We start from the raw sequence: 59,980 nt of genomic DNA, 5'->3' as shown, positions 1-59,980 counted from the left end.
ATTTGGGTTTTATGTTTTTTTAGGACTGTTGTTTAAGTAATTAAAAATCATTTTGTACTGACTTACAATAAAGCGACTAGCTCGAGTATTTAAAAAAAAAAAAATCGGTCTAAATTTAGAGTAAATCTTATATACACTGACAGTGTATATATTATCACCGTTTGATTCATGACATGCGTGCAAAAGTTGAATTTTAAATTTAAATTTTGCATAGTTATTATTACGTACAAGTTTAACTGAGTTACTTACAATTTAATGGAATCAAACTTGACTTGAATTCGTTAAATAAAGCTCGAATTCGAATCAAATCATTTGAAATCAACTGAAACTTAATCAACAGCAATTAAAGTCGATCTTTAGATCCAGTTAGCTCTAGCAATTACGAGGTGGTTGGATGCATTTAGAACCCCAAGCCACCCGGTCAAGGAACACCATGATAAAGGCCGAATTCATGGTTCAAATCTCAACCTCGTGCGTATACTTGGAACATCTCCGGTGGACAGACTCATTACATGCCACCCACTGTGTGGCCGACTGGCCACCCCACCCGAAAATCGAACCTGTATGATGACAAGCATGTACAGAGGCACAGGCTGTGAACAAAAAAAAAAAGGGAAAAGATATAATATGGGAAAAAAAAGAAAGTGGCGATTGAGAAATTTGATTAAAAAAATTTTTGTCGGTAATTCCCAAACCAACAGCGTTATTGACTCAATTAACTCTTGAGAGCACGCTGTTTATCTCTCTTAACATAGAACACTTGCCCTGTTTCAGCCCCCTGTTTTCTCCATTTACGTGCTGTCCGTCCGTCTCTCCTTCCCAACGATCTAAACCATCACAATTACTCCTCCTCACTTAAATACTAATCACTCATCACTTCCTTTCTCTTGCCCCCTCCATTCTATTCCACTCAGCCTTTTGTTTTCTTTGTCAATTCTGCCTCTCTTTCACCAATTCCAACTGCTATAAGCCTTCCATAAAGCACTCGTTCTTACAAACACAAACCGTTTCCTATTTCAGTCAGAGAAAGAAAGCATCGACATAGGAGTTATCGAAACTAGTCTGATATGGCATTGAAACTCAATGCTGTGAGCTTCCCAACCGGCAAGGTGTCTGCATTCACAAATGGGTCTCGCCCCAGCAGATCTCATAACAGAGTTGTCATGGCGTCCACTCTTCATTCCCCTTCTTCTCTGTGAGTCGCTCATCCGTTTTTCTCTTTCACTTCTTCTCTCTTTTTTTTTTTTTTCCTTTTCTTGCAAAACGCAAATGCTGTCTTTTTAATCAAGAAATGGTTTTTTAGCCTTGTTTCTTGAATGGATTTACTCTGATATGTATGATTTCAATTAAAATTTCTATAACGGTGTGTATCTCTGAGCCAGCATTATTGGTTGAATAAGCTAAAAGGGGTGATGATCAAGATTCAAGAACGGTTTTTTATGATAATTTTTTGACTTGGGTTTGTCTTTAAATCAGTTTCAAACATCCCCCAACTGATTTTATCCGAGCTTTCTTGACCAAAATAAATATTACGCGTGCGACCATTTTTTTTTTGGTTGAGTAACATGAAATGGTTGATGATCAAGATTCAAAAATGAATCTTTATCATATTTTTCCATCTGGGCTTGTATAGCAACCCGTTTTAAACGTCTTGTATTTGATTTTGTCTAATTACTTCACAATCTGATTGAAACCTCGAAGACCTCTCTCTCCCATTTGTTTTTTTTTTTTTTTTAAATTTATTTTGTGTATTTTCATGTCTCCGTTGGTGTATGTATTCAACTTGTACCAATGCATGCATGGTTGCCCCTCTATCTTTGTCAGATTTTTTTAATAATTTTTTTCGCTTTCTCTTGTTTCAATTAATTTATTTATCCGTATTAGTTTAATTCAATGTCTATTTATATTTTTCAAATCTGCATGTGTTGTCTGTGCTGGTCTCTATGTCAATAGATTTCTTCAGGAAGGTGCTAATACAAATTATGTATTTCAATGCTATGAATGTTGATCCAACCTTAGTTGTACGATTAGTGAATCAAAATTAGGTTTGACCATGCAGTCTTTGAAGTTTTTGTTCTTTTCTAAACATATGTTTTCGTGTTATTCACAACAAAACGTTAGTCCTTGTCAATACTTGAAACAGTGGTCCTGAAAATATAACCCCACTAGCTCCTTTGAGTTGCAAAATGAAGTAATTCTTAACTCAGTCTCTGCAGTGGTGGTCCTCATGTAAAGGTACTAGCTTCTGAGAGAAAATTCAAAGTGAAGTAATTCTTGTACTTGTATTATTTTCATATGAGATTTAAGTTATCAATTTTGTGTTATTCTGATTAATGGTTGTTTTTCTTGCTCTCATTTGGTTTGGGCCTTCCATTTGTGCCTGGTATATAATCTTTGCTGTTGCGATTATATAATCTTTATGTTATCATTCTGTCACTTTTTTTTGATGTATTTTAGGGTTATAGCAATGATTTTCACTTGTTTGTTGTTTCTTCATTGCAGGGTTCCTAACTTGATGATTTTTCTAAATGTAGCTCTGACTTTTAGTTTATGCTTGTATCTGTTATGGTTGTTGGTCTACATTGTCCTGTTTCTTCTCTGACTGAAACTAACGAAACTTTTAATATTTTTCTTGTCGGTTTTCTGCTTACAACTTTTTTTTTTTTTTTTTTGCTAAACATCTTGTTGGTCCCACGAAGATAAAATTAAGAATAATACCGACAAAAGATATTTGGGTTATCCTTGAAACTTGCAACTTGGTCGTTACTGGCTCCTAGTTTTCTGCAAGCGGTATATTTGACCTGTATCTGTGATGTTGGTTTGGAGTACACTATTATTGGCCTTCTAAAGATCGTATACCTGTGTAAAAGCTTGCCAATTGAGTGATGCTTCTTGTTACCCTGCATCATCTTCCCATCTCTCCATCCCAAGATTCAGACTTTCTGCTTCATTTTCGCTTTCTGAACTCTCAACCAGTTATTGAGTTCTATGTACAGTTTATATCTGATCTTTCAAGGCTGGAAAGAATGGAGATTTTTTTTGCTTGATTTCGTTTAAGTTTTGTTGCTTCTATGGTTTAAGTTTTGTAAAAGAATGCTTTATACTCAAATGCCATTTGGATATAGGGATGTTAAGACTGTGAAGAAGCCTTTCACCCCACCAAGAGAGGTGCATGTTCAAGTGACTCATTCAATGCCACCAGAAAAGCGCGAGATTTTCAAATCTCTGGATGGTTGGGCTGAGAAGAACATTTTGGTGCTACTAAAGGATGTTGAGAAATCATGGCAGCCCAGTGATTTTCTCCCAGACCCTGCCTCTGAAGGATTTGAGGAACAGGTAAAGGAACTGAGGGAAAGATCCAAGGAAATTCCTGATGACTACTTCATCGTGTTGGTTGGAGATATGATTACCGAGGAAGCACTTCCAACTTACCAGACTATGCTTAACACTCTTGATGGAGTTCGAGATGAAACTGGTGCCAGTCCTACTTCTTGGGCAGTTTGGACTAGGGCATGGACTGCTGAAGAGAATAGGCATGGCGACCTTCTCAACAAATATCTCTTTCTTTCTGGAAGGGTGGATATGAAGCAAATTGAAAAGACTATCCAGTACCTGATGGGTTCTGGGATGGTAAGATCTTGCTTGTTTTACTTTTGCATTACTTTTGCATTTCTACACTCATTACAACTATGGAGTATGGAGACTAACTCCCTATTGGAGCTCCAATGCAAGCCTCTGTAGGGTTTGAGGCATGCATTTTGTTCCAGTTTAGTACAGGCATATGCTTATACTGAATGATGTGATGGCCCTGCTGCTTCTTTAATTGCATTGATGTATATAGCTTTGGTTATGTTGTCATGTACTCAGTATTCTATGTGTGGTGCTCTTTTATAGTTGAATACTCTATTGACCGTTGTATCCCATCTTTGAATTTAGGACCCTCGCACAGAAAACAACCCCTATCTTGGTTTCATTTACACCTCGTTCCAGGAGCGGGCAACTTTCATTTCCCATGGGAACACTGCCAGGCTTGCCAAGGAATTCGGCGACCTGAAACTGGCACAAATATGTGGGACAATTGCTGCAGATGAGAAGCGCCATGAAACTGCATATACCAAGATCGTTGAGAAGCTATTTGAGATTGACCCAGATGGCACTATGGTGGCCCTAGCAGACATGATGAGGAAAAAAATCTCAATGCCTGCACACCTGATGTATGATGGCAGGGATGACAACCTCTTTGAACACTTCTCTGCTGTAGCACAGCGCCTTGGAGTCTACACTGCCAAGGACTATGCAGATATTTTGGAGTTTCTGGTTGAAAGATGGAAAGTGGAGAAATTGACAGGCCTTTCCAGTGAGGGGCGTAAAGCTCAAGATTATGTATGCGGGCTGGCACCAAGGTTTAGAAAATTGGAGGAGAGAGCCCAGGCAAGGGCGAAGCAGGCATCATCATCTGTTCCCTTTAGCTGGGTTTTTGGTAAAGAAATCATGCTTTAAAAGCCCAGCATGAAAAGATCTATTTTCTGAGGAGCACTAAAGAAGGGAAGGTTATTGTATTAGCATCCAGTATTTGCTTTCCTTTTTCCCCCACCAGTGTCTGTTTGGGAGTATTGAGTATTAGAAATAGTTGCAGGATTGCATGTAGTAACCAAGTTAAATAGTCTTTCTGTTTCCTGTCAAGAGATGATTTGTTAGCTAAAATGAGTATGTGGGAACCTTGTACATACGCTTGGCTTTATATCGGAGCTGTGTTACAAAAATAATTAATTGGGCATGTCTTTTACCTTGGCTCTTTGAAGACTTGAGAGGTCCGGCCGGGGAGAGTCTTTAATGTGATTCAGGAACTTTGAACAGTGCGGACTACTACTACTCATGGCTTGTTTTAGACTGAATCAATCTGAGCTTCTGGTTGGGAAGACCCTCCTGCTCTTGTAGCAGCAATTAATAGGTAAATGCAGCCAGCCATGAACTTAAATTGATATTTTAAGTTCAATATGCTGCTGCTAATCAATATATTCATCAGCAGTCATCAATGTGTATATTTTCGGTTCTTAATTTCCTAGAGCACTAGAGCTGACAAGGTTGGAGGACCCTAAAGAAAACTTGTTCCTGAAAGGTGTTTTTACTCAAAGCCCATAAAAACAAACAAGTATAATGTAATTTTGGAGAATTATAGATATTGTCCCCTTCCTTATTCGCTTTAGTACTTTTTCTGGTTTGTTGTTTGGTTGCTGTTCTACAGTGTTAAAGAATAAAGTGAAGGACAAACAAACATTGACTTGAGAAAATCCAAACATACATATATATTTCTCAATAATGAGACACACAAAAAACCAATCAAAAAGTTGCAGAATTGCAACATTCCCTTCACAATGGGGGTACGCACACAGTGTAGAAATGCAGAATCATGTGTAGTAGATATATCTTGTAGTAGCATAGTGCAATCATTTGCAACTAAATCTCATAAAATTATTCAATCCCCTGAAAACCAATAAAAGAATCAATTCATTAACTGCATCAAGCAACAAAGTTTTACATCTCTCCAACATATGATTTTCCAACTGGTTAGACCTGGAATGGCCATGGCCAATCCTTCAAATCCTCCTGATCTTGAACCTTAGCACTTCTCCTCATCCCATTTGTTCCACTAGCACCACCGTTACTATCACCATCTGCGTAAACGAAATACTTCAAGAAAAATGCAAGTGTTAGAACCACCCACTCTAGGCAGAAAATCGCAACGCACAGTCCCCCACTCAGTTTAAGTATCAAGGCAGCATCATCTTCCCTCACGTAGGACTTCAAATTCCCAAGAAAATCGCTGGTTCTCGTGAAGATAAGAACTGAAACAGAGCCTTGGAAGATTGCGGTTAAGACTGTAGAAACCATGTGAGTTCCATACCATTTTCCTGCACCAGAGGAAGCCGCTGCACAGCCGGAAATCGCCCCTGCTATAGTCAAGATGTGGAGGAGAATCAAGAAGAATCCGCAGAGAGATGGGATTAGTCTAAGAGAGAGAGTTAGGAAAGTGCAACTGGAGGCTGCACCTATTAAGATGTAGTTGCAGAAAAGGAAAACTTTGAGAGTATGGTGTTGGGAATGGGACTCATTGGATGAACTGTTGCTGATTGAAAAGCCCATTTGTATATTTTTCTGCAATTGGTCGTCTTCTTCTTATGAGATTCGCGAGACTCAGGGATATGGGATTTTGGAAATTAGGCAAATGATGTTGGATTCAATGCAAATGAAGTCTGTTCTGGAGAGGGTGGAGCTGAAGAATATGAAGTAGATATAGTGAGAGAAAAGGCTGCAACGGCTATGTTTTCAAATATGACCGTTGTGAATTGTGAGAAGTATAGAAAAGAATAGATGGAACGGTTCATTTGTTACCGTTGCCGTGTTACTATGTCCTCTTCCGTCTTTCATAGTTTCATTTCTTACTCTCTCTCTCTTTTCTTTCTTTTCCCCTTTTTCCTTTGATACTCTTTTCAGTGTTTGGTTATATTTGTTATTTGCCCTTCATCAAAAGCAAATTATACATTTAGACATCTAAAAGATGATGTATATCCAAGTATAAAGTTTTGGGGAGCAAGAGTTTTATTATTATATGGGATATACTACGTTAACAATTTCATTCAGAATTTGACCTATCAATATGTGCTAAATACATTTTTTTTCTTCTACATTATAGACTTACTTATTGGGAAAATTCTATGGTCTTTTTTGAATACCATTCCCTCAACTTTTATCACTCACTAAAGAAAATAGTTTAATTTTAAATACTTTAACAATGTTTAATCTAAGGGTCAATAACACTTCTTTTACTATTCAACGATGAATGTCACTTGAAAATATGATATTCAAAAGGACCGTAGAATCTCCCTACTTATTAAGCAAAAGATAGTGATTAATTGCTCACGATTAGTTTCAAATATGGTGATTCCGGGTCTTTTTTGCTATCTATTGCCATTACTCTTCCTCTATGTCATTAAATTACATATGACCCCCTATAATTTTACATAATGTCAGATGACTTCTCTAACGTTTCAAAATAATCACATAACTCGTATAATTTTATGTAAAATAGAAAATATACTGAATACATAATCAATTACGTCAATAGACCAAATGAGGTTTAAAAATGCGTGTAGTGAAATTATAATGCCCACTTAACCCCCCTTCCTATTAATTTGCATAAATATCCACTTTATCCTCTTGTAATTTTTGCATTTATCCGTGCAACTCCCCTATGATTTTGTACAAGGTGATTAAATCATCTTTTAATTTAACATTTAATTAATGACACTACTGATATTTTAACTAATAACATTACATTATTATCTATTTTCTGCTACAGGAGGGTGAAGTGGATATTTGAAAACTTTAGGAAGGTTCTGTGGCAATAGATAAAACCATACGGAGGCGATTAGTAATTTTCCTTCATAAAATTCATTATTTCAAAACTGCAAGTAGAAAAAGCTAGAAGAAAAATCACTGTAAGGGTCCAAAACTAGACAGCAAGGGCAGAGTCAAGAGAATAAGCCATAAATATATCTCTCAATATCAACAGTAACTATCCTTGTAGTCCGAGTGGAAAACAGTACATCAGATTCCCAGTTTCTCGACAAATATCAGAAAACCTTTTCTCAACATACAAAGAAACCGTAATGAATGTGCAAGACAGTCACTGCCTGCAAAACCACTCTGTAGCATTGATACAAGGATAAAAACCAGCATTAGATTCTACTTGTTTGCACTAGAAGAAGTTCGTCATGATCATGTACAAGCTCCTTTTTCTGGATTCTACAAAGAGGTTAATCACTGTTGCATTGAGGCAGTACACGAGAATAAAAGACACCTCAATCAGTTTCTAGTTCAGCTCCAAACTGCTCCAACCTATCAGCTTCTGCTTCCAAATCCCGTACCAAAGCATGGTTAACAGATCCATCATCCTCACTAGCATGTATCTGTCTCTTACCAAACCTGAAAGGAAACCCACCATCAGAATAACAGACTGAAAACAAAAAAAAATTCCTTCTCCCCAAGAATGGACATTCTACCACAACTAACATATTTCCAAGTTGTTCGATCATGCATTGCAAAACAGAATAGCTATGCAAGTAAAAGTGCTCTAGAAGTTCACTCCATTTTCCAGGTGAATCAAGCCAAAAACCCGTACAAGAATCCATAGCACAGAAAGCGTCTACTAAGTGTGAGCAACGTATTATGGTTCACAAAAAAATCAGATTAGCAGTAAATAAACAAAATCAAAGTCCCTTCCCCCGTATCTTTTGCAAACCCCCAAAATGCTTAATTCACCACCATTTTCCGTCTTGACTACAGAACTGTACTTAGCTCAAGTAAGGAACTTATTGCACCAAACAAAGGGTTTTTCCTGCACCCCTTCCTAAATCTCGTTCGGGAAAGCTGCTACAACTTTTGTTACCCACATCACCACATGGCAGCTATTCTCAACGGAATGTTAACGTCAGGGCTCATGGTCACATAGTCTTTATGTTCAATATCACCAATACGGACATTTCATTTATCACAAAAAGGAATATCTAAAAATGCAGGTACTTTTTGCTTAAAATTCACCCTACGACAACTCAAAAACTATACTGCAGCAATAGTGGACTTCCTTTTCCTTTTCCTTTTCTTTGGTGCAAAAATGTGAATAAGGTATTTAACATAGAATCTTAAGCAGAAGGAGACCAGAAGACACAGAACAAAGGAAAGTAGAAATAAGGCAAACTTGATTCACAGGGTGGCGAAAAAAAAAAGCAATGAAGATGACTTAGAAATGCTATCATAATTTATCAGGTCTTGCGTACAAACAAAATATCTTACATGTGCTCTGTTCTTTTCAAGAAAATAAAAAACATGCAACTTAAGAGGTTAATGTTCTTGATTGAATGAATACTGTAGCATCAGCTCCCAGATCTAAAGATTACACATGCTTACTATGCATTACTTCGGCTGTTATAACCTTTTACTACTATAATTAGGTTTATTATAACAGCAAACTTAATGATGAAAAAATAACTTGAAAATTTTCAAGCACAGAAACATTACCATCGTCCATTCATCAACTCAATGCACTTCAGAGCATCCTTTCTGTCCTTAAATTTGACTAAAATAACACCCTGAGGGTGATTCTCACACACCTACAAACAGAAAACGAAAAAACATGAGCAATGTCTATCCGCACATCTAATAGCAGTCTCAGAGAATCAAAGCAGAAGTTCTAAAGAAACAAACTTTTCTGGCAAAAATAAGAGATAGGAAAAGACAAGATTACTGACCACATACAATTAGCAAACCAAGAGAAAACAAAAAGGGAAATCACAAATATAATCCCTAATCTTTTGAGCTGTCCATGACCATGACATTTCACTTTGAACACATACAACCTCAAATTGTCTTTTATCCTGATTGAGCCTGGTTTTTCCCTGTCTCAATAAAACAGAGGTGAAGGTTCCCTTATACCAACACACAAAAAGTGCTCCAAGTGCTCTTCATTTTGGGAGAAGTATGCTGTTGGAGCATCCAACACCAAAATGACATTACTTACAGAAGTGGAGTCGCCCTCTAGAATGACATCCATGTACCATGTTATTGGCATGTTGTTGCTGAAACCAATGGTTGACACTAGCAGGAAGTTGAATATTTTTGCCAAATATATGCAAAGATAGTCTTATTGGACCCCCATTATAAGTCTTTAATGACTTCAAAATGTATCATTTTGCTTTCAAAACCTCCTGAAAATCAACATTTCTCACAGATGGAAATATGATCACCCAATTTGTCACACTATTCATTCATTCAATTAAAGCAACTCAAATGAGAAACTCGTTCAACACTAGGATACTTCTGACCCTGTTTGCATATCACTATTCACTAGCATCTCTAAAGTGATGGAAAAACGAACTCAGCCCATAATCATGCACCTCATCAATGGGCAAAAGAACCAAACAGTACATTTATCATCTTACAAACAACTTGTTTTATCAAGATAACAAATATCAGCCATTCATGACTGGAATATAAGAGTAAACACTAGGCCTCAAAAGAAAACTCATTTCCTTAGATCCATGCGTACAACAATCCACAACATCATGCAATGTATTAAAGAGTTTAATACAAGATAGGAGCAACAGGTGAATTTAACTCGCATATAATAATCCCTAAAGATATTTTTCTAGCCTTAAAAAGCATAGAAAGAAGAAAAAGTACCATTACTAAAGATGTTTAGAGTGATAATGTTAATCTACTAAAAGTTAAGATTACAAGTTCAGTAAAACTTTAGCAAGGCAGAAAGTACATAACATCCTGCATCATCAAAACACACACACTGAGGAAAACAAATGCACAACTTGTAGGCTGACAAGAACATAATCAAGCAGGTCATTGACACTTGGCCGGAACCATAACAGATACCTTTACTGACTCCAACGGACCAAGCTTTGTACACTCATCTCTAACATCTTCCTCCAATTCAGAACGTAAGTTCTCATCAGCCTATCAAAAACAGGAATTTGCAACTTAAAGCAGATTACAGACCCAAAAGATAATTTAATATAGCAACTGATAAAAACTGCAATCAGAGAAGCACAAATGAAGTAGCTTCAACTGTGATTAGACCCACCAACGAGGGCAAGGTTAAATTCTCATCCAAATATTAAAACGTTATAAATAGCCCAGAAAAGCTTTAAACAGTAAAATGTCTCCTTTTTTTGGTATAATAATTAACCTAATTGGAAATGTCCATGATTCTGAGCAAACATTTTAGTTCTCCCTATAAATATAAATTAGGTAATATCCAACAATTATCAAATAATGACTGCCAATTGAAGTATTCAGCAACGGTATATAATAAAACGATGAGGAGAAGATATGCTCTTAGCAGTACCCTGATTTCATCTGGGGTGAACATATACCGCAGAATTACTGTAGCTGGAATCAACAACTTGGCATCATCTAGACCACCTAGCAACAAAAACAAATAAAAAACAAATCCAAGAACATAAAAGTGGCATCAAGATAATCAATGATGCAGCAGGCGAAAAAGAGAAGCATGTTACATAAAGTTAATGTGCAGAAATAATGTAACAGCAATTTCCATAATATTTGGCGCAGTCATGTTAGAATTGACTCGAAGTGCTACATATAAATTCATGATTCTTTACTTTTCCTTTTTGTTAGTTCCTTGGGTAACACAATTCACTTTGATTACAAATCCTATATTCAGGGTCTTTACAAATTCTGATTGCGAGCTTAAAGCAAGTGATAAGTGAAAGAGCCTAAAGAATGCAATAGCAAACTTATCCTCCCCCCCTTCCCCCCTCCCCGGTGCAAAAGAAAAAGGGGGAAAAAAAAGAACCCCCAAAACTAAAAGGAAAAATTATTTGGAGAAAGAGCACCAAGTTATAATTTTCTGTTTCCCAAATATGTCCATAAGAAAGTAAAAATGTGAAAGAAAAACTCTACCCCAGCCAAGCATTTTCCGTTCAAGGTGCTGTAGCTTTTTCTTCTTTCTCTTATCCACTTTCTTCGGTAAGAATGTCTCCCCTGTAAAATCAACAAAGGGTTGTCAAATCAGCATGATAAGACACGTAAATCTAGCACAATCCAGCATCCACCATTAAGCAATAAAGTTTATTGTTTGATGTATCTATGCTAATTGAACAGTACGATGAATGGAAATCCAATGTATGAAGAACTGTTGTTGGGAGGAAACTTGTCATCCAGATATATTATGTATTACCTTTCTGCTCGAACTTAGCTTTTGTAACAGACATAGGAATTTTGCCACCAGCCCGGAAAGGTGTACCATCCAAAATTTGGATTGCCAGATCTACTGAAGGCTCCTGAATGCACAGCAAAAAGAACGTAAGATCCACAGCTAAAAGGATGCAGAATTCAGTGATACAAATTCCAACAGTACCTTTAAAAAGGTCACGAGTGCATCCCCCTTTTGCCTACCACTTTCTTTGTCAACATAGATCTTTACACGAGGCTTCTTCATTTCAGGATCCTATACGTCAGAACCATAGGAACTTGTCAAAGAAAAGTTACATGAAGCATCTCAAGTATCTAAGCACCACAAGACAAGATAGCTATGACAAAGTATCATAAGCAACTTAATAGATATCTATACAAAGCAACAAAATTTAATAATTATCCTATAAATAGCTGGATAGCTTAGTAGCCATTGCCTTAAAAACTCACACAGATGCAGCTTAAGGCACAAGGTTGAAAGAAAAAAGATGTATTTTACTGCATCTGAGGATGATTAAGACAATGCAGAGAGGTCTCACCTCCTTTATGATTCCACATTTCGAGAATACTTCTACAACCTGCACAAGATTTCATGTTGGCCACATCCACAGAGGAAATATAAGCTGCTAAAACATTGAAAGGTTCCAAACCAATAAAAGGCATATTGAAATGCTGAATGTTCTTTTTATCAATTCACTAGAAATGCGAGAAACCAAAAGAAACAACATTACTCACTAACCTCATCAACAGTAACATCATCTGGCAACCCAGTTACGTAAACATGTGTATTAACTTTCAACTCAAACCAACTGTCAGGAGGCTTATTTGCTTCCTGCAAATGCATATACTAAACTTAATATGTTGCCACAGAAAAGTGCATCTTCAATATCACAGCATAATAATCAAATAAAACGCCAAATGAGACGTATTCATTATAGATATGACACTAGCATCACTAACAAGTAACATCTGAAGTAGTTATGTCAACAAAATGGTAGAAAATTATAAACCACCCCTAAATGTTTAACTTTAAAGTTGCCAGGTAGAAGCCAATACCAAATCTAAAGGAACATAGAGAGAGAGAGAGAGATAAAGGGGAAAAACCTTTTTCTCAGCGGTTTTCTCAGGCAACTTTCTCTTGCCATTAGGGTTTGCTTCCACAGTATCACTGGTACCCTTGATTTCTTCCTCTACAGGGAAATCATCAGCTTTAATAGTTGGGAAAACTTCCTCTTCTTTAACAAAAATCATATCATCTACACCATAATTGGCAGTATTTTCAGAATTGTCTTCCTGTAACAAAGATAAAAAAATTAAAATAAAATGGCATAAAAAAAATGCAAAGATAAAGTGCCAATTTGTGCTAATAACCAATGAACAGACTCAAATGCGAAGCTAAAAAACAGGGACTTGACCAAGAAAATGATTCATGACCCTAATAAGATAGTGATATGGGGGAAGAATGCCATCCCAAAATTAACAACTTGCAATAAGAGGAATAAGCAATATATGATTGCAAATAAGATCAACCTACCTGAGGGACCCAAGCTCTAAGCGTCCTATCCCACTTGTACAAAGTGCCATCATCATCAGTAAATTCCTCCTCACCCTCTGGTGGTGTTGAAGGCTTTTCAGGCTCGATAGTTACTGCTCTCTCTGCTTCTGCTTCAGCCTCTCGCACCTCCCTTTGCCATTTTTCAAACTCATCCTCCTCATTGGATGTCTTGGGTACTGCAAATATACAAACTCACGAATTAAAATCAAACACGAGACATCTAATCCCTAAACCCTGTTATAACATTTCATTTACCAGCCAACTGAATTTGAGCATTTTGCACAGGTAGATCAGTCAACAATCCAGGGACGGAGGACACTGGCTGCCAGTTTGTTGCCCCTTGGAACCACACAAGCGTAGCGTCTGAAAGATACCCGCTGGAGTAATGCTCTGTCCAGGCGACATTAAACAAGCTTAAGTAATTGGTTCAATATCATACAGATGAACCAATTTGCTCCAATACCAAGCCTATTGATTACTTGTACGTACAACTGAAATTCAATAAAATAAGATGGAAACAAAAGGGCAGCTGAGCTGAGAACGAACGAATACACAATTAAAGAAAAAAACAAAATGCATCCCTAAAAAAGAAGACTCACCTCGCAATTCAGAAGAACTATAAGGGCCTATGGGTTGTTGGTCGGGGCCAAGAACAAACCAAGCCACATCAGTAGCAGAGGTTGTGAGGCTGGTGAGGCCATTGTTTTCTCCATCTGGAATTGACCCAATTGAACCAACTCGTTACTCAGCAACAAAACTTCCAGCATATAAAAGGGATTCTACAAAAGATGAATACTAATACCACATTTCTTCATCAGATACTATCTATAGACAATATACAAAATCATCAAATGTTAAATAATGCACACATGCTCATGTATTTCAGACACAAAAACCAGGAAAACAACCTAAAGACCTAAGAGTTTGAACACACTAAAGAGTTGAAACCACAACAGGGGTAGATATCAATGAAATTGAACGCACAGAAACAGTTTTTGAAAAAAAATTCCAAATCCATACAGAGCCATAGTTCTAAAAAGCAAAAGACAGAAGAGAGTTTGGAACCTGGACGCGATGAATCCATAGGGCCTGTGGGTTCTCTTCCTACCTCAAGGGGCGAAAATGTTTTCCTTTCTGCAATCTACCGTAGTCTTTCCTGCTCAATTCATAGGACTACACAAACGGCGGTGGTCTGATAGCTCAGTTCTTGAAACGGGTCTTATGCGGGTCGGGTGTCAATTAAATGCCCCGGCACGAAGCATCAAGAAGTATGCATGTATATCCGTCAGAGCGTGGCATTATGGGCCCAACTGTTCATTTGTCATCGTTATATACAAGAAATTTTTCCCATAAATATGAATAATTTAAATACAAAAATTAATAACAATGGTACATATTCATTCATATTAATTTTAAAATTTTAATATATTCTAAATATTTAATTATTTACTAATTTTTAAAATTTTGTTCATATACTCTCACTATAATATGATAGTATACACCAAATAATATACTTCATATTAAAAACTTAGTAGATATTCTTTTTTATAAACATTATTAAATTTTTATAATGGCCATAAATCTAGAACTATATATTTAATTAAGTAGAAAGGATCTGCAATTCATTTTTTCTTCATTAATAAATATTCAGTTTTCAATAATATTGGTAAATCTGTCTGTGTAACAATTAATTCTCTTTTTTACACTAAGGTGATTCAAAATTAATAGAAGAGATGATGAACAATTTGAATACTAATCAACGATATGATAATTAAAAGAAGTAATTTATGGGACATATAATATTTCAATAATTGTGATTTGAAAATGGTTTTACTATAGTTTTATATAATAACAGGATAGAAAGTAGAAATTATTAAGATAAGATTAGTTATTTTTTAAACTTATTTTAAAATTAGAGAGAATTTTTATGCATATAATATAATCTAGATAGGATTCAATATAGGTAAAATCTAAGTGATCCATAATCCATTAATTCTCTTTAATTAGACATGTCACGTAGGAACTCTGATTAAAATAATTACTTTCATATATATATATATATATATATAAATATATATATATATTCTTCATAAATTTCATTTTGGTCCAAAGAGAGGACCCTTTTGATTTGCGCTTTTCTGGAAAAATAAAAAAATGTTATTTTTTTTTCAATAGCCTTTTCAAAAATTGTTTCCAAAAGCCAAAACTCCTTTATTAGATTGTTCTTTTTTTGGAATTTTTTTTATAGAAAAATGCATTACAATGATTTAATGTATATGAATTAAAAATTTGACTAATAAATGTGCTAGTAGAAAACGTAAAAAATAAATTTAACCTAAAACCTTAATGCAAACATTTCTTTTGCTTCATTATTTTTTTTTTCGGGTTCATGAAAGTTCCTAAGCAACTAGTCTATAATAAGTAATAGGGTTAATTTCACTTTGTCCCTCAAAACTTTAGACGATTACCCACTTCAGTCCCTAAACTTCAAAATGGAACACTTAAATCCCTGAACTTATAAATACCTCCCACTTAAATTTCTAAACTTACAAAATGGGACACTTAAATCCCTAAACCCTTATAACATGGGACACTTCGACCACCAACGGCATTCAGGATTTGTTAACAATTTTCCTTAAGTGGGAGGTATTTATAAGTTTAGGTACTTAAGTGTCTCATTTTTAAGTTTAGGGACTGAAATGGGTAATCGTTCAAAGTTTGGGGGGACAAAGTGGCATTAACCCTAAGTAATAATAGTTGAGAGTAGATGTATGAATGAGGCCAATCGAATTGAATATTTCAGCGCTCAAATTTATTTGATTATTTTAATTAATTTTAAATTTTGTTTGACTTTTTTTTTTTTGCTGAATCCAAGTTGAAGAAATTTTTTATTGAATTTAAAAATTATCAAACATAAAAAAAAATATGATTAATTAATTTGAATTAAATTAATTTAAACAAACTCTTATCAAGTCGAATCAATAATTTAAGTATCGAAGAGTTTTAGTTTAGTTCAGCATTCAGTCTTGATGCGAGTATGTATGTGTTCGGTCGGGCGATTATCCTTCCCCGACTCTCTTCCCGGCGTAAAAGCTAGTACTTAGTTCGACGCTCCATCCATCCATCTCCAGCATCAGTATTCACTACATGCAATAAACAATAATGTTAAGAATTACTGCAGCCTCAATGGGTTCTGCAATCTCCTTCACTCTCCAATCCTCAATCCAAAGAAGTCTCTCCAATAGCCTCTTCTTCACTTTCTCAAACCCCATGCCCAAATTCCCTTTTCGTCATTTGCTATCAACCACCGCCAAACCATCTGCTGCTTCCCTTCTAGCACCCCTTTGCACCGTTGCTAATAGCAGTGATGTTAATATCGTTCAGAAGGAGATTAACACCCCCAACAAAAGCATCTTCATCGACCCCAAATGTTATCTTTCTTGCTCTATGCCGCACAAAAAGCCTCTCAAAATCGCCGTTCTCCTCAGTGGTGGAGTCGACAGCAGCGTTGCCCTTCGCCTCCTCCATCTCGCTGGCCATTCTTGCACTGCTTTCTACCTCAAAATTTGGTTTCACGTTGGGCATTTTTTTTCTTTTTTATACTACTCTCTCTCTGTTTTTTTTTTCTTTTTTACTAATATATTGATGGTTCCCTTTTGCTGCGAATTCAGGTTTTTTTTTTTATAGCTTTTCCGTGTTGTGTGTAATGAGTTTTGGGCGAAATTCTCAACAGTCTAGAGAACTGATTATCATTTGAACATTCTCTGTAGAATTTGGGATGTATTAATTCTGTGGAGAAGAAAGTTGTTATGCATTTCGTCAAATTCTTGAGTGAGCTACTAGTATGACATTTCGGGTTAAGCTTTAGTTAAGAGATTCATTATCTTGCAATGCTTCAAGTGAAGAAGATCTGCTACAGTCATTCATACATAAGAGTCATGTAATGCTTATGAACAAATTTCCTGTTAAAGGTTCCCTACCATACCATAATATTTTACACTTTCACTACCCAATTGCAGTTCCCTACTCTTTATGTAGCAAATTGGGTTTGCGCACACTAAGCTGCCATCTGACTTGATTCCATTTCCTTTTAGGAAGAATTCGAAAACTTTTGGTCTGAATGTCCTTGGGAAGATGATTTGAAGTATGCTAAAGCTGTCTGTGCTCAGGTAATACTTCCTTCTTTTCTATCATTTTAGTTCTTAGTACATTTTACAATTGAGTAAATGTCCTAAGAACTTAATATCAACAAAAAATAGTTTACTGCAGGTTTTCGTCTTTGTTTTGTACTTTTGCTATTGCATAACCAAGTCCTAACTGAAATATGTGTCATTATGTTCCATCTTTCATGGGCACATTATACTTATTAGTTTTTTGTAGGCATGTAGTTCTTAATATCCTACCATTCCTGAAAAAACTGCACCTAAATTGGATCTACAGGTTGATGTTCCTCTGGAAGTTGTCCATTTGACAGATGAATACTGGAATAATGTGGTATGTGCAGTTTGTGGCTAATTGAATTGCTTACCATTATTTGTTTATTTTTTATTGGCTACTTATTTTATTCTTGTATGATTTAAATTTTTCTCAAAACTAGAATTTTTTACTCCTATAGGATTTTTAACCTACTTAAACAATAGATTTCTGTTGGTTGCTCCTTTATTGTGACTTTTTCTGTGTTCGTTTCATGTTTAGGTCTCTTATATTATTGAGGAGTACCGATGTGGCCGCACTCCAAATCCAGATATTCTTTGCAATACTCGAATAAAATTTGGTCAGTGATTTACCCAGTTCCTAGTTATACTCAGTGTTTGATTTTCTAAGTACTTATGGTTTATCTAAAGGATGTACGTTTATCATCAGGTGCATTCCTTGATGCCATCAGTGGCATGAATTTTGACTTTGTTGCTTCTGGTCATTATGCAAAAGTTGTTCACAAATCTGCTGATCAAACAGATGAGTTTTCTGTTTTGGAATTGTCAAAAGATATGGTATGTGGGTGATACAAACTGTATTCTCTTTGGTGGCAGCAAGATAATGTTATCAAAAAATTGTCAACATAGGCAACCTGCTATACAAGCACTTTGCCTTGGCATGTACTGCATCTTAGTTATGCTTTAGTCTCAGTTAACTCCCTCCTAATATGTGCTTTTCCTACTAAAAGCAGACAATAAAATGGTGAACTGATGCTCAGATTTTCCGTAAATTGAATTCTGTCTTTGCCTTTGTGAAGTGATCATTTTTTTCCCATTACATGATTATATGCCTGCTTAAGTGGCTCCTGTAATTCTGTTGCTATGTCTTTCAAATTACTTGTTTGTGCACATTTAACAGTGAAACTACTACCACACATGCTACATTGTAGATTAGTGGAACAACATTGCAGGTTTTTGGTCACCCCCCATGAAAAAGTTATTGTGTTTCATGTGACATTCAAAAAAGTTACATCCATTTAGACAGAAGAGTTGGGCATAACGTTCTTCTACATCATTTTAAGATGGTCTACACTTCACTACAGATTTCATGTACTTATATTGTAAGTATACATGTTTTTGAATCTGTGGTTTTTCGTCTTTCAGGTTAAGGATCAAACCTACTTCCTATCATATCTCTCACAATCTCAGCTAAGACGGCTAGTTTTTCCTCTTGGATGTATCCCAAAGGTTTGGTGCCTTTTCTATGGATATTTTATGTGTTTTGTATGATATTTCTTTTGTGGGTAGGCTAAGCCTAGTATGACATCAACCATCTCTTTGTTATTGCTGTATACCTCTGGTCACTTTCTGAACAACTCTAACTTGTCTGGCAAACTTCGATGAAAGTTTTCATTCTTATTCTGAATAGTTTGCAGGATGAAGTTCGCAAACTTGCCAGGGCTTTTTGTTTACCCAATCAGGATAGAAAAGATTCTCAAGGAATATGCTTTCTGGGCAAGGTACCTTTCCACTGACCATTTTCTGATGTATAGCAATCTTTGCCACTTCATCTGGATTATTTCTAAGTTCAGAACATAGTGTACACTTTCAGGCTGAAATTTTTGAATAATATTTCTCATCAGGCCAGCTAATATTATTTTCTTGTACGGTTACCTATGTACCTTCCTTTATGTCAATTTTACTCTACATGGTGCAGGTAAAGTTTAGTGAATTCGTTGCAAAACAAATTGGTGAGGAGGAAGGTATAATATTGGAGGCTGAAACAGGGGATTACCTTGGAAAACATCGTGGATTTTGGTTCTATACAATTGGCCAACGCCAAGGTCTACGTCTTCCTGGAGGACCCTGGTATGGCTTTTTAAACATCACTTCATGCTGGTCACTTCAGTTGTGCATTAGTAATTGTTACTGATTACTGGAGATAACAAAGGTGCAGATTACTGGAGAATAGGCTGCAAACGAGCCGAGCCGAGTCAAGTTTTTGCCTAATCAAGCCGAGCCTTGACTTAATTTTATTGAATTCAAACTCGAGTTCGAGCTCGAGCTCAACGAGCTGACAATTTAAAGCTCGAGCTTGAGCTCAACTTGATTCGAGCTGAGCTCGAGCTCGAAAAAAATAAAAAATAATTATTTTATTTTTAAAAAAATAAATAAAATAATATTTTTTCTTAATAAATAATAAAATAGTAAGGATATATATGTAATTTTATTATTAAAATAAAAAATAAAAATATATATACTTAAAATAAAAAAAAATATATACTTAAAATAAAAAATAAAAAAATATATATATACTCGAGCTCGCGAGCCGAGCTTAATATTTTGAGCTCTAGTTCAAGTTCGACTCTGACTCTCGAGGCTCGCGAGTGACTCGGTTCGTTTGCAGCCCTACTGGAGATAATTACTTTGATATTGCACCTGGCCTTTGTTAATCTTAGTGTCCTTACCTGAGTGCTGATATTCTACTTAGCAACTTTCTCATGCATCTTGTTCTTGCATAGGTATGTTGTTGGGAAAGATGTTACAAATAACGTTGTCTTCGTCTCCAGAAACTACTTCTCAGTCGATAAGAAAAGGCGCTTATTCCGTGTTGGGTCTTTCAAATGGCTTAGTGGCTCACCACCCAGCCAGGTCAACCAGCTCAAATGCAAGGTACAATGACCAATGCATTTCTGGATGATTGTTAATCCCTGATTGACTGACTAATTACCTGGATAGGGAAAAAAGTATTACCAGATAACTGCAAAACTCAAAATTATTTTGAGAGGATCTTGGAGCCATAGACCTTTAAAAGTAGCTTCATGATTGTTTGTTATTGAATATCTTGGTATAAATTATCATTTCTGAGGTGTTTTTGACCCTCAAAAGAAAGCTCCAAGTATTCAATTCTTCCTGACTGCATTTTTTCAGCATCTTCCCCAACATCCAACTTGAGGTTTGTTGAGATCTCCTCTGACAGCATGCCATACTATTTTTCTTTTGCCTGGAAGATAATGCCAATGATTGCAATACTGCAATGTGGTAGTGATTAGTGTGATTTGTGTGCCTTAATTGCGTATGTAGTGCTCAAATTGGATGAGTGTACATTATGGTGCTTTTGGAAGCAGAAATCCTTCACATACTCATTTGTAATGGGTTCTGAACTTTTCTTAGGTTCGACATGGCCCTTCTATCTATGATTGCAGCCTGAAAATGGAAGCTGATGAACGTGGTGACATAGTAGCAGTTGTCAGATTATCTGAAGATGATCAGGGTCTGGCGGCTGGGCAGTATGCCGCTTTCTATGATGGAAGGATCTGCATTGGTTCTGGTGTAATTTTGGAGTCATGGGACGATCAGGGTTTCCCTGTTTGTGCAAAGGCACTTGAAATTGCCAGAATGGAAGATAAGTCGATGCTTGGGAAGCCTGTGAAGATAAAGGAAAAATCGCAGATTGACTTGGAAGGTTCTGAAACTAGAGGCCTGACTGGGATTAAATGTTGAATTGACAGTTCCTACAAATGGTAAAAGCAAGGTACCAAAGCATGAAAGTGTGTCCAGCTTTCCCCTAAATTGGCTGCAACAGCTTCATGAAAAGTGGTTGCAGGTATTCGAATTGCTGCATATTCATGCGAGCTTTATGAGATAAGACTTGAAGTCTCTTCAAGGTCCATCAGGGTTGGGTATCACACCGAAATGGCTGATACCTGACTGCCTTGATTGTTCTGGAGCATATATAGTTCGGAAGTGGCAATGCAGTCCTGACTTTGTGCCAAAACTGGTAAAGAGATGAGTTAACTGCATTGACTTCTTGTGCAGATCTGATTGGCTGTTCGAGTCCTCAGTTTTTCAAAGATTTGGCAATGGGGTATGTGTTTGTTATTTCCTTGGTGAGGAACTGAAGGGCCTGAGTGAACAACCGTGCAATCAGCACACTTCCCTTTGTTTGAACAAGAAGATAAAGGGATTGAGGAGGCAAAATTATGAACAAGGTTGAAGCTTTCCTGGGAAGAGTGAAAATCAAAATGCCTGGCTGAGAGTTCCAAAAAATCAGAGCTAATCAGTCTCATTAAGTTAGTAGAATTATAGGTTCTTGATTGATTGATGTAATAGTGTACTACCATTTAATTTGGGATCCCAACTTGGCAATTTTCTTGTATCAGTGATAGTTAAATTCGGGTTCGGGTTCATTTCATGTCTTGAATGTTCATTCTAGCATATTTTTATTTCTACAAGTGCAAACAAGCATATGCATGATCTACTAATCTTGATGCATTTTACTATCTCCAAAATGCAGATTAATGAAGAAGATAGTTAATCTTCGTATAAAAAGAAGGTTAAGAACTTAGTTCTTTAACCCAAAATACACGCACACACATAAAACTGCTCGTATAGACCTGAACATATCTTGAGAAGTGAGAACTTTCTCATGCATAATCAAAATGCGATGAAGAACCAAATGCAGAAGAGGAATTCTGATCAACTGGCTCAAAATATTTGGTTTGCAGAAGGTAATTCTTCCATAATCAACTTTGTTGCTGTGGCTCGATCTATTACCCTTCCATAATTAACCAAATGCGCGATTAACTTTGTTCTGTTTCTTGAGCATTAAAATTCTATTACTGCCATGGCTTCCCATTTCAGCCAGGACATGAAAAGCTTAAGCTAAATATCTAGATTTAAAAAAAAAAAAAAAAGGAATGATAACCAAGCTTATAATTCTAAATTGCCTTCTGTCTTGAAGGAAGAAAAGGTTTTTTAAGAGAATTGGCCCTTTGCTGCTAAAACTAATTGTTCAAGCTAATTCTGCAATATATGCAGTGCAGTAAGCTCAGATAAACATGGAAATCCCATTCAAGACTAGGAATGGGAAACTCTTTCCAAGCTTAATCATAAAAGAAAATCTTTTTTCCTTTTTTAATCACATGCACAACCAAGAAAATAGTATCCCGAAAGAAAAAAAAAACTAGATGAAATCTACTTTTGTTTGATAACCCAAAGTTCTAATAAAATTGACAGATTGAAGGGTCATATGTTGATGAGAAAGTTCCCTCTCCTCCACTTTCCAAGGTGAAGTTTGCAGAGCTTGTTGCAACATTAACTTGCTGATTTTGGTGTGTTGCTTCACGATGACCATTAAGGACTGCAATCTCTGCTTGAATTTTTGCTAGTTGGCATTCAGCATCGAAAATTCGTTGCTGCAGTAATGCAATCGTCCCAACACAACCGTACACAGGATCTTTGATTCGACAATATGCTTCATAGTACATGGCATTTGCTGCTTCAGCTCGTTGTTGCACTGGAACTTGCTGTTTGATTATCAAAATCATCAAGGGAAACACATCAAGATTAGTCTTTTCTCATACACAAGAAAGTTCTGCTAAAACCAGACATTAACACATGATTTTGCATGCAGTTGTTGAAACTTGCAAGACAGCAAATGTCAGATTAACTTCACATTGGTTGCCTCAAGATGTGATTGACATGTTACCTGAAGCATCTTTGCAACATTGCTAGCACCATAAATTTTGTGAACACAAGCAAATCTTTGAGGATCATTGGGAGGAAAATGAGGAGAGAGTATACAATTGGAAGGGCATCTTCTTCTTAAATACTTACAACCAGCACACCTCTTTGAATTCATTTCTGAGATCCTCAGAGAATATCTTCTGCGTTTTTCCCACCTCAAGATATTGCCAAGATCCTTTCTCAAAATCTGCTATTGTGTGAAGAGCAAAATCTAATGGAGATTCTCTTCTAAATCATTCTAGTGTTCTTATAAGCTAATGAATGGAAAAAAGTTTTTCACTTTTTTTTTTTTGGATTTTTTAAAGGAAAGTTACCGGTAGACCAAGTTTTCACTCTCTTAAATCATTGAGTTTTGGATGTAAAGTTACCAGTAAATTGAAATTCTAAGCTTAACCATGTTCAGAGATGCAAAAATGGTAAGAATCCCAGCATGTTCAACTCCCTAACAGCATGCATACACCACTCTCTATTCAGACCAGACCATGGTCTAAGTCTTTTCTTTACACCACTTTCTTTTGTCTCAGTATTGTGCATCTTAGGCTTAGCTCCAATAACATGCATACACCAAATTTTGCATGCCAGCACGTGTATCATTGCCACCATCACTGTTGCAGTTGCAACAACACCATGGTCCGTTTGGATCAGTTTTTTTTAGAATATTTTTGAAAAATTTTACTGTAGCAGAGTTTTTATAGTATAATTTTGGATATTTAAAGTATTTTATTTTACGGAAAGAGTTTCTGATTTTTCAAAAGTCAAATTAACTATTTTTAACGTGTAAATCGAACAAACTATCTAGATTACCATATCCATTTCCTATTACAAATTCTCTAACAACAGCCTTTAGTTGAGTAATAATTTACGAGAACAGTTATTTATTGGAAAATCTATAAAAATTCATTCTAAAAATACTTCCTTTATTTAGTTGGGGGATGGATGAAAACAGCCAAAGTTCAGGGGCCCTTCTGCAATTTATACCCTCCCTGTCCATCCTTCTCTAGAACCCTAAACCCCTCTACGAAATGAACCCAGAAAAAAAGAAAGCAAAAAAATGAGCAAATGGTCTCGTCTTATCCTCAACCATCTCCGGCACATAACCGGGCCGGGCCCTCGTCTCCTCCCAGCCCGACCTTCCTCTCCGACCATCATCCGACTCTTTTCGTCCGCGTCGGAGCTGGATCAGACACGGAAGGCGATCCAAGGGATACTGTTCGAGGTGGAGAGGGACAAGCAGAGGGAGAGGGACGAGAGGAAGCGAAAGGGGCTGGACACGGCCGACATTGACGCGGAGGACGACGAGGATTTCATGGGCGTCGGGCCCTTGATCGAGAAGCTTGAGAAGGAGAATCTGAGAGGAGAGGCGGAGATGTACGAGGAGATGACTGAGTCAGACTCCGACGACGACGATGACAGGTGGTCGATGGAAGAGGTGGAGGAGCAGTGTTATGATTTTGAGGAGAAGTTTGAGAGACATGAACAGCTTCTCAAGGGCTTCACCGATGCCCGTAATTTGCTTATTCTATTGCGACATTTTCCTTTTCTTCATTTTTTCCGAAAGTTTTGTTGACTATGGTTTTTATTATTTTCGGCTTATTTCAAATTTCGGATATTTTGGAATAGAATTATGAATTTGAGTGCAAATTTACTTGGTTTGGTGAAGGCATATCGTAAAAATTTGATCTTTGTTAAAGCACTTATTCCTTTATATGCATGCATTAATCATTGTTAAAGCACTTATTCCTTTATATGCATGCATTAATCATGTAAAACCTGGTGATCTGTGTGCTTCTAGTAGTTCATTTTAGAGTGAAATGTAAAAAGTTTTTATCATCCCATGCTGAAGCATGTTGGATAAAACTTTAGATTGACAGGCTAATATTGTAAATTGTGGAATGGAAATTATCTAGTATAGAAAGGTTGATATTATGGTTTTTATGCCTTTGAGCAGAGACGCTTGATGATGCCTTTAAATGGATGAGGAGAATTGACAAGTTTGAGGATAAGCACTTTAAGATGAGGCCCGAGTATCGTGTGATAGGTGAGCTGATGAATCGGCTGAAAGTTGCTGAAGGCAAGGAAAAATTCCTTCTACAACAGAAGCTAAATAGGGCCATGAGGTTTATGCAGTGGAAAGAAGCTTATGATCCTAATAATCCGGAAAATTATGGAGTCATTGAACGGGAGGAAACAGGGCCCCCTGATGAACATTCAGAACAGGCAGCTTTGGAGAGAGAAAACGAGACGATTGAAGGAGAGAAAGATGATGACAACTTAGAGTTTGATGATATGAAAGAGAGGGATGATGTGTTGTTGGAGAAGCTTACGGCAATTGACAAGAAGCTTGAAGAGAAGCTTGCAGAGTTGGACCATACTTTTGGGAGAAAAGGGAAGCTTTTGGAGGAGGAAATCAGAGATCTTGCTGAGGAGAGGAATTCATGGACGGAGAAAAAGAGAATGCCTCTTTACAGGAAGGTCAGTTAGTGGGTGTATTATGCTGCTTGTTCTAGATTATTATGAGAGCAATCCTGTTTAATGTATGTGCACTGTTTTCTTCTTCTTCTTCTTCTTTTTTCCTTTTTTTGGGTTAATTACTTTGTAAATTCACTCTCTTTCTAATCCAGCTGAGCTTTGATGTTATACTTGAATAGGGCTAAAGAGTACCCGTATTGTTCACTGTGTCTTTTCATTTCTATTTCACTGCAGTAGCTAGAATTGTTTTTTGACACCAACTTGATCCACTTCTATATTTTCATGGTCTTTGTAATTCTTGGATCTTTGATGTCAACAGTTGATGATCTGCTTTGCTTTTCAAACTTTGTGCAACTACATTGACTATCTCAAGTTGCTTGCATATATTGTTTTTGTTTTTGTCATCAGAGTACTTTTGTCCCTTTCCCCATTTTATGTCTACTTGTGATGTTAGTCTGGATACTGAAAAGTGTTAGCCATCCTCACAATCTCTGTTTCTTGTAAAAAATGATTGATTAACTGTAGCAGGACAGACTTTGAGAGCTTATATCTGAAATTTAGAGAATGATTAGATAATATCTTGTGCTTTGGAAGTTTCCTCTGCTCTGTAGCTATGCATCAGTAAACTTCTTGCTATTATCTTATATGTGACATCAAATTTTAGGTAATCATTCCAAATGGTCTTCTCCCTTTTACCTAGCCTTGAGCCCTTAATGTAGGAAATTTCGTGCTTTTTTGTATAACTTGTTGAGCAGGGCGTTATGTACCATATCACATACCTATACTGATTGATTTGGTTGTGGCTGCACGGATTAGATTTAATCCTTAGCAAGGACTCTAGGCCTGGATAATGGTGGTTCTGTTTTCTTTAACTGTTTCTGACATATATATATATATATATATATATATATATATATACATATATTCATTACTCAGCAAATGATATATAAGAAGGCTAAATTTCTTGTAACCTCTCTACCTAACTGACCGAAGGTCTGCTCAAGCCACACAGCTAAAACTGGAGTAGATACTTCCTGTGCCATGGTGTTTGAATTTCATTATTCACTTTTCCTCCATTAATGAACAATGCTTTGTTAAATTTTCTTTTATTTCAACTTAATTTTTGATCCTTGTGCAAGTTTCTGTTTTAGTTTGACACTCACTCATATAACTCTGTTTGAAATAAAAATTTGGATGTTTAGTTGCCGCTACAAGTTTATTCTGTTGAATTTTCGTTTTAACTTGACAAATAACAATTGCAGGGTTTTGATGTTAGACTTATTGATGTGAACAGAACCTGCAAAGTTACTAAGGTAAGAGAGCCTGCCTACTGTTTTTTGTTTTGCTATTTTTTTTCTTGCAAAAGACTTCGAAATGATCTCAACTTTGTATGATTCAGGGGGGACAAGTTGTCAAGTACACTGCCATGCTAGCTTGTGGGAACTATCATGGAGTTGTTGGTTTTGCCAAAGCAAAAGGTCCAGCAATTCCCATTGCCCTTCAAAAGGTACTGACATGTGATAGCGTCTAAACCTACCTTAATTTGTGGTTTCAGGAATTGATGCTTCTTATGTGAAAAAAGTTTAGTTAACATGGAGTATAGAAAAATACCAGATGGGGGTCTGCAAGATAACACAAAATGGAGATTGAACAGTGTAGTTTCTTTCTGAACTTACATCATTGATTGAAAGGTGATTGTCTAGAAAAAGATGATCCAAAATGCTAATGAGATTGGAAGACACAGCTAGTCCTGAAAGCAAGACAAGTGTAAAATGTGAATTGGTCTAATCTTATAGGTTGAAGTGGGAGGAACTTAATTGAGTTGTTTTTATGATCCAATCTAAACTTGCAAGGAGGTTTACACTGTAGTTGGCTTTCCTTTTTCTGGTTTCTTGCAAGTCATTGATATTGAACAATTACTAATAACCACCCACATAACATATCACTTGTAGAATTTACTAGATTGTAGTTTCACCATTGGATTTTAATCCATCCTCCCCCCCCCCCCCCCAACCAAAAACCCCCCCACAAAAAAAAACAAAAACAACAAAAAACTTTGGATTTTACTGTGGAGCTGTTTGATTATTATCTCAGTTTAGGGATGCATGCTTGGTTAAGGATTATGTTACCAATGACATTTTCTTATTTTAGGTTTAATAAATGGCCATTTAATGTGCTAAGTGCTGTCATGTTTGGACCTCCTGTTAACAATGCTATCTTATCCTCATTTAACTTCCTTTGCTTCTTGCTAGCGTTGTAAGAAGGAGGAGGTTTCTTTATGTGGGTTCCTTAATTGGTATCGAAAAGGTAAAAAAGATTGGAAAAAGAGATAAAGACAAGGATACGATTTCAAATATTTAGTCCCAACTAAAACTGTAAAACAGGAGATGTTGCCTTTGCCCGGATCTTGTTTCTTTGTTATCTAATGCTGTCATTGAATGAATCTGTTCTTGATGAATTACAGAAGTGAATGATTTTGATGCATAAAACACTTCAGCTCTCTTGTTCTTTCTGATTCTTTTGTCCAACAGGCGTATGAGAAGTGCTTCCAGAATCTCCACTATGTAGAACGACATGAGGAGCACACAATTGCACATGCTGTTCAAACATCATATAAAAAGACCAAGGTACCAATGACTGTTGATTTCTTTTATTTTTTGAGTTGTCATAATTGACGTGAAGAATGTATATCATCTCCATTTCTTCATTTGTCCTTAGTCATATGTGGATTGCTTGACTAATTAGAGTGATTTTTCTCAGGTGTATCTTTGGCCTGCCTCCACAAGAACAGGAATGAAAGCCGGCAGAACTGTTCAGACAATTTTGAACTTGGCTGGTTACAAGAATGTGAAGTCAAAGGTATCACCAGGCTGTTTGTATCTTCATTGGGATGCTGTTTTAACTTAATAGGCTGGAATTTTGATTTCAATCCTCTTGTAGGTGGTTGGCTCAAGAAATCCTCATAACACAGTAAAAGCACTTTTCAAGGCTCTTAATGCAGTAAGTAGAATCTGTTACTTTTCTTTTCATGTATACTTGTTCATTCTTATCAGTTAGATATGTTGACATATATCCTTGACTTGCATTCTGTTCTTTGTCTCCATTTTTTTTCCCAGATTGAAACTCCAAAAGATGTCCAAGAGAAGTTTGGGCGAACTGTTGTGGAGTCATACTTGCTATAATCCACTTGTGGTTTGCCTTCAGCTTTTGAAGAACAATAGCGTCAAGATGTGGATGAACAGTGTACTTTACAATTTTTAGTGTGGCCTGTAGATCTTCGGTGTAGTGTTTCTTTGGGAAGGTCAAAAGTCAAACTGACATCTCAATCTGTTGTTATGTGTGATCAAGTCTACCTTGGAGCATAAAGACGGCATTGCAGAAACCCATTAAAGAATGATGCTACTCTAAATTCAGCAGTCAGAAGTTTTGGTAGCATACTGCAAACAAGTTAGGAATTTGCATTTCATTTAAAATTAGGTTTGACTGTTTGAATATTTTGTCCCTGTCTTGGTCTAAATTGTATAAAATACTGCCATAAATGTTTCAACGCTCAATGTTGAACCATTTTCTTTACATCGCCAATTAGGTTGATGTCAATCATCATGGCTGCTGTTTCTGAAAATTAGACCCCAATTATTCGTACAACTGTGATGGAACTCCTGTTCAGGTTGCCTGTTCTCAGAATTATTTGATGGGAAAAAATGGAACTGGGAAGAGAAGGAAGAATTCTCCCTGCATGTTTGCTTGATTGCAATAGCACCATAGTCATTGTGCTCCATAGAATGCAGCAGATTGTGCAACAGGTTGGTTAATTATTATAGCAATTACCAAAATTCCAGAGGGTTGAGAGCGGGTAGCATGGATCATGCATGGTGATGCTAGAGATTTGAGAATGTTGTCATCGTCTATTTTGTATATATATTGATGCCTGCATCATGACTCATGCAATGAACCAGAAGTTATGGATGCCAATCCTGCCTCAAGCAGTTTATCTTGAATATGCATAGAATATAATAAGGCTAGCTGGTGAATTGTGATGTTTTTGAACATGAAGCTGCAAATGTGTCAGTTGACTTGAGGCTCAGCAGCCAATGGTGGCGACTGCGCTGTACTACTATTCCCCTATGCTCCCGATTTTTAACATTGAATTCAACAATTACTTGCGGGCTGAGTAAAGCCTTCACGAATAATAAACACAAGAAAAGCCTCTAAGATGACATTGGCACCAAATGCAAGGTCAAATCTCTGGATTAGAATGAGATTTGAAACAAAAAGAAAAGAGCAACGCATTGAAGTAGTGGAAGAAAATGAGAGAAGTAGATGCCTATTTGGACAAATCGGTTTTTAACAAGTAAATTAGTCGTCTTTAGGATGTGGTTGTACTTGTATATCATAAAAGACTTGGTCAGTTTGATCTTAGCATGATGTAGCATGTGATATGTCAATCTTCCACCTTTACTATGCTAAATTTTCTCCATTTTGGGATCTTGAGATTTTTGCACCACGTACTTAGATTCATACCATATTCTTGTTACTCTGGCGACATACATCTAAAGTTGCACAGCATATGAGTTTCTCAAGATTCATCCGAACCATCTATGGAATCATTTCCTTTTTTTTTGTTTTGGAGACGATAATTGTTGAATAACCTAATCTATTCTAGGGTAATCCGAAGGGGATTTAACTACCATCGAACCAGACAGATGCACTATGCATTCACCTGAATTTGTTTTTAAGCAAATCCACTTTTAATGTAGCAATTGGTGGAAGGCAATTGCCCTTGCCTCCCACCCCCACCAAGCATGGTGGCCACCAGCCCAAAGGCTGGTGATTAACTATGAAATCATTTCCAATCGAGCATATTTTCTTTTCAAGAGTTTACGTGGTCTGCATGTTATGGGATTTTGTAAATATAGTTTCTGCTGAAGGATCCAAATATAAATCCTGTTGATTTTCTATTGATTAGAAACACTTGTCATCCAATTGACTAGTTACCTTCTTTTTACTTAACAAAGTTACCTTCTAAGCTGTGGCTACTCCTCGTTCAGTATTTACTAAATTAGGTATAATTCACCACAATTACTTGATAATCCGTGATTGGTATTAATACAACACGCCAAGTATGACAATGTCAAGCAGCACAGCACAGATATCACATGCAGCACCTTCTCTTCGTTTTCCTTTTCTAAATTACATCTTTATGGCTATCCATTGAAGTCATCAACATGGTATTTTATATCCAAAAAAAAAAAAAAAACCTCTAAAGCAACGCAATCTGTACTTGGTTGACTTCTAAACTATTTTCTTTTGTTAACAAGTGAGCATTAAGATTTTCAAAGTCAAGCATCAAAACAGGTTGCATCTCTTGCTAGTCAATATAGGTGTGGCATATGGCATGAGCTATGATGCAATTGAAAGAAAGCTGCACTGGTATTAGTCTGCATTTGCAATTGCATCTTGAAACACAATCAATATATCAGTTCATCTTCAGTTCATTACTACCATTATTATTATTTTTTTGTTGACCAAATTGTTAAATTTTGAATAGAATCTTAAACATTCTACATCTCTTCTGTTCTTCCCATTAAATATGTAAGCTCCTCTGAAGACTGAAGAGGAGGAAAGGAAACCATTCCAATTCCCAGCAAACTTCAAACTTCCTTTTTAGTTCCATATACATTAGTTAGTACCATCTTCCAAAAGATGGGTAATTACTCAGATGCCCACATTTGCCAGTGCCTCAGCCGTCTGATGACTCTCAGGCGAAACTCAACAGTCATGATTAACGTCGCCGCCGCAGAAGAAGGTGACTGTAGAAAAACCGGCGTGCAGTTCGCGGAGGGAGTGCTGAGATTGGCCGACGGGCTTCTCCAACTGGGCCTCAAGCCCGGCCACGTCGTCGCCATTGCTGCCCTCAACAGGTTCTCTTCTCCTCTTCTCTGCTCTTCGTCTGCTCGTTTCTTGCATAGTTGCATGATCATTTCTCATCGTCGGACGTGGGTTTAGCCGTACCGCGCTGGTAAACAAGTTTTATCTTAGGAATCTGAATTTGTGGTCTGGATGCTCCCACCCATATATGTTAATTATCCGAAAAGTCACTGAACTTTTTAAATTATAGAGTTTTGACTACTCAATTTTTAAAAGTATATATTTATCTACTAAACTACCAGAAACATAAATTTTGAGCAATTTCGTCTATTTTCACTGTTAAATTTACTAGATTTAAGGATCATACGAGTTACGAGATATAACTAGATTTGGCAAATTTAACGGTGAAAATAGATAAAATGACCTAAAATTTACACTTTTAACAATTTAGCGGGTAATTACATACACGAGTCACAAGATATAACCAAATTTGGCAAATTTAACCGTGGAAATATGTAAAATGACATAAAATTTACACTTTTGACAATTTATTGGGTAATTATGTACTCTTAGAAGTTGAATGGTCAACCCTCTACTATTCAAAAAATTTAGTGACTATCCAAATAATTTGCTCCTGAATTATGTAACAGAAATGATAGACGTAATAACAACTAATTAGTTCTGGAAAAAAAATTTACTAAGCTAATCTGATATATAATTTTACAAAATGAGCAAGTGATTGAAATTTAAAAAAATTATATTAAAAAATGTGTTTGTGATGCAAGCAAGCAATATTTTGACTAATAATTCCTGTTCAAACACACCGCCGTGAATCCTAGGAGAGTCATGTACCACTATCAGATTGGTCTCGCACATTCCACTCATTATCCATTCCTAATTTGCCTCCACGACTTTCGATTGTATCAATTCGCTCCCTAAAACTTTTGATAAACAAGAAACAAGATTCACATTCTTTTCTTTTTTTTTTTTTTTTTGTTAAATTTGTATAAAGTCTGTAATCATGTTTCTTGCTATCCAAATTAAGTGTCAAATTATAAGTATCGTTGGACGTGGAAAAGGAATTAAACCGTGTAAAAAGTATCATTAGTCAGCAGTTGGAGGATCCTGATGTGAAATTATTGTTCTTTTAATCAGCATTTTGCATTTAACAAGAACGCCTGACTAAAACCAAGAGGGCACATACAAAATTACACATAGAATTTGGGAAAATTGTTGTTCATCAAGCATGAATGCTAGCTAACTTTTCATATGATCAGCTAGGACTCAGAATGAAATGCATCATGTGTCTACTACTTAGGAATCAATCTTTTCCTTTCAGTGATTCATATTTGGAGTGGTTACTGGCGGTTACATATGCAGGAGGGATAGCAGCTCCTTTCAACTACCGCTGGGTCAGTTTCCTGGTGATCTTTACTCACTTTTTACTTTCTTTCTGACTCCATTGCCTCGTTCACTTTGAAAATGATTGACAAACGAATCCAATGAAGTTTAATGGAGAAGGCAATGATTATAATTTAGTTGCTCTTAACTATTTGACTATTGAGAGAAGAATTCACAATCTAGAAAGGGGATGATCGAACCACTCTGAAGTTCACGTTCTCCACTCAGCAGCATAGATGACTATAAGTTGTACAAACTTGATTGGTTCTTTTAAGTTGTGAGCTGTAAGTCCATGGTTCAAAGTCGCGGTCGCGATTTGGATCGTTCCACATCGATCTCAATTTATTGGTCACGGTTTCGGTGAAACGCAAATTTTGAAGTATTTAATATTCTAAATATTGTGAATAATATTCAAAAATATGCTAAACAATAATAATAAAAAAATTAGCAAAAGAAAATCTGTAAAATGTAAATTTGCGAGTTAACTCGGGATGACTTGGGCCGACTAGGCTGAGACTATCCATATCGGAGACTTCTCGGCCGAATTCTCGGCGACTCGGCTGAGTTCTCGGCGAGTTAAGTATCTTGGAGTCATCTCGTCCTGGTATCATATCGGAGGGTTCGTTCTGATGACGACTCGGCCAATTCGTTCTTTCTGGTAGATTTTACTAGACTACTATAAGTTATGCCTTTTGCTTCAAGCAGAGCTTACAGGAGGCAAGATTGGCAATGAATGAAGTGAAGCCTATAATGTTGGTGACTGATAAAACCCATGATTACTGGCACTTCAAATTGCAGACTGACTTAAGGTGGCATGTTTCTATGACCGCTCCTAACTTCAGCAGCCACGGTGATGGTATGACACTTGTTTGTATCTAAAATTACTTACAAATAAATGCAAGGCCTCCCATGTTTATTCTTTAATCCTCAGCATCTGAAACCTTATCCTGGAAAACCTTTTGCAGCAGTTTTGACAACAGAATTGTTGAAGTCCAGTTCTCTGAACTCGGCCAGGCTTTTATGCGCACCTAATAATGCAGCTCTGCTATGCTTTACCTCAGGTATGTTTTGGCCTTCAGGAAGCATACATGAGTTCTTCTACTCGTGTGTATACGATGAAATTCAATAACAATCTTACGGTCGTTAAACAGATGAGTGAAATAGTGAATGTCTGCACATTCTTATATTGATCTTGAAAATATTGAACTAGTAACGGAGGCAAGAATTTTTCTGCTAAGGGTGATAAAAATTATATTTTGAGCATTACCTGTACGTGTATGGAGTTATTTTCTGACTCAGATTCATCTACTAATGTGTTTCACGCTTCCCCTTTCTCCCGTTCCCTTTTGGATTAAAATAGGGACATCTGGAAGGCCAAAGGGCGTCATGCTAAGCCATTCAGCTTTGATTGTACAATCCCTGGCTAAATTAGCGCTTGTTGGTTATAGTGAGGATGATGTACGCCCTTCTTTTGATCATCTCTTGCTCTTGTTTTCTTCATTTCTTGCAGACAACTACAATCATAAGCAATAGAAGAGATACAGGAGCAGAAAGAAAGGGCTCTTTTAATCATTTCATTTCTTGATTATTGGCTTCTTTTTACGTTGTATTTTACAGATTTATCTGCATACATCGCCTTTGTGCCACATCGGAGGGATATCTTCAGCTCTGGCAATGCTGATGGTTGGAGGTTGCCATGTTTTTATACCCAAATTCGAAGTCAAGTCAGCAATTAGAGTCATAGAACAACACCACGTTACCTCATTTATCACGGTACCAGCTATGATGGCTGATTTAATCTCTTCAGCTAGGTAAACTACTTCCCCCTAAATTGTGAAGTTACGATTAAGCACCCATCCGTTTGGAATCTTCTGTCAGGGTAACAGAAAATGCATGGATTCCTAGGAATCGCCTGTTCAATGCTGATAGAGGGTAGAGGAGAAAAAATTGTTCTGGTTCGCTTTCACATAAAGATAGACAGTGATGTATTGTAACTTTTCTAGGTGTCAAGTATGCTGCACTTAGTAGAACCGCACAATTTTTCCTTCAGTAAAATGATTGTGTCAAATGCTGGATATGTCTTGCTACATAAGTTTGTTAGATCTTTACATAGCTGCTTATTTATGTACAACTGTTTTTCTCTCCCTACATAATCAGTCTAATCTCATCTATTTCATTTCTCACTAAGTTCACTTTAAAGCTTTCTTCAGGACAACTCAAACTACCAAGAATTTTGAGACAGTCAACAAAATATTAAATGGAGCTGGAGGTCTTTTACCAGGACTTCTTGAAGGTGCCGTCAAAGTTTTCCCAAGAGCTAAACTAGTTTCAGCTTATGGTGAGTCTCACAATCACAATATGTCCTTCCTAGTTATGTATTCTCAAATTGGAAAACAGCTCCAATACGAAAAAGCATTTGAAACTGAACATTGTAGGTCTGCTATAATCCTATTTATTGAAGTTTGAGGTATATTAATGTATGACTTTGCTTCCACTGAGCTTAATTTATCTTCGAATAATATTTGGTCCATCTGTCCTTGGTCGGTTGCATCAGTTTTGCTTTCTGTCACCTTTTAAATTGCCATGTAACAACTCTCTCTTGAACTAGTCATGATCCCTGATTGTCTGGTAATTGTGCTTCTAAAGGGATGACAGAGGCATGTTCTTCTTTAACCTTCATGACCCTTTATGATCCAACCATTGGGAGCTATAATCAGCACCATCAAATGACAGATAGTAAAACTTCCGATTCAGTTCAGCAATTTGCTGGAGTTTGTGTTGGAAAGCCTGCACCACATGTAGAACTAAGAATCAGTTCCAATGGTTCTTCTCAAGTGGGGAAGATATTAACTAGGGGCCCCCATGTAATGCTTGGATACTGGGGTCAAATTCCAAGCAAGTCTTCCTCCCCAGCTGATGAAGGTTGGTTTGACACCGGTGATATAGGACAGACAGATGATTGTGGTAACCTTTGGCTTATAGGTCGCAACGGCAGTAGAATCAAGAGCGGGGGAGAGAATATCTATCCTGAAGAGGTAACCATCACTAACCAGTTCTATCTTCTGTTCTTTCCTATTCAATTTTGATAAAATGAAATCCCGGATTTTGTCGTGCGTATTCGTCGTTTAAGTAACAAATGCAAGGAGCAACTTACACAAACATTTACTTCCTTTTATGTCCTGAATTCTACAAATACAAGGTAGGTACATGAACAATGGAGCATCAAACAAACAGATTGGAGGATATATACATGATATGCACACTTAGGAATCACATTTTCATTTGCTGCTTACTATTGATGAGTTTAAGGACACAGGTTGAAGCTGTTATATTGCAACATCCTGGTATTTCCACAGTCATTGTTGTTGGGCTCCCGGACTCTCGCTTGACGGAGATGGTAGTAGCATGTATTCGACTAAAAGATAACTGGCAATGGGACGAATTCAATCCCTGCAATGACAAAGATCACTGCTTATCCAAAGAAATCCTACAGCAGTTTTGTAAAGATAAGAACTTGACAGGGTAATTGCTGTTGCTTAATGCGTTTTCTCCCCCTCTAATTGCATCGTTCATATGTGCTAAGGCAAAACGTCAGCCCTTTAACACCATTTTTGTTATCTCCTTCCGCAGATTTAAAATTCCCAGAAACTTCATTTTGTGGAGGACTCCATTTCCAATGACAACAACAGGAAAGTTGAGAAGAGATGAAGTCAAGAAAGAAGCTATGTCCCGTTGGGTAAATGAAAATGTTTTCTCCAGCGGGGTGTTGCTATCCAGCAACCTGTAACCGTATCAACACAGCAACCAACCTGCAACTCTTAGCATGAGATGTCTGAGCAATCGGTCCAAGACTTTGCTAGAGACAAATTAGATTTAGCAATGCACGAAAAGAAACATAAAGTCAGTCAGTTGAAAACATCTTGCTCAATTTTTGTACCATGAAACCTGGATTTAGCCATCGCAAAAAGGAAAGTAAGGGTACTGATTGGCATTTAAACATGCTTCTGTACACTTACAGAAACTAGGATATAGCCGACACTGAGGACCAATCCAGCATAATATTGTCAAGAACAGGAGAATTACTATTTTGAATGCATCACTTCACCATTCTAAGGGGAAGAGGGTTTATTACTTAAGGATCTAAAGCAAAAAGCTGGTTTGATTCCTTTTGAGGAGATACAATTTCAGATGATGGATGCCACACATGAATACGGATTTTTGAGAATATATGAACTGATCATCTTAAGAAACTACTATGAGTAGAATTCATGACTTTTTTTAGAATTTTCTCTGCAGTGTCACTGTCGAATTCAGATTCAAAACCTATACAATTGAGAGTGCGAAGAGTGTGGAATGTATCAAATTTAGATTCAGACCACTCTGATCCATGTACCACTCGAAACCTTGACCCAAATAAGCTTCGAGGCCAACCAACCTGTTTCGGACACTAATATCACTTATTGTAAGAGTGAATTTTGTTTATATACACCAACTCACACTAGCTTCACCTAGTCCAACATAGAATTCAGCTGTGAATTGAGTGGGCTTTCAAGATTCTTATGCAGACAATCTTAAATCAATAGCACCTTTCTGCTTTGCAAGCAGGGAGGAGAAGGTCCGATATAGATTGGATTGGGTCGTCTAACATAACATAAGAGGTGCGCCCAAATGATAAGTAGCAACTGAGTGAGGAATATATTTTGGACTATGGGGTATTGATTGACCCCAGCCCTCCTTCCCGTCTCTCTACTCTCTTTTGTATCGTAGAGAGTTTATTATGTGATTCTGTGTGTGAAATATTCTTTTGTATCGTAGAGAGTCTATTATGTGATTCTGTGTGTGAAACATGGTTCGTCATCGCGAGTCGAGATCACATTGCAATTGCAATTATTTCACATCTGTCGTGACACATCGATTAGATATTAGATGACTTTAAAGTACACAAAAGTTTTTTAAAAGTATTAAAAATTACTAAAAATAAAAAATACTATAAAAGACACAATTTAAAATAATATTACTCCAGGTAGATTCGAATATTTTAACAAATTTCATGCATCACGGATTCAAATAAAATGAGTAAGAGAGCGCGTCGCCACGAATATAAGATTATCCACGATTTGGAGATTGGCATCGTACCAATCCCTCCATTCCGATTTTGACTCGGACGAAATGACTAACAATACTGTGGAAGTGGAAAATGGAGAACAATGAAAATGCACATGCAGCAGCAAACCAAACAAAAGAAATCACTCCTGCTGCTATTGCAATTACTAGTTTAATCAGAGGTGTTGAATTAGAGAAGAAAAAGAGCGATAGAAGACGAACGGAAGACTATTTACCAGTCCAAACAGCCTTTCCTCTCTTCTTCTGATTTCCCTCCAGTCTTCGTCTTCGGCATTGCAACTTCCGCTTACCAGGTCACCCTCCTTAACGTAGCCCTGTCCCAACTCTTATTAGATTTCTTGTTCTATTCACTGAATTCTTGAGGTTTTCTGCAACTGGGCTTTAAGTAACTTGTACAAAAATTGTCTCGAGTTCATCTCAGACCAGCAGAGAAAAGAATTTCACCGGCATTTTCTCATGCATGTTGGTTTTCTGTAAGCAGTAGTATTGACTTACAAGAAAGAAGGTTACTGAAAAGAAAGTTTTTTTTATTATTATTTTTATTTTGATTGATGAATAGGTGGAAGGAGGGAGCAATGAGGGAGGTAGGGGTCCTAGCATCTGGGATGATTTTTCCCATACACCAGGTTTTTTAATTATTACTATGATCCCTTGTTATTGTTATTATTGTAACTGGAAGGAAAAATGAAATTCACCTCTTCAGTTTATCCTGCTGCTTAGGCAATATTTGTGATGGAAGCAATGGAGATGTTGGTGCCGACCAATATCACCGTTACAATGCATCTGTTTTTTTTTTTTTTTTTTTTATTTCCCTTTTATTGCTTTCGAACTTTTTTTTTAGTGTCTAATGAAGCATGGATGCCAAAGTGCACAGCTTTTAGTCATGAAATTTGATTAATTTGTCTGATATCAGGAAGATATTGAACTCATAACCAAGCTGGGTTTTAAGGCATATCGCTTTTCCATATCATGGACAAGAATCTTTCCTGGTAAATCTCAACCACTGCAGGGGCTAGAGTAGGTTTCATTATGCATAAATGCTTGTTGATTCTGGAATGACCAGGGTGCTGCTCTATGTTCTTCTTGATGCTTTCTTTATATATAACACCAAGGATATGTGATTTTCTGTGTTAGTTGGAAAGGATAATTAGACAATGAAAAGATCAATTCATCAAAAAACAAAAATAACTGAAGGAATATTCTACATCACCTACCACTATCAGTCTTCCACATTCACTTACTCTTGGCATATTATGTAAGATACACTGAAGCATAGTAGATTATAAGGTCATGAATGCTGACCATCTATCTCTTTTGCTTCCAACTTGTATCCTTTTGAGAAGATGTTAGGTTTCACCATTGTCCTTTCCAAACTCTAGATTGGTTCCTCTTCCATGCTTCATCAACTCTACTGAAGATAATGCTTGCTAGGACATGAAGAGTTTTACCTCAATCACCTGTCTCTACCCTTCAGATATTCCTAAAAAGTTTTCTCAAATGCTAAGATCTCCTTGTCTCTCCTTGAACTGCATCTTAATTGGTACCATTATCTTGGGTTTCTTTGTCTTCCTTGTCACTGCAGATGGTCTGGGATCCATAGTCAATGATGAAGGGATAATGCACTATGACAATCTAATTAATGCTTTTATCAGCAAGGGTATGTTCTCAGTTTTCTATTTCCATAGTATTATGCTCTCAGTTTTCTATTCCCTATTGGAGAACCCAACTAATTCGAAGATATAAACGCTGAAAAGAAGATCTCTTAGTTTTAGCTCTTTTCTTTTCTTTTAAGTTTTTTTGGCCTTCAGCAAAGGGTATACCATGTCATGTTTCAAAACAAGAAGTGGAAAATAAAAGAATTTTGCTTCCTTTTACTTTCCATTTTATTTAAATTTTCAAATATTTAGAACAAGTATATTTCAAGAAGTGTCTGCTTCTAAATAGAAATTTTTTTCTCTTTTTCTTTTTAAATAAATATTCTTAGGAGAATTGTACATGTTTTTATACATCATGATGCTCTTGTTAGTTGTAACCAAAAGGTGTAGAAAGGCAAAGGTGGAACAGAAATATAACCTCAGAATGAAAAGTGTACCTCCATTTGTTGAGTAAATGATGTATCAGGTTACAAAGGGACAACATTCTTGTTCTGCCCAGACTTTCCTTTTCTATCCTGTACATATTCACTGAATAAAATCCCCGGCTTGCTTTGAGGATTCATCTTCTAGCATATTGAACAATGTGATTTCACTTTTTGGGCAGAAAATATTTTGCCATCTATGCAGAAACTTGCTTTACAAGATTCAGCGACAGAGTCAAGAAGTGGATTACCATCAATGAGCCACGTCAAACTGCAATTAATGGATATTGTACTGGCATAAATGCACCAGGAAGGCATGATCATTCTTTATCTGAGCCATTATTGGCAGCACATCACCAGCTATTGGCTCATGCTGAAGCTGTCTCCATATACAGAAACAAATTCAAGGCATGGATTTGCAGTTTCTTGAGACCTGGCTAAGGGTAGCATTCCATACTTCACGACAGGGTGATCATTTTTCGAAGTACTCATATCACAAGAAGTTTGACACTGATGTCTGCATTCTCCTTTCTTGTGAATATCTTCCAATGTTAAAGTTGGCAGTAGAATCAGTTTCAAAGTCATAACATTACGTTATTGTCAGTTATAAATATAATGGCCATGTCACTAATTTTTCTCACAGGACAAGCAAGGAGGACAAATAGGCATAGCGTTGGATTGTGAATGGGCAGAGGCGTTGTCAGAGAGGGAGGAAGTATACGATCCTGCCAGCAAACTTGCTTTGCAAAATGCAAACTGGATGAGATTAATAGTCAATTTCGATTATTTCTAAACATCTTTGTTAGGTACTTGGATCCTATATTTTATGGAGATTATCCAGAAACAATGCGAGAAAGACTTGGAGAAAAGCTTCCAGAATTTTCTCAGAAGGATAAAGAGCTGCTTAGAAATTCACTGGACTTTGTTGGTTTAAACCATTATACCACAAGGTTTATTGTTGATGCAGAGACCAACAGTGAAGACAACGATGTCTTCTATAGAGTCCAGGGGATGGAAAGAATTGGTGAGATGCATGTGTAACACAAGTTAATGTCTCAAAATGCTATTTATTTATTACCCCTTGTATTCCCTCGCGGCCATAATTCTTTTCTGTTTTTCTTTGGGCTAATAGCTGAATGGGAAGGAGGCGAAGTGATTGGTGAGAAGGCATGGGATATTTCTGCTACACTTCTTTTTTTTTTTCATTCTTTACTTGTTTTGGATGGACATATATACAAGCAACAACATGTTTTGGACAATATCCTTGTACGTACAGGCAGCATCACCATGGCTATATGTTGTTCCTTGGGGCATATGGAAACTTCTCAATTACATGGCGAGCAGACACAATAATACTGCTATTTATATCACCGAGAATGGTGCGCCTCATTGAACTCACAAAGCGAGGTGGTTGTTAATGTAGGTTTTTTTTTTTCTTCCTCTTGATTTGTCTTACCATTTACACCAAATTCTTGCTGATGTTATATTGCTCTTTGGTTGTAATCTTTACTGATATTTGCTCAACCTGCAATAATCTCCAACTACGATGCAATCCTTTTGACTCCCTTGTTTGGATTGCATTTTTCTGAATTTTTTGTAAAAAAATTACTATAACTAGATAAAAAGATGATTGAAACATGTGGTCACAAAAAACGTAACAATTTTTCTTTGAAAAATGGCAATCCAAACGAAGATAACAATTCTGCCATTACACATGAAGATAACAATTCTGCTTGGACCAGAGACTGGAAACCATCCACAATAGATCATTTTTCACTTCTAAATTCAAGTATAATATGTACTCGAAAGCTTATTAAACTTAGAAAAGAGGAGAGACATGTTGTCGGAGATTTACCCCCTCACCGTAAGGTCTTGATTCCGCCATATCTAGCAATCAACTGTGGAACCCTCTTACCACAACCCAGCCTCAAGCAAGTGATCGATCAAAACAGATACAGCGAAATAGCAGAAGCCCTGAATATGATGTGATTTGAATGCTAAACACAATTTCCGGGCACAGAAGACAGGAAGAGCAAAAACGGAATTTCCATTGGCATAACATATATAATTAGCAGGAAGACTAATTTTACATGATGATATATACACCTAATTGCTGTTGTCCCTCTTGCACTGATGTTCTACAAGCCCCAACTGTTAGGACTACCTAAACTATAAACTACTACATCTTTTTAAACATGAAAAGAATGAAGTAAGAATAAACCCCCATCAAATCAAATTAAGCTGCCCGCTGCCTACGAAAGTACATATACCCTCCTTTTCATCTATTATTCCAGTCTCCGATATCTAGAATTTCGGATCTCAGTAGTCTGATTTAAAAAGCTTTGTCCGAGGCTTTAAGGTAACGTTACCAAAGGGTCGCTCCTGTTCTACATGGATGTAATCTCTTGTTTTAAGAACCTGCAAGGATTTTAGAGTAACCCAAAAAAAAAAAATTAAAAGAATAAATGTTCAGACGATGAACATGTTAGAAAACATGGCAAAATCAGAACAAAAGAAATGGGGAATAAAGAAAAACTATTAAGCTTTAAATGCAGTACGAGAGAAGCAAGAAAATTGCTGTTTAGTTACAAGGTCGGTGGATTGGAAAGAAAGTCCTAAGAAGGCTGGCATAGAAGAAACGTCATGCACAAAGACAGCACCATGTATCAAATAGCAAATACATGTATATACATAAACCTCTGTAGATGCAGCCAACAACAAAAGATTTTTTTTATTTAGTTTTAGTTGTGGTTATTTATGTTGTGAATTTGGATAAATGACATGTATCATTTGCAGGAGAATCGAGTCAGGCTGAGTAAAGCTCAGAGAACAACATATGTCTAACTGAATACTTGAATAATAGACTAAAGCTGATTCAATTGTTCCCATAATTCTGTGTCAATAAAACAAAATTGAAAAAAAATGGGTATAATAAAGTAGTGAAGTTTGAATGCAATAAAATATTTTAAACTAAGCATCAAACAAACAACTAACATACCAAAGTCTCAAAAAACATCCTTGACGCCTCCTTGCGGGTTTTACCAATCAACAGATTGTCCATGGGAAAAGCCTTCTTACCGCATTCTGCCTCTTTTACAAACACTGTTTGGAGATACTTGGCAACAGCCCTATAAACAAGAAATCAGAAAAACTATTAAGCTGAACGGTCACACTTATTTGGTGTTTCTAATAGTCAAGATTGTGATGCTAAAAGCCTAATATAGCAATGAAATCCAGAACAGATCATGAAGAAGAAACCAACATCCTAGTTCACAACATGGCATTATCACAGCCAAGCCAAAGATGCATGACTTAGCATGTAAAACCTGTCCAAGCATCCCAATGTACAAACAAACAGGCAGCTTCATCATCACCAACCCCTTTCCCCTCAAATGCAAACAAATGAAAGACACACAGAAGAATAAAAAAAAGAACATTAAATGGACAAGATAGTCCCTAAGAAATTGAAAGTTCATCATAAAATGTTAGCTAATTCCATCCACTTCTCAAGCATAACAGTTAGGTAATTCCACAACTAACATCAAAATGGACCACCTAGATGAAATGGCATGACGTCTTTAAATGAAAATCACCTCATTTGACATAGAAATCAACATCCAACATGCCAATTTAATAGTAAGCTCAAAACTAGTGAAATTATCACATTAACCACCCAGCTATCTACATATAACAAATGTGCAATGACAAAAGCAGTTCCACATAATCAACAGTAACGACAAAACACCTTCAAAAGGTGAGCATTTCGGATAACTAGGATATGAAGATACAGAGACATATAAAAAGAAATCAACTCTCAAGCAATGATCATCATGCAATGCACATGACCCATACAAGAGAACCCATTCGCCATTGTAATGAAGCCCTGCAAGAAAGCAGCAACCTCTTGCCAAGTTATTCAAGCAATAAAGAGAGTTCCTTTTCAGTCATACACCTAGAAATTTGCACCAGACGGTAAAAATAGATAAATTTTAACACAGCATCCAGGGAGAAGTTTTAACACAGTAAAATAACTACCTCGTACGGGTAGACCACCCACTGTTCTCGATAAAACGAATTTCTTCAGCATTCGGTGTATAGTCATCAGTTACTTCAGCTACTTCATCATCATCAAAATTAAGAAACTCTGAACAACAACGGCAACAATGCATCAAGCCAAGGATATATACAATTATAAATAAAAGGTAACACGGGTTTCCTATCAAATAAGAGCCAAGCTGTTCCTAAACAATTCAAGTTGTCAGATGGTTGTTGACACACGTAAAGCACTTTTGTTGTATACTTGAATAAGAATTGCTATTTTGAAAAATCCTTTTGACCTTTTAAACTTTTAAGCATACATCACATGCATCAAAGTTTTCTAAGCCAAGCCTTGTGAGGCTTTTTCCATCTCCTAAGCCTTCTCCTCAAGCTGTTTTGCAATACACTTACTTTATAAGTGTGGCTTGGGCAGAAATACTAATATTAGCAGCAGAGCAAAAAGAAAGAAGGAAACCTGTGTCATTAGCAGCAGCCGAATAATTTAAGTCCTGCATCAATAAAAGGTATTATAAACAGGCTCAAAGTGGAGAGAAATCAACCGTAAAATCGCCTTCAAAATTGATGGAAGGTTTCAGCTTAATTTCTCTGACCATAAAACAACTATCAGAATCAAAGCATTCCTTTTCTCCCAAAAAAATATTGTAAGGAAACCACAAATTGAGGTAGGTAAACTGCAATAAGTAAATATGCAATGAAGTGACATATACTTGGTGCATCTAAAGAAGATACAATCTATACAAGGGGTTAAAATGAATTCCTTTCCCTTTTATCTCTCTACCTGAGATCAAAGCAATGGACGAAAAATTTCACAAATTAACATGTTTCAGCATTGATCAAGTCCAGAAAGAAAAGAGTCATAAAAACTGAAAAGAGGTAGAAATACTGATGTATGCTTATTTGCTACCTACAACAATTTCCCGTTTTTATACATGCTTACCCAGCTGCCTAACCATCATATTATCCCACTGCCCCCAAAAATGAAAGCCATAGAAGACAAGGAGAAAATGGTTATTGAGTGACAAGAATGTCCTTTGACTTCATCTCATGTAGTGAAAGACACATTCTCCCCCAGTTTTCAAAATGAAATTTAGTTGCATAATCAACAGCAGAGCGAACTTTCACACTGCATTATCAAAAGTCCCAAACCATTCCCAAAAAACAGGTTTAGCAATTATAAGCAGGAAAATTTCTGAACTTCTATCCTAACCTAAAAAAACAGTAAAGGACCTTAAAAGTGGTCCATTTGAAAATGAAAAATGTTATCAAAGTATGCGTAAATCCTGTGATTAGAGATATTCATCTTCTTTCATGGTCATCGTCTTAAAAGGTACTTCTCTTTATTTTCCTGACAGTACAAACTCCAAAGTCATTTCCTTTATGCGACATAAAAATTTCACTAAACAACTGCTATTTGCCAGGAACTTTACATCACTCTAAAAGGGTGATACACATTCTGCAACAAGCACTAATAAACTAGGACATGCTCCCTATAAATTCAATCTGATGCAATTAATTGCCACTTATTAAATGTATAAAGAACACCAAGAAATTGTAAAAATCAGAAAACAAGTTCAAAAGAAAACTACTCTATGTGTTATTCAATATCAAGTCAAATGCAAGACCAATGAACGTGCTAAAAGTTATCCCTCAAGAACACTTACCGTGGAAACAGCAACCAAGTTGTAAAGAAGAATGTACAGCAGCATACAAACCACAAGAAACATAATTCAAGAACATAGGACATGCTTCCTCATAAACTCAAACGTACAAGTACAGAACTAAAAAGGTCAGTCATAGAAGACTTACCTCACGATCATGTGCATCGATGAGAGAAATTTCTGGATCAACCGTGCTGTCACCATAAGAACCATGCTGCATTGGATGTTGCACTTCATGAAAAGTAGCAGCTTGCCAACTAACATTTTCTCGAGCACTAGATGTGCTGATAATTGGTCGTTCACCGACTATACCATCACAGATCTGGTCATTAGTTTCCACTCTTCCATCCATATCTCTTGCCATTTCGATTGAAGAACCAAAAGCATTATTTTCCAACACTAGACAATTGGTATCTCTTTCAGTTTCTGCTGTTGCACCACCTTGGATGGCGTCCAGTGAAAATCCATCTCCTACACTAGCTTCAGTTTCGAGTGAAACAACAAAAGCATCAGCTTTATATGTGTCATCATTATCATCATTTACTTTTCCAATAACTCCATCCGCTGCTGAATTGTCCTCCCCAACACATTCTGATTGTCGCTTCTCATCAGATGAAAGAAGCAGTTCATCCATCCGCAACAGATCATCCATCTCACTCCTTTTATCAAGTGAAGCAGTCTGAACTCTGTCCATGTCACCAATATCACCTGAGACAAGATTATTTTTCTCAAACTCAAGCAGAGAAGCAGGATTTACTGCTCCAGCAATTGAAATTCTACCATCAATTTCAGTTTCAGCTAAATTCTGAAAATGCTCAGGCTCAGCTAGTACTAAATCTTCACCAGTCTTCATTTGCACTTCCTTGCTGTTATCATCCATATTTGGGTCACAATCTTCACCAACCTTATTATCATTTAGTTCACAAGTCTGAGCTGGTTGCATTTCACCATTATCTCTAGCTGTTGCAAGTACACCACCACCATCGATCTCACTTGCCACAGCTTGCTGTCCACTGGAGTCCATAGTATTTTCAATACAAAGGTTTTCAGCATTCTCTTCATTTACTGAAGTTAGTTTCAGGTCTGTCGCTGATGTCAGAGTAGCATCATTTTCTTCAATCTTACAGATTGTGATTCCACTTATATCATATCTTTGATTATGAAGACAGGCCAAGCATATTGACACTCCTGGAGCCAACAAAAAGAAAAGGTCAATGCAGTTGAAGCAGACAGCTGATAAATATATTTTCAGCATTGAGTTGTAAAAACATCATTCAGATGTACATCTCCACAGGCAAAAATTGGCACCAAGAATCTCAAATATGCTCAATCTCAAAAAATACAAACACAAAATGGGGAAAAGAAACTTGTGATACAGGAATGACCATTTTGCGATTGCATTGACCATCACATAAGCTACCAGGTGGTACCCATGCTAAAATGAGACTTCTTTAGCAATAATATAGGTACAAAAAGCACCAATGTTCCAAATATGAATCAGATGGGAAGTAGTTGGTAAAGATCAAGATATCTTATAGAAGTTCTAAAAAAGCCAACCACTTACATGGTATGGATGACCAACCCTATGTCATTGCAAGATTAAGAAACAGTGAGTGTTCAATTAGCAATCTAACTAACCCGAAAATATTGAATCCCCAAAAATTTCATCTTCCAAGAACTGCTTTTGGATCATTGCAATTTCAGGGCGTGTGCAGGGAGCTTTCTTTCTTAAGCGGCGTATGTCCTCAGTATTCATCAACTGTTGGCGAATTGTACTTTCACAAAGCAGAAGAAATTCTGTCAGTTATAATAATTTGAGATAGGAAAAGTTTTCTTGTGCCATTAGAAATCAATGAGTGGCATGAAAGTCACTAGATACTTTTCCAAGAAAATACCGAGGGTAGACCATCAGGAACATGGCTTCCAAAATCATATATAGAAACCAAAATTTACATATTGCACAGAATAGACCATTTATATAAACTGGTAGAGGCAGCAAGAGAAACAAAAAGTAACAAACTAAATTGTTTAACTAATAAGTCACCAACAAAGCAAGCAGATGTAAGAGCCAGAAGTCCGCAATTTTGCTTCTAACACCAGATGAAGTAAACAATATACACAATAAGCAATTTCCTTTCCTTTTGAATAAGCAGAAGACCTAAAATCTCTCTTTCCTCCTCAATTAAATTCCTATGTGCTGAAACAATCATCACCCAGAATTTGATTCCAAAGAATTGGACTATCAAACAGCTATCATGTCTGGAAAATCAACAGGCATATAATAGAGAAAAACAACATACTCGCCATGCAAAACCATGGTATCATCCATGAGAACCTTCCTTTTTGAGGTACTGGTCCGTGGAGCTGATCGATGGCGCTTCAGAGAGGTTATCTCAGAAGGAGGCGGTGTTGGCTTCATTTTCAAAACAGAAGATTTCCTTCCAACTGAAGTAACAAAATTTTGATTAGATTCAAAGGCAATTAGAAGCATGGTCAAAAACAGAAAAGAAGCCAATCTTATTCTTAAGCCAACTTAGGCAAGAAAAAAAGGAAGATTTCCACTCTACCTAAAATGGAAGACAGCAAATCATCGTCATCAGGAACACCCTCTACCGTTTTTTTGGTGCGCACTGCCCTAGAGGACTCAACTGAATTTAGACTCTGCTCAGTAAGCGTACTTTCAGTGTAACTACGCTTCTTTCCAGAAACAATTCTGCTCCCAGCATCACTTTCATCCACGCCTCCCACATCTCCTGGTGTAACCTCCATCAACATGCTCCTTGGTCGATCACCAAACCCTTCAGGTACTGATAACAATTTCTCAGGTGCAGGCAAATCAATATCCCCGGAACTTTTTAAATTACCAGAACCTGCATGAATGTCTTCAAGTGAAGCAGGTACTGTCGTATGGTTTTCCTTTAAACTTTGTCCTGAATCATCAACTGAGTTACATATTTCACCTGGGAAATCCTAGACATGTTTAATATCAAACTAAGAAACAATCATTCAAAATTCATGATTATATTATAACACCAACCTTGCACCACAGTAGAATCCCCAGAAGCCTGCAATATCTCCACTGTTTTAGAAGTTTCCAGGGGTAGAGCAGCTCTATCGGATGGTTCAAGATCAACACTATGTTCAGCTACAGCAAGCGAAGAATCAAGCTCACCTAATTCCGCATTACACGACCTAAGAACATGAATTTGATCACAGGGAACTCCATTCTCAAGAACCAGGTTTGAATTTTGAGAATTTTTAGGCTCAACACATGCTATACTTTCAGGCCTCTCAAGGCCAGATGTACCCAGTAATTCAGCTCCAAACTCCAATCCATCTCTAGGAGAGGATGGTCTTTCCGAAATTGCATTATTATTCATATTATTAGATTTTTCTCCACCTTCGGTTACTTGCAAGCATGAACTAGCCGAACCTAAAACACCCTCGTCAAACCCTTCAGAGATAACTCCAGTGATTTCTCCATGGTCATCATGGGACAGACCAAAGGATGGAACATCATCCACAATTTTGACATTTCCACAAAGTAATTCTTTTTCCCTGTTCAAACTATCAGAAATTGCAATTGCATCATCTGCCAATTTTGGTCCCTGACAGACGACTCCAACTCCAGCTACAGCATGATCATTTGATGACATGTCCTCAGTGTTAACTTCACTAGGAGACACGCCTGGTTTAATCCTCAAATCACTTGAATGAAACCCATTCTCCTCACAAGGCACAAAAGGAGCCACATCAGTATTAGTGTCAATAGGCATTGACCAACCAACCATATGCTCATTCCCTTGATGAAGATTTGATCTGCTGGAAGTGTTCTCTAAGTTCTCCTTCACTGCAGATTCCATCAAATGGTTATCTTCAGATTCAATATGATCATCACATGCCGACGTCTCTTGTACATTAGATAAGTTAGGCTCTTCAACAAGTCCAGGAGTGCGAGGAGCCTGAGCATAGTCCATCAGATCTGCATCTTCATTAACATCTTCAATCTGCTTGAACAAAATCATAGTCACTAAGACAAAGGAACTAATCCACTAAAGATCAAATTATGCCAAGTATTAATATTGAGAATGCATAACACAAAAAAATTACCATCCATCTTAGTACAAAGGACTCCATTCAACATAAAGGGTCATTTAAGGTAGGGAGATAAAAACTAATTCAAAGCGCAAAATTGCCCTCATGTTCAAACTTACCACTGTTTCAGGGTTCGCAGGCATCCCTTGATGATCTTCATCTAGCTTCAGAGGTGTCATTGAATGGACAGATGCCTGGGGATCAGCACTGAAATCAGAAGGAAAAAAATATATATATCAGAAACGATGTATCATTTAAATATAAAGATAAACCTCACAGAGTATGATAAGAGGATTGAAGATCTTATTCACCAGATCATTAAACTGGAGTTAAATCTACATGTACCAGTGAAAAAAAGGAAGACTAAGTTGTATCAGCAAGACTGAGCTAAGCCACTACTCTCTGGTTTTAAAATCAGAAACGCAAACACACGAATGTACATGTAATAGAGGATGACGGCATACTTGTGTAACCATGACATTACAACTACAGAACACAGCATAAAAGATTGACTGAACTATAAAATATATCAATTTCCAAAAGCACATTACAAATCAAGACAATATTTGAATAAGAAACGAAGCAACCAACTGCCACCATCCTCATATCAAATTTCTCCAACGCCAAATCAGCAGTAATTTTATGTTTACAGAGGTAACCAGATCAGCAAGAGTCTGTAGTTATACCTGTGTCTATCCTGAAGTGTGAAGACATTTGTCATATGATTCCCAAGAAACACTTGAAAAAATATATAAAATCCACTAAACATAAATTTATGAGCTTCATGCAGACATTATATAATTGCTTGAATATAAGATGCATTATGCTTGAAAATGACACCATAAAACTCGCAGATAACAAAAGAACACCAAGTACAATACAAGTACAAAGGAAGATTAGTGGAAAATGAAAAAAGACCCAAGCTCCATTTCCCCAAGGCTTCAGAGTGTACATTGTATCTTTCTCAAAATATGACTATAGCTCCAATGAGTAAATTCTAGCAAATGCGTTCACACATAATAAACTTGTAAAATATTCTACCAAAAACAAAAATGACCTTCATACTGATCTTTTGTGCAGAGTGAAGACAGCGAAAGGGCAAACACATAGCAGTTAGGATAGCAAGGCACAAGGAAGCATTTAAGGACTTTATGATGCTAAAGTGAAACTTACACCTCATTAAATGAAACCTATAATTAGACAGCAAAATCTTTCCCAAATTTTTAAAAAATTTTGAGAAAATAATCCAACAAGAGACTACCCCTTTTTATGGCAAGAAGGCTCATTAAAGGTAATAGTCTAAAGTTTTCATGCCCCAAAAATTCTACTCTCTTATATCATGTGCAATTACATATATCATGAGAAACTATAAGCACAAAGCTATGCATATTAGCATGGAGGAGTCCAATAGTGACAAAATATAAATCAAACAAAGCATACTTGTAAAGGAAAATGGTCGAGTAACAGGAAGGAGAACAGAGAGTATAAAAGATGAAAATGATTAGGGGAAAAAAAATTAAATAGGCCAGAGCCCCGTGGGTGGTTGTAGAAAATCAACCTTCTTACTCTAAGAACGTCGCTTGTTAGTATCATAACTGAGCAAAGTAAGGGGCAAGATAAGATTAATGTATTTTATACCACATTAAGAATAAAGAGAAAACAAACACAAAAACGTGCATTCTTATGAATTTGATACTTCTGTTATTCAAATGTAAAAAGCCATACTCGCACTTCACTTCTCAAATCATGTGTTTTTTATTATATCCTGTGAAAATATTAGAGAACCAGAAAATTAAAAGAGTTCACATTTTCCCCATCATTTGATGAAGGAACATAGCGGAATACAGGTTAAAAAAATTCAACTCTTCCTCAAATCCATCAGATAGGGCATGGTTTCAGTCATTCTAAATCAGCAAATTATAGGTTTCTTTTGCTAAATGTAGATATGAGGAATTATTGTCTGCTTTTCACTTCTGCTTATAGCTGATTTTAGGCTGAAAAAATCTGATTGCAAAAAGTAGCCTAGAAGTGCTATTGAAATCAATTTTTAGATCAAAAGCGCAACTTTCATTTTAGCCATTTCTTCAATATTAACTCTCTTATAATCAACTTTAGGAAAGCTGAAGCAAGTAAATTCCCTTAGTGGTAGCTCCAAAAGAAAATTAGTTTCATTGGCAACATCATCTTTTCTCATCTCACTTAAAGCGGAACAAGGAAAGATAAAAACTTCATACTTCCCTCATTTTTTTCTTCTTGTTGTCCCAAAGAGACAGTCCTAAACAAACCTAACCAAAAGAGAGGGAAGGACGGCAAACAAGAAATAATTGGGTATCAGATTCAGATAGTAATCCAAACACACACACACACAGAGAATAACAGTCTACCTCAAACCAGAATGGCCTGCAACATCAATCTTGCCCATTAATAATTCCTGTGATCATGGAAAGTGAAGTTTAGTGAGGATAAGAGTTGCAATTAGTATTAATATCGTTCATATTATACTGGACAGATGTTTTGCTAGTCAGTATTGCCTATGAAATCATTTTAAGCGTCTAAGATATAATTATATAGATGTAGGCCCACCATTGATACTAAAGGCTGTAAAATCATAATCAACCAAGTATATAGAATCTTGGAATCCAATTGATCGAAAATCTCAGATAAAACTTAGTTACAAAAATAAAACACCATTGGTGCTCAAGTTTTCACCCTTTGTTGGGAACAGAACCTATTCACATAGGGAGACAAGTTGTATACTGATTAGGTAGAAAAACAATTTTTTTTCTCACCCCTAGAGCCATGCATTTCTAGCCTGCAATGCAGTATAAACTTCACCAGGCAGTATACTTGAAAGTATTGAAATATAAAATTAAGCTTCAAAACTCTGACTGACTTTCATAAGGATGGAGGAATTTACAATTACAGGTGTACAGGAGATACAGAACGTGAAGAGTACTAAAAACAAAGAACTTCTCTGTATATTTCTAGTCACTAATGACTATCCATACAATACTCCCATTACCCACACCCACTTCCATTTCTTTTTCTCGCAGATAATTTCATATGTTATTCAATTAAGAGTGAATGGCCAAAACGGTCACTAAACTAGTCAAAATGGCATCATTTGGTCACTCAATTTTTGTAGCTAAAAAGGTCACTGAATTCCATGACAACCTAAATTTTCAACAACTTAAAGTTGCTTCCTTTGCAGACTTAGCAACAGCTACAGCCTAAATTCAATGACAAAGCCCCAGATCTGGTAGAGTGGGAAGGAAGGGAGAGGAATGGCGGAAAGGAGGGGAGGGGAAGGGAAGAAGAGAGAAAGGTGATGGAATTGTGCAATAGTGGAGGGGGGTTGTGAAGAAGTAGAAAGAAGAAGAGGAGGATGCTGCTGGTGATTTTTTTTTTTTTTGGCAATAGTGGAGGTGAGTGGTGAAGAAGCAGAAAGAAGAAGAAGAAGAAAAGGAATCAATCTACTTTTAGATCTAAGGCATGGCTTGTGAGGTGAAAGCAGGTTGGCCATATTTTTTGGACATTTTTGCCCCTGCACAAATATTCCTTCAATTAAAATACCCATGTAACCAGATGATTCACCGGTAAAAATTGACAAAATGACTTGGACGGCGCGTATTTTCCAGTTTAGCGACCTTTTTGGCCACAAAAAAGTTAGGCGATTAAGCGATGCCATTGTTAACAGTTGAGTGACCATTTTGGCCATTCACTCTTCAATTAATTTTATCACCTTTCTCTGTTCTCAGTTTCTAAGAAGCAATAGAAAATCTCACATTTAACACAAGGGTAACATGACCATTACCAAGAGTAGCAATTAATTCAGATAATAATTAAAAACTTAAGTCCAATTTACCACAATTCCACCACAAAAAGATAAGAATTAATGATACAACACAAAAACTTCAACTGAAATTAGCTTTTATCTTGACTTACTGATAACTTCATGAGAGAAAAATTGAAAGGAAAATTGCAAGTCCGATTTCACAGCTGCCATTAAATGTAATTCCTGAAAATGTCTAACCATTCCTTTTCAGGCTTAGAACTACAGTCTGCTTCTGCTTTTATGAATGAACTTCTAACTTTGGGGCACGTATAAGTTGTGTTCAGCTGTGTTCTAGCCTAAGCTGCATGCTTACAGAATGTCCTCACTTTCCCAGATCCAATATGAAAATACATCACAAGGAACTGCATCTAACTCAGAGTCCAAAAATGACAAAACTCTCCAACCATGGTATATGGACAATGTCCAACACATCGTGTTGTATATGTTTAGATAAATAGTAGTTTAGTTCTAAATGCGCAGACCTCTAGATAAAAAAAATTAAAATGTAATACTATAAAAGATTTATTAGTAGTTTTTATTTGTACTAATCTTCCTCGATAGAGCAATAATTCAAAAGCAACATAGCACAAGAAATGCTACCTCGTCGAGATCTAGGCCTGAAGTATCCCCATCACCAAACCTCTCTGAAAATATACAAATGAAGCAGCACCAAAATCAGATATTAATGTATGAAAATCAATAGCAAAAGATATCACAAGAAAGAATATCGAGCAAACTAAGAACAACTTGATCTTTTTTTGGCCATAGCCCACCAAGCCAATTAGTACAAAGTAATGATACTAACCATCCAGTCCAAACTGAGACGTCGAATAAACCACACCCTCCATGTTATCTTGAAGGGTGATCTGTTCCCTCGAACTAATGTGATGATCCACAAAATTACTGCATAAATTGTCATCAATGAATCAATATTGCATTTCACTGGTAACATACAGTACTCTTGATGAAACACTTTGGCTTCAAAAAAAAAAAAAACCAACTAAATACACCATAAGTATAAATCACAAGCATAAAAAATATATGACACTTATCATGCATATGCAGTTAATCTTCAACCTCAAAGGAGTCTACAGTTCACATTTGACCTGAAAAATGACGTGATGTTCTATATGGAAAAATGGTACACTTGTCGAATCTTTAGACGTCATTAGTCACATTCATAGTTTAGATGTTCAGAATCATTAATAACTATATAAACCACATTGCAGCATATTAAAAAGGTAAGTTTGTCTACAGTAGCATAACTTCATGATGGAAAGAACACAAAACATGTAAGAACCAACCCCTGAAAGATGTCATTATCTGGCAGCTCAAAATCATCAAGATCGAAAGTCTCTGGCAAAGTGATTGAGTTATAAGGTGCCTTAGATTCTTCAGGAGGTAAATCTACAGCAGTGGAGCGAAAAGCTTGCTTGATCTTAAGCAAAGCCTCACTGCAATCATCAAAAAGGTAATTGACCTTCCTAGAGTATATCCTCACTACGCCAAGTAGAAGATGGCTTGACAACCGCAATGCAATGGGAACATCAGGGCAAAGAATTGAATCTGTTGTGGATATGAATCAGAAGCCCCATAAGAATAAATGAGTCTTACACAGAAAATCACAAGTATACAAAGGAAAAAAGGAAATTAAAATTGGTAAATATGAGCAAGCCAATTAATAATTGACTTTTCAGAGAAGAATAATGGAAAAGTAACACACTTGCATACTAAAATACATGGCAAAAATTTCTAATATTTTGCAGCCAGCAACATTCATTTAAAAAAAAGGACAATATGGGCTTTAATAACTTGCAACTCCATATGCAGGAGACACTTTGATACTCAATGACTAGAGAAGAATTGCACCAAAAATGAGACATCTACAGCAGTTATGTCAAGCTAAATAGGTGCTTAGATTCACACTTGTTTCAGCTTAAGTTCAAACCCAAGGCACTGGTGAAAACTTTGCATTTTAACAAAGCAGGATAACCCTAGAAAGCACAACAAAAGAGACAAAAAATGCACATACAAGAACAGCAGATATAATTGGAAATGGTATGCAAGAAAATCATCATAATCTATTGAATGCAGTACAGAATTTCTAGATGGCCACCAGTCAAATAGAATTCAGAACCTCAAAGAGTAGTAATTGCTGCATGCTGCAGGACTACTCCATGGACAAATATAATATAAACAACCACACAACATAATTTGATAGAGTTACAATTGTATACATAAAATTATCAAGGACAATATCAAGAACCTTTTTGCTTTTTCTGTTTCGATCATAGTTTGGATAACAGTTTTTGAGTAGCTAAGCAGCAATTTGGCAAAACTTCTAAAACTGATCACTGCATCTTCATAGAATTCAACTAGAATTGGGTGATAGTATAATTATTTCAATGACTATTGGATGCACTGAAATTTCAATCTGAACCAAACATAGGGCTGTGGAGGATTTAAATTGTAGCTGTCAGCGAAACTTTGATTAATCATTACTTTTGTACGCCTTGAATGCAGTAAAGTTTTAAGCTTGAATTGAAGATAAAGTTCATTGAGGCTTTAAAATGTAGCAGTCAGCAAAATGTTGGCTACAAGACAAAGGTAGGAAATACTTTGTTTTAAATGAACAAACATCAAGAGAAAAGCAGAGATTGCACGCCTTTGGTTTAGCAAAATAGCACGTTAAAGAATTGTATCCAAGGCGTGCAGAACACATGCAATACTAATGAAATTTCAAATGTCTTAGCTATAACAGAAGACCTACTTTAATTTGTACATAAAAATGACTTTACTGCTTTTACATATGTTATTCAATTCCGATTTACTTTCCCATAATCATTACAAAACACTTAAACCCATTTTGAACTCCACAAAAGTCAATTATTGCAAAATTTCTGTAACCCATACTGAAGGCCTTGTTCTAATCTGATTATTGAGAGAGAGAGGACACCATTAACCAATTACAATTGATGTGATAACAAGTTTTAGATTCTACTATTTGGTCATTCACACTCGGGTCATTCAACATGTGTGCATAAACAAGAAAATGAGGAGGACAGGTCATTCCAAAAAAACCTCCTTTTTCTTTTTATGTGACTTGAGCATACCAAATAAAGCCAAATTCTCAAATCTGGTCCATAGTATCGTTTAATCAATCTAGAAACTTTTACTTGATCAATCTGGAAACTTTTAAATCAATCTAAAAACTTTTACTTAATTTGCTCTGCAAATGAAAATAGTTTCCCAACTTGTTTGTACATCTCCAATGGTACATATTCAACATATACCAATCTGCTAATAGCATTCTACCTCCTAACTAACGACACCAACAATTGATTGAAAAGTACAAATCCATAACACGTAAAAAGGTGACAAACTAACAAATTACATATATTATTCCAATGCTTTCCATCAGAATGAAACACAGAATAACACTCTCAAGTTAAGATTTCAATATTGGTACTTAAGGAACTAAAAGTTATCGTCGTCACAACTTTGTCGCATGCCAAACGCAAAATGATATCTTTAATTTAGAATTACACGTTTGGTACTTATGCTTCAATCTCATTCACCAAAAACTTAATCGACGCTAGTTACCGTCCATATAGCTAGTCAACAAATTGGCATAATAGGACATGATCTAGCTAATAGAAACAAAATGAAACCAATCGGAAAGCTTCAACAAGGTGAAGCTATAGAATATTTTCAAAACTAAGCTCATACTCCTCACTTAATAACATCAAGACACATATAACGGTGACAAATTTCTATTGGAAACAGATGCGGCATATTTGAGCACCATTTTCAACAGGGAGATTTCAAATATTGTCGAGGAAAAGAAAACATAAAAATATTCTCAGGAAATAGAGCAGCACAATAAAAAAAATTTAAAAATAAGGAAGACCAAAAGAATTTATTATGCCACAAACACATAACACTTCCAACAAATGAAAATTTCTTTTTGCCTCCTAAAAGGTAATGACATGAAATTCAGTCAGCCTTGTACTTCAAACAAGTGAGCATAGACCCGGAACCTGAATGTTAGTATGTAAGTATGTATGCATGCAGGGCCCACCATACAGGCAAACTACCTCCCCCCAAACAACTGATTCAAAGAAGTTCAACTTTGTTTGAACCCGTCCAGAAAGTACTAGCCACCAGGCAAATCATTCTTTTAATAAACTCTCTACCTTTATTTTAGGGCCAATACGGCAAAGCACATCGAGAATGAGGAACATGACGTCATTGAACATAGATATGTTGCTGAAGCTTATTCTACCTTTACCAAATTGCTTACGAAAGCAAAAAATGATGTGGATCGTATAAAAACAGAAATAATCCAGGCAATAAACGTCTTGTCCTTACGTGGAAGCAGTCTTTATCCAACTAGGAGCACCAAGACCTCATTTATCCATTACATACGCAATCCAAGGAAAAGTTTCTGGCATCATTTCCATCGAGATTAAACATGTAACTCTAACTACTATTTGGCAAAAGGTGAGTAAAATATAATGTGTAAGCACACAAACATTGCAAGATTTACCAAACTTCATAAGTCATAACGACTGCTATCCTTTCTTCATCCTGGTGATTAACCATTTCAACTTCCACATTTACTCACATACAACATCTTTAAACAATTGCCTTCCCCCCCCCCCGCCTTACAAAAGAACATTTTCCTAAGAGATATTCAGACAGCTAATTCATATAGAATCAATTCAAGTTACATTCAAAAAAATGTATAATAGAAGCTTAACACAAATCAGAAACCTGTAAGGAAATTTACTTACCTACAGAGTCACCAATATCGGTATCAGCCACCTGATTTTTTCGAAGCTTCCGTTCCAAATGTGCTGCAATCCATATAGTTCCTAAGGGCCCCTTTTTTGCCAATATAAACTGCGAATAAAACATCTTTTCTCACCCACTCTTCCCTTATTACTCCACAAAAATCCAAACTTTTTACCTCAGAAAATGAAAATTCACACTTCTCTACAACAAAACAACAACAGCTTCCAGTAAAACTCCAACTACCCTCTACACATCTACAAACACAACACAACAACCATAATTTACAACACTGTTACCTCATAAAACCGAGCAATGAAAAAATCCCCAAAATCCCTTAACTTAAAAACCCTAATTACACAAACTTCAATCAGGACCAGCCACATCTAAAATCACTTCCAAAAACACCTCAAAGCCCATATTCCCACCAAAGCCCTAGAATTCAAGGACGAAAAAAAAAAAAAAAAAAAGAACCCAAATTAGCTATAGCTTGAACACCTAGGAAAGCAAAACCCTTAAGCTAGGGTTTCCTCTCAAGTCGTAAAAATCTCCAATTCAGCTGCTTTCACAAAAATTACGAGTAAAGATCCAAACTTGACTTCAAATTAAGCAGCTACAAGCTTCTACTCGAACAATTATCTTCGAAAACTAAGATCGAACTTCGATACTTGAGTAGAAAAGAACAGTATAGTACAAATACATACATACAACTGATCTGTATATATAGGTAGAAAGAAAAGTCGTGAAAGAAGGCGGAAGTAGTGCGTGTAGTGTGTGCAATTCGATCCGAGTGATTTGAAATGAGAAGCTGGTACCTCCGATACGCTTAGATTTATTTTTATTTTTTCTTTTCTTTTTCCATCTGAGTTTTTTGGGGATTATATTGCTGGTGCGAATCAGAAGCGCCTTCGTTTTCGAATTTTGAGGATTTTCGAACCGGGGAAAGGTTCAGTGTGCGGCACGTGCGCGTTCGAATTGGACGTCACCGTCGGATTTATTGCAGCTGTGATGAGATTTAGTGGCTGGGAATTTGAACGGTGGAGATCTAGTGACGAAATCCTCGTCGTCTGGTTGGGTACTGTTTTGAAGTGTACTGCAGCCTGTCCTCGTCAAAACACTGCAGTTACTGTGGGTGTTGACAATTGACGACTGCCCAAACGACACGTATTTTTATTTATTTCTTTCCTTTTTTTTTGTTACACATTTGTCAGTTGGGATAATTTCAGAAACCTCACGTAAGTTTTTGACAATTTCACTAGTATATCTTGAAGTTTGCAAAATTGTGCAAATCTCCCATAAAGTAAAGGTTTTGATAAC

At 36.5% G+C, this 59,980-nt stretch overlaps 7 protein-coding genes, 1 long non-coding RNA gene and 1 pseudogene across 13 annotated transcripts; 5 read left to right on the top strand and 4 right to left on the bottom strand.

Moving 5' to 3' along the window:
- The first annotated feature begins 889 nt into the window (after positions 1–889).
- LOC140014282 (stearoyl-[acyl-carrier-protein] 9-desaturase, chloroplastic-like) lies at positions 890–4,856 on the top strand. Its single transcript, XM_072064833.1, has 3 exons — positions 890–1,195; positions 3,126–3,630; positions 3,937–4,856. Exons 1-3 carry the CDS (start codon positions 1,068–1,070, stop codon positions 4,498–4,500), a joined length of 1,197 nt encoding a protein of 398 aa, XP_071920934.1. The 5' UTR covers positions 890–1,067; the 3' UTR covers positions 4,501–4,856.
- A 629-nt stretch (positions 4,857–5,485) lies between these two features.
- On the bottom strand, positions 5,486–6,257 carry LOC140014283 (uncharacterized). Its single transcript, XM_072064834.1, has one exon. The coding sequence runs from the start codon at positions 6,142–6,144 to the stop codon at positions 5,569–5,571; it is 576 nt and encodes a 191-aa protein (XP_071920935.1). The 5' UTR covers positions 6,145–6,257; the 3' UTR covers positions 5,486–5,568.
- A 1,272-nt stretch (positions 6,258–7,529) lies between these two features.
- Positions 7,530–14,644, bottom strand: LOC113696462 (splicing factor U2AF-associated protein 2). The gene is made up of 14 exons (XM_072064949.1): positions 14,405–14,644; positions 13,939–14,052; positions 13,595–13,729; positions 13,319–13,515; positions 12,889–13,077; positions 12,524–12,616; positions 12,324–12,362; positions 11,951–12,040; positions 11,771–11,873; positions 11,494–11,574; positions 10,916–10,992; positions 10,444–10,524; positions 9,079–9,170; positions 7,530–7,986 (listed from the first exon to the last, which is right to left on the bottom strand). The coding sequence occupies exons 1-14, from the start codon at positions 14,421–14,423 to the stop codon at positions 7,863–7,865; spliced, it is 1,434 nt and encodes a 477-aa protein (XP_071921050.1). The 5' UTR covers positions 14,424–14,644; the 3' UTR covers positions 7,530–7,862.
- Positions 14,645–16,340: 1,696 nt separating this feature from the next.
- On the top strand, positions 16,341–21,944 carry LOC140014302 (uncharacterized; annotated as a pseudogene).
- Positions 21,945–24,246: 2,302 nt separating this feature from the next.
- LOC113708945 (uncharacterized) lies at positions 24,247–29,374 on the top strand. The gene is made up of 8 exons (XM_027231681.2): positions 24,247–24,788; positions 25,232–25,755; positions 27,015–27,065; positions 27,152–27,259; positions 28,284–28,379; positions 28,513–28,611; positions 28,693–28,752; positions 28,869–29,374. Exons 1-8 carry the CDS (start codon positions 24,335–24,337, stop codon positions 28,932–28,934), a joined length of 1,458 nt encoding a protein of 485 aa, XP_027087482.2. The 5' UTR covers positions 24,247–24,334; the 3' UTR covers positions 28,935–29,374.
- Positions 29,375–31,057: 1,683 nt separating this feature from the next.
- Positions 31,058–37,157, top strand: LOC113709104 (2-succinylbenzoate--CoA ligase, chloroplastic/peroxisomal). Of its 2 annotated transcripts, none has more exons than XM_072065155.1 (10): positions 31,058–31,673; positions 32,960–33,032; positions 33,727–33,877; positions 33,990–34,082; positions 34,382–34,479; positions 34,639–34,832; positions 35,232–35,359; positions 35,668–36,056; positions 36,338–36,543; positions 36,652–37,157. In XM_072065155.1, exons 1-10 carry the CDS (start codon positions 31,456–31,458, stop codon positions 36,806–36,808), a joined length of 1,707 nt encoding a protein of 568 aa, XP_071921256.1. In that variant the 5' UTR covers positions 31,058–31,455; the 3' UTR covers positions 36,809–37,157. The 2 variants fall into 2 exon arrangements, with proteins under 2 accessions (XP_071921256.1, XP_071921255.1); XM_072065154.1 differs by having other exon boundaries at positions 31,061–31,673; positions 33,987–34,082.
- On the bottom strand, positions 36,172–37,457 carry LOC140014368 (uncharacterized). The gene is made up of 2 exons (XR_011821145.1): positions 37,038–37,457; positions 36,172–36,830 (listed from the first exon to the last, which is right to left on the bottom strand). It is a non-coding gene; the product is annotated as an uncharacterized lncRNA (long non-coding RNA).
- A 733-nt stretch (positions 37,458–38,190) lies between these two features.
- Positions 38,191–41,704, top strand: LOC113709074 (beta-glucosidase 42-like). The gene is made up of 13 exons (XM_072064673.1): positions 38,191–38,211; positions 38,319–38,438; positions 38,705–38,771; positions 38,866–38,930; positions 39,059–39,162; positions 39,209–39,221; positions 39,577–39,802; positions 40,172–40,250; positions 40,405–40,630; positions 40,866–40,966; positions 41,029–41,246; positions 41,355–41,389; positions 41,499–41,704. Exons 1-13 carry the CDS (start codon positions 38,191–38,193, stop codon positions 41,613–41,615), a joined length of 1,392 nt encoding a protein of 463 aa, XP_071920774.1. The 3' UTR covers positions 41,616–41,704.
- Positions 41,705–42,252: 548 nt separating this feature from the next.
- On the bottom strand, positions 42,253–59,650 carry LOC113709075 (sister chromatid cohesion 1 protein 4-like). 5 transcript variants are annotated; one of them, XM_072064807.1, is made up of 16 exons: positions 58,666–59,650; positions 55,174–55,435; positions 54,675–54,772; positions 54,470–54,513; positions 52,419–52,465; positions 50,154–50,241; positions 48,977–49,946; positions 48,507–48,899; positions 48,240–48,384; positions 47,578–47,714; positions 46,720–47,127; positions 46,088–46,647; positions 44,736–44,769; positions 44,258–44,366; positions 43,221–43,350; positions 42,253–42,640 (listed from the first exon to the last, which is right to left on the bottom strand). In XM_072064807.1, exons 1-16 carry the CDS (start codon positions 58,787–58,789, stop codon positions 42,542–42,544), a joined length of 3,648 nt encoding a protein of 1,215 aa, XP_071920908.1. In that variant the 5' UTR covers positions 58,790–59,650; the 3' UTR covers positions 42,253–42,541. The 5 variants fall into 5 exon arrangements, with proteins under 5 accessions (XP_071920908.1, XP_071920909.1, XP_071920906.1 ...); XM_072064808.1 differs by having other exon boundaries at positions 48,507–48,869; positions 58,666–59,554; XM_072064805.1 differs by having other exon boundaries at positions 46,088–47,127.
- Positions 59,651–59,980: the final 330 nt, after the last annotated feature.

Source organism: Coffea arabica, chromosome 9c, assembly GCF_036785885.1.
Source record: "Coffea arabica cultivar ET-39 chromosome 9c, Coffea Arabica ET-39 HiFi, whole genome shotgun sequence".
NCBI lineage: Eukaryota > Viridiplantae > Streptophyta > Magnoliopsida > Gentianales > Rubiaceae > Coffea > Coffea arabica.
The sequence above is the reverse complement of the archived record's forward strand: the minus strand, read 5'-3'. Positions and strand labels throughout refer to the sequence as shown.

What these genes read in the sequence shown, in the direction of transcription:
- LOC140014282 (XM_072064833.1), top strand. Translation starts at nt 1,068, where the DNA reads ATGGCATTGAAACTCAATGCTGTGAGCTTCCCAACCGGCAAGGTGTCT. An exon ending in CTTCATTCCCCTTCTTCTCT is followed by an intron (nt 1,196 to 3,125) that starts GTGAGTCGCTCA and finishes ATTTGGATATAG; the next exon opens with GGATGTTAAGACTGTGAAGA. An exon ending in ACCTGATGGGTTCTGGGATG is followed by an intron (nt 3,631 to 3,936) that starts GTAAGATCTTGC and finishes CTTTGAATTTAG; the next exon opens with GACCCTCGCACAGAAAACAA.
- LOC140014283 (XM_072064834.1), bottom strand. Translation starts at nt 6,144, where the DNA reads ATGGGCTTTTCAATCAGCAACAGTTCATCCAATGAGTCCCATTCCCAA.
- LOC113696462 (XM_072064949.1), bottom strand. An exon ending in ACGGAAAATGCTTGGCTGGG is followed by an intron (nt 10,993 to 11,493) that starts GTAGAGTTTTTC and finishes TTTTGTTGCTAG; the next exon opens with GTGGTCTAGATGATGCCAAG. An exon ending in GTCCGTTGGAGTCAGTAAAG is followed by an intron (nt 9,171 to 10,443) that starts GTATCTGTTATG and finishes TTCTGTTTGTAG; the next exon opens with GTGTGTGAGAATCACCCTCA.
- LOC113708945 (XM_027231681.2), top strand. Translation starts at nt 24,335, where the DNA reads ATGAGCAAATGGTCTCGTCTTATCCTCAACCATCTCCGGCACATAACC. An exon ending in GAACCTGCAAAGTTACTAAG is followed by an intron (nt 27,066 to 27,151) that starts GTAAGAGAGCCT and finishes TGTATGATTCAG; the next exon opens with GGGGGACAAGTTGTCAAGTA. An exon ending in ACAAGAATGTGAAGTCAAAG is followed by an intron (nt 28,612 to 28,692) that starts GTATCACCAGGC and finishes ATCCTCTTGTAG; the next exon opens with GTGGTTGGCTCAAGAAATCC.
- LOC113709104 (XM_072065154.1), top strand. Translation starts at nt 31,456, where the DNA reads ATGGGTAATTACTCAGATGCCCACATTTGCCAGTGCCTCAGCCGTCTG. An exon ending in TAAACTAGTTTCAGCTTATG is followed by an intron (nt 35,360 to 35,667) that starts GTGAGTCTCACA and finishes GTGCTTCTAAAG; the next exon opens with GGATGACAGAGGCATGTTCT. An exon ending in AAAGATAAGAACTTGACAGG is followed by an intron (nt 36,544 to 36,651) that starts GTAATTGCTGTT and finishes CTCCTTCCGCAG; the next exon opens with ATTTAAAATTCCCAGAAACT.
- LOC113709074 (XM_072064673.1), top strand. Translation starts at nt 38,191, where the DNA reads ATGACTAACAATACTGTGGAA. An exon ending in TGATTTTTCCCATACACCAG is followed by an intron (nt 38,772 to 38,865) that starts GTTTTTTAATTA and finishes CCTGCTGCTTAG; the next exon opens with GCAATATTTGTGATGGAAGC. An exon ending in CCAGGGGATGGAAAGAATTG is followed by an intron (nt 41,247 to 41,354) that starts GTGAGATGCATG and finishes TTGGGCTAATAG; the next exon opens with CTGAATGGGAAGGAGGCGAA.
- LOC113709075 (XM_072064805.1), bottom strand. Translation starts at nt 58,789, where the DNA reads ATGTTTTATTCGCAGTTTATATTGGCAAAAAAGGGGCCCTTAGGAACT. An exon ending in GTCTCAGTTTGGACTGGATG is followed by an intron (nt 54,514 to 54,674) that starts GTTAGTATCATT and finishes GTATATTTTCAG; the next exon opens with AGAGGTTTGGTGATGGGGAT. An exon ending in ACCATGGTTTTGCATGGCGA is followed by an intron (nt 47,715 to 48,239) that starts GTATGTTGTTTT and finishes GCTTTGTGAAAG; the next exon opens with TACAATTCGCCAACAGTTGA.